This window comes from Cannabis sativa, chromosome 4 (genome assembly GCF_029168945.1).
Source record: "Cannabis sativa cultivar Pink pepper isolate KNU-18-1 chromosome 4, ASM2916894v1, whole genome shotgun sequence".
Classification (NCBI taxonomy): domain Eukaryota; kingdom Viridiplantae; phylum Streptophyta; class Magnoliopsida; order Rosales; family Cannabaceae; genus Cannabis; species Cannabis sativa.
Genome location: NC_083604.1, coordinates 71,153,566 through 71,220,917, shown reverse-complemented (window position 1 = coordinate 71,220,917; position 67,352 = coordinate 71,153,566). Strand labels below are relative to the sequence as shown.

Here is a 67,352-nt window from a genome sequence, read left to right as displayed (position 1 = left end):
AGATTAGATTCAAAACAAACACATGCCAATGGATTACCTGATTGTGCTTGCTTCTTTTCTAACCAAGTCTTAAATTTGTGACAGTCTGTTCTCCGATGCCCCAATTTTTCACAAAAGTAACACTTCACATTAGAGTATTTGGACTTTCCGTTGTTATTCTTCTGTCTATTCTTATGCTCCTTACCATTACCATTCTGTTTTGTAGCACCATCATTTTTATTCTTGAAATTTCCTTTTCCTTTGTTGGGCTTGAGGTGAGAAACATAGTTAGCAGATTCATTCTTCTCCCTTTTAAGCTTGCTTTCTTCACTACACACCGAGAAATTAGGTCGGCCGATAGTTCATGCTTGATTGTAAGTGTTGTAGGTTTGTCTTGATAAGGCCGAAAGAGGCGGGAAGAGCATGAAGAGCTCGATGAATAATGAAAGAGTCAGGAAGAGGAATATTATGATCTTTCAACTTGGACTGAACATTCACCAATTTCAGAATAAAATCTCGCACTCCTTTTAATTCATCATACTTAATGGTTGTCATTTCATCCATAAGATGTCCAGCTTCAGCGTTTTCACCAGTGTCGTATAATTTTTCTACAGCATTGAAAAACTCTTTGGCATTTGTAGTGTCTGGCAAACCACTCAATAGATGTTCAGGAATGGATCTTTTCATAGTAAGAAGACTAAGTCGACTTGACTTTTCCCATTGTGCATGATGAGTTCTCTCGGCAGCTGTACTGGAGTCTGTAAGATCAGCAGGTTTTTCTTCTCGTAGGCACAAGTCCATATCCATTATGCCTAAAGTAAATTCCACATCTCGTTTCCATGTCTTGTAGTTGGAAGCATTCAAAATATGGATGGAAGCATTATTGTTGTTCACGAAGGAGACTGAAAAAATTCAAAAATTAAAACTTGAATAAGCAATATGAGCAATGTATTAGAAAATATTGTAGAATCAACTGGTCATTATAAACTCCCCTTTGGGGTGAGAATATAACACACACATGATTTACCTTCATGAAGTTAACAACAAAGAAAAAAATACATATCCTTTAAGAATTTTATTACCTTTGGGCAAATAAATTTCTTAAAAATATGTATTAATTCAAGCAAAAAATAATAATAAATTTATATATTTAAATTATTACCTTTGGGCAAATAATTAAAATATATACATTTAATATTAACTCACTTCATGGAATGTGAACTAATATATGTAAATACTACCTTTGGGCAAGTAATTACACATATAGTCAACCAAAAATATAATATTTTCTTCAACATGTGAAATTTGGTGATAAAACAATCATTGAAAATTAATAATTTTCAACCAAATTTCCAAAAGAGATATATAATTCCTTTTATTATATTGATAATAAAAAAAAATAAAGTGTCCACCATAACACATTATTTTTATATCAAATAATCAAGTTTTATAACTTTAGAACAACAATTAATGGAAAAATGTGAAATAAAGAATATTGGTGGAGATTACATAGTCAAGACAAATTAAATAAGAGAGTGACTATGTTTTATGGAACGAGAAGAAACTCAAAAAAATTTCTATGATTGACAAATTTCGAAAAATTATCAAAAAATATTTTTAATAATTTTTAACTACATAATTATCATTAAAATAATAATAATTATTAAACGGAGTCAAAAAATTAATTAAAAATCATAGAAAAATTAGAAATTAAATTCTAATAACGCTGAAAAAAAAAATCGTCGAAAACGGACCTCCCAGCCGGCCCCACGCGCCCCCACGCGCCGCCTGCGCGAGTGGGCTTCGCGGCTGGGAGTGGTCTTCTTCCTCCAGCCGGTTCTGGGAAACGGGTCACGCGACCCGGTTGTGCAGTTCGGGTCTGGTCGTGTTTTCCGGCCAAAAACTCGACGAAAACACCGGAATTTGGATGGGTTTTGCTCGGGATTGAATTTCTAATTGATCTATGCTACTAATTTCGTGTATTAAAGACTAAAAAACAATAGATCTAAAGAAAAGCGATCCAAAAAATAAAGAGCATAAAAAAAATTGATTTGAAATATCAATCTTAATTACCATACAAAATTAATCATTTAAGAACATTCATAAACAATTAATAATGAGATATCTATAATCAATTTTAGATCAAAAACTATAAAATTAAAAAACACAAATTATAATTTCATATTATAATCATATAAACCCTAAAACTTTAAAATTAAAATTCTCTTAATATAGACTATGAATTCAAACACATAATATATCAATTGAAAGAGAATTTAAAGATCAATAAAATCCCTAAAGTTTTAAGATTTATAAACAAAAAATTACACATAAAATAATAACGAAATTGATATGAAATTATGGATAATTAACATATACAAATTAATTATACTAATTATAGGTTCTAAATCATATACAATAGGCAATCTGATACCACATGTTAGATAAATTAACAATTAACCCAAGATCTATTTGTATATAACATAGAACACAATAGTAGTATATGATAATTGAGTATGTGTACCTGATTGATCCATAGCAATTATCTCTGATTGATCCACAACAGTTACTCCAATTTGATAGTGCAATACTATCAACTAAGTCTTCCTCCCTAGATCTCTAAATCAGAAGCAGTTTATTTTCTCTGATTATCAAAAGGTATACAATTGTGATGAGACAATATGTATTTATAGAGTTAGGGAGGGGACTTAGCTACAAAACCCTAGTTGGGTGGGCTCGCTCATCAAAGGCTTCAGTCAACTAAAAAAGCCCACACTTCTGCTTCACCTAGACTTTACTCACAGATGCTAAGCCCATTAACAATTGATCACCAACAACATGGGCTAACACAGCAAAGAACTATCCAATCAACCCAAGTTTTAATAAAACCAATAAAATTTAATGTAAGCCCAAATAAAAGTCTAACACAAAAGAAAAGGAAATTAATTAGTGTGGGTAATCGGTCTTCCAAACTCTCTATACTCTCTTTTGATGGATTTACTGTGTTTTACATAATGAGTAGTTAGCTCGCAGATTGAGACCCTATATTTATTAAGGTGAGACCTTCCATCAAGGTCTCTACCACAATTAAATATTTTGACAATTAATTCAAGAAATTAAATCAAGTAACTGAAATATTTAGTAAATAAATCTGACCATAATTATAATATTTTAATTAATTAGTAAATAATTAATTATATTTTATAAATTAAATCAAATAAATTATTTGATTTGGGGCCAGTTTGGCACAGCTGTGCTGTGGGAAAAAGCAGTTATAGTTGTAGCTGTGCTGTGAGAAAAAGCTATTGAGTGTTTGGTAAATATAATTTTAAAACAGCCGTGAGTTGAAAAAGTTGTATATAAGTGTTTGGTAAATAGCTGTTAAATATATAATTACTAAAATAGGTATAACATTTGTTATCTAATTTATTTAAATACTTTTATACATATTAATATATTTATAAATATTATTTATTATATTATAAATTACGATAATTTTTTTCTTATAATATTTAATTCTTTTAAATATTTATATAATAAAATAATAAATTAGACTTTTACTACTACTACTACTAATAATAATAATAATAATAATAATAATAATAATAATAATAATAATAATAATAATAAGATGACTGTTGAGTAGTTTTTGATCAGAGAAGGGTTTTTTTTTTTAATAAGGATGAGATTGAAAGAATGTAAGTGTTGGATTTTATGCCCTAAATAAAACTCTATTTCAATGTAATCCATTTTATTTAACATCAATAAAGAAACAGAAGTATTTTTCATTCATTTGTGTATGGTTTGGTTCATCTTGTCAATTTCTTGTCTATTTGATTTATAAATTCATCTGAAACCCTTTTCACATACTTGATCCTGTTTATTGTGTTGTCAACACATTGGAAAGTAAACATGACTATGTGAATAAAGATTCCTAGATTTATCAGACACGGGATTTTACTGATATGACAATCTACAACAGAGTTTACTTGCATTTGGTTTAATGCTATGTTCTTTCCAGAGAATTGGTTAAAGTAAAGCTCAGGTTGGGTGCATGGAGTATGCATCGGAAGGGACCGATATTGAACTTTGACATAGATTTATTAAATTTACCGTAATATCTATTCAAGTCAATATCGCCTAGTTGATCCTAGATCAAATGATCTAAATCCTGATATGATTAAGTTCAATCTCAAGAGTGTTATTCGTGTTCTTTGATTTGTTAGTTAAGCCTACTTTTGGGTCAGGGTGATACGTACATTTTGAGAACACGGTAGTGCAATTGAGTGGGAACGCTAACATAAATATGGAATCTATAGCTTCTATCTGGCGAATAGAAAGTAAAGGATGATTTCCTTCGAGCTTGACCAAACGAAAATAAATGGTGGAGTACTCATTTCACATAGCTGAAATATCATTTATACGGGGTTAAGTGTTTGAAGGATAAAATACATTGCAGGGTGTTACGGTAATCAAATCCCTATGTGGTATGCTATAAATAGATAGTGAAGGCTTCAGGAAATATACATTTTCACATCTTGTTTCCTTCGGAGAAAAACCTGAGCCTTCTCTCTCTATACCTAGCCGCCACCTTCACCTCCTTCTTCTCTCTTGTAAATTTCGAACCTCTTAGTGATAGAGTAGTGCCCACACACAACAAGTGATACCTCAATCATAGTGAGGAAGATCGTGAAGAAAGACTTTCAACAAGAAGGAGATTCAACACTAAAGAAAGGAGAGAAAGAGATCCAGGTTCAGATCTTGATAACGCTCTGCGACAGAAAGGATACAAGGGTTAGAGATCTAAACGGAATGAGACATTTTATTCCGCTGCACCCAATGTAAGGTTTCTCATACTTTATATGTGTTTAATTTATAATCGTTTTAGAAGTTCATATTTAGGGTGTTAATCAACATACTTGTGAGTAGATCTAAGATCCTGGTAAAATAATTTCCAACAGTAAGAAGCCCTAAAATTAATTGGTAAATGAGGAATTTTGAAATTAGATAAGGGCAATTGGGTCAAGTGAAAAATTCATTAAACCAAAATTGTAGCTTCCCTTAAAAGCTAAAATCCCAAAGCTAGGGTGGGCCAACTTTTCCTAAAAACTATAAATTTCACTTAAATTTTTGAAAAAAACTATTTTTTAAATTTTACCAAACACATATTAACTCATAATTTTTTCCAAAAGTGATTTTAGCTTTTTTAAAAGCTCCCCCAAACGGGGCCTTGTTACTATATAAAAATTATTTTAATATTCCCCAACTTGGTTAGTATTTAAATCAAATTACCACTTAAAATATAAGGTTCCTCATTACATAATAAACATATGAATTATCGCAATAAGTCCTCATTATATGTCGAATATTATATTCCATGTAATACAATATATTCATTATATAACAATATACTTAATGTTGCAATATACTTAAGCGAACAAACCATAAACTTCATGTTTATTCTGGTCCTCTTACGATAGTTTCCTCAGATAAAATTAAGGTGCATATAAATATAAGAAAATATTGAAATTAGAGTTTTATTGAATAATTTTAGTTGTACAACCAAAAAATATATAGGGGTAACTTAATCTCATATTTACTTTATTATCCTTGAATTTGTGTTGCGGCATGCCTTTAGTCAAGGATATTGCGATCACCCAATTCAGTGTTACGTGCTTAATGACCACTTATCACGTCTCTTTATGGCTAAATACTAAATGTCGATATGCTAGCTTCAAACAATACTCTTATAGTTCTTAGCCATAATTATTGTAGCTGAATTTGTCGAATTTTTTTAATGACCTGAAATATAATTCTGAACTCTAGGCTAATTATGAAACTCTATAATACATCATCTCAAAATAATAAATGAATCTAACTTTTATAATAGAAATAACAATTAAGGTTCTCCACAATACAATTTACTGGTAAGGTTAAGGACGTAATCAAATGTTAATTTATGTGAATCAATATGTAACGTCCTATCCCATAGATTAGAGACGTCATGTGTGTGATTTTATAAATTAATTTAGTACCGATAAAATAATTAATTATTAAAATCTGTGATAATATTAAAATTTTCACTAAAATAAAACACTAAAAATGGATATCATAACGACACTAAAATTGTGTTTCGGGGATCCCTATTGTAAAAGTTTTACAAAAAGGCTAAATATGATAACTAATCAAAATTAGGGGTGTTCATTAGATCACATCCAATGGATTTAGACCCAACCGATCCAATCTAATTATTTATTGGATATTGAATTTTGTCATTCGATCCAATCTAATTGAATTGATTCATCCGATCCGATCCAATGGATGTATTGGATTAGATCGGTTCTAACTATTGGATGCATTGACTAGTTTTCAATTAGATTGGATTGGATCCATCCAATCTATCTTAGCTACCATTTAAGTTGATTTTATTAAGAAGAAAAATAAATATAAAAAAAATACATAATTTAAAACTTATTAATTTAACATAAATAATAAATATTAGTTTAGTCTAACCTAATTCTCATGATCTTGTATTAAAACTTCTAAAAAATAAAGTTTATTCAATAACCATTGACAATTTTATTAGTGTTAAGAAAGATAAGAATTAATATTTTAAATCTAAGTTTTTTTTCATTAATCTCATGTGTTAAATGTATATTAAATTAATTAATATATATTTTTAAATAAAATATAATAATTATATTAAATTATAAATATATTTCAAAAATATATAAATATAACTAGATGACTATAGAATGATAATTTGATCGGTTTGGTGGTTATGCATTGGATCGGATGTTCCATCCAACAACCAATCCGATCTGATTGGATTTTCAAAATTTACATCTGATTTGATCCAATTATGATTGGATATCCGATTCTATTAGATCGGTTGTAATTGGATTGGATAACTTTCTGCATACCCCTAGTCAAAATACATGGTAGATACAGCCCAAAAACAACTCTTGACAACTCGACATGCAGGTCGGTAAGGTCAATGTGTACATTATTAGAGAAGACTGTCATATCATGGCTATTCTAGCTTTTATTTATCTTTACCTACACCACAGAGCACTTGTGAGTCACAAGGACTCAGCAAGAAAAGTAAATAATACATAGAATAACCAATTATTCATTTCACTATTATGGAATGATTGGGTAATAACATTCAAAAGTGAATAATATAATCAGCCCTATGCATGGAAATAAAAATAATCATATATTGCATTGCCTAAAAAATTAATTCCATATCATAATCTGGCATCATATATGATGTCGCTGCATCAACTAATCAGATGAGCTCCTGCCACAATCTGGCACTAATGTATTGCTTCGTCTAACCAAGCGAGCATTTACCACAACCTGGCACCAATATATTACATTGCCTAACTACGCGAGCTCGAGCCATATCCAGGCACTTATATGTCACTGTCGCCCGTGCCTAATCAGGATCACCGATAGGAAGAAACCTAACAACAGTTTTAGTATGTGCCATAGCCTGGCACCTATATGTCACTGTTGCCCGTGCCTAATCATGATCGCCGACAGGAAGAAACCTAACAACGTTTTTAGTATGTGCCATAGCCTGACACCTATATGTCACTGCTGCCCGTGCCTAATATGGATCGTCGACAGGAAGAAACTAACGGTTTCAGTCTGTGCCATAGCTTGGCACCTATATGTCACTGCCGCCTATGCCTAATATGGATCGCCGCCGACAAGAAGAAACCTAACAATAGTTTCAATCTGTGCCATAGCCTGACACTCATATGTCACTGCCGCCCGTACCTAATCAAGATCGCCGACAGGAAAAAAACCTAACAACGGTTTCAATTTATAGTCAGAAGCCTAATGGATGTTGAATTTGATTAGTTCTATCTATTGGATGTATTTCATGTACATCTATTTGTTTGATTTGGGTTTATTCAATATTTTCGACCTAGTATTTATTGGATCGGATTGGATCCATCCAATATTTTATATTCAATATCTATTGGATTGAATTAGATCCATCCAATATAAAAAAAAGTAAATTTCAATGTTAATTTTCATTGATACATATTTCTTTTTATGTATAACAACATAAAATTTAATTACTCATTCAATCTACATGAAAATATTAATTAGTTCGATTGGATGTTAGATGTATTAGATTTTCAAATCTAACATTCGATCCGATCCAATTGGATATTCAAAAATAACATCCAATCTGATCCTATTACAATTGGATATTCAATATTTGACGATCGGTTATAATTGAATTGATCGGTTGTTATTAAATTAAATCGATTTATGCACACCCCTAATCACACTCAATTAGATTTGAATTCACTAACCACTCACGTTATGGTAAATTAAACTCAATAATTACCTATATTGAAAAAAAATATATTGTATTATATATATAATAAATAATTAATTTAGGCTAATGTGTGAATGAAAAATTAAAGTCTTAAATATAGTCTATTGATAGCTGCTAATAAATACAAATTTAGTCAAGAATTTAATCACTGTAATAACGGTGATTATTCTGATTGTTATCAAAAATTATAGTAAAGATTGTAATTGATCAATATCACTTATTTTGTAGAATTTTTGGCATTAATTCCTTTGCGTTCACACTTGTATTCAACCCCATATGAAGCCTATAAAAATGAGACTTCACCTTGAATCACTTATTAAAAAGCTCTCTTGTGTTAATCTTCTTTGATTTTTCATAAGTCTTAAAGTGATAGAGTAATATATTAATTCGAGTTTATTGGAGTAGTAAAAGTGGTGTATTCTTCTACTCGTTAGTCATTGTATCATAAGAAGTAGGGGTGGACATCCGATCCAATCCAACCTTTTTTTCCCCATCCTATCCAATCCAATTAGACCTCAAAATCCAATCCAATTACTAATTGGATTGAATCAGTTTTTTTAATTGAATATCCAACTAAACACTTAAATTTTAATATTAACTTAAAAATATGAAAAAAAATACGTAAAAACTAAATATCACTTTTTATTTAAATTTAATACTTCATAAACATATTATTCTTACAAGTGTAATGTAGCCAAAAATTTTAAATAATTAAAACAACAACATTTCTAAGTAATAAAATAGAACAAAATATCATGAAAATAAATACACATAACAATCAAGTGTTACAAATTCAACATAGAAAAACATTAATAAAAATATAATAAATATATATGTACATATATATTATTTTCAATATTTTTTATTATATAAATAATTTTTTAATATATATAAATGTAATTGGATATGATCGATTTTTAATTGAATTTTGAGATTGACATCCAATAACTGATCCAATCCAGTCAAAATCTAATTTTTAACATCCAATCCAATTGTAATTGAATATACAACTTTTTATAATTGGATTAGATCGGTTCGGTTCAATTGGATTGGATGACACCCACCCCTAAGAAATGATTGCTCATATATCCTCTAATACTAATCAGGTAGAGAGGACAAATTTATTTTAAAGAATACGTGTTTTACGTGCCTTATTTTTTCTTTTAATTACTAGTTTTGAATTTTATTGTTTTGTATTTAAATTTTTATTTTTCAATTAATAATATATTATTATGTTTGTTAATTTTCTCCATTCTTTTTATATTTAAATCTAACAACCTATACTCTTGACAAAAATAAATTAAATATCCCAACCCAAATAATTTGGCTATTGTGAAGTATGCTTAAAGTGCGAGAAGACGAAATGTGAGCCTCAAGATTTACACAAACATAAGAAAATAGTCTTTATAATAGAAAAGTGATAACTTGATTGTATTACATGGAGATGATTACAATATGAGAATTTTTAAATGGCAGCACCCTCTTCAGTGTAATCCTACTACCGACCCTGAGTTAAAATGGGCCTAAGGCAACAAAAAAAAATTAGACCCTTACTATAAAAATAAATGACGCAAGTTAAAATATACCTATTTTTTTTATAAGTTAACCAAAAATAGCTTTATTTTAAATTCAATTGAAATGTGCCCACTTTTATAACTCTATTACCGATTATACCCTCACAGCTACACAAGTTAAAATTGAGTGGAGACGGGAGAGTCAAAAGTATCGTTAAATGATAGGGACATAATTAGTAGAGTTATTGAAAAAAAAAAGGTAGAAATGAAAAATATAGAAAGAGGGGGTAAAAATTAAACACAATAACTTAAAAGAGTATGTATATTTTTTAAAAGATATTTTTTTTATTTTGGCCCCTAAAATGAGTGGGCTCTAGACACAAACCTAACCCGCTTATGCCTAGGGCCGGCCCTGAATGTAATCAAGTATCGAGTTCAATATAACTTAAAAAAATAATTTTTAGAGAATATCGCTAACTAATCGTGAAACATCACCTATAAAAAATGTTGAGCACTACTTATTCCCAATAACAACATATATAAATCCAAACATTACATACCGATGAGAGATAACAACAGGTAACAACTTTGAGTCTTTGACTATACAACAACTTAGCTAAGCTAAGAGAGTGCAAGATATTTACAACAACCAGCTTAAGATTAAGGGTCAGTATCCTTTACATTTATTGCATGATTGTCATCTACGAATTATAACTTATTATACAGTATTAGGCATTAACTTTTATTATTAAAGGCTCTGACAAGTTGGAAAAAAAAAATTAAAGGCAAAAAAGCAAATAAATTCATGGTAAGTCAGTTGCATCTACAATCTGTAAACATTTCTCGACCTTTAATCTAATAGTTAAGCAGTTGCTCACATAGAATTATGGATGGGGGGCAAAACACATGCCCCTCACCAAAGAAAAATCTTGGTACTTTTATTTTGTTGTAGTGTTGTAGTGTTGTAGTTTGGAGGTTTGTCTAACTAACCATTTTCAATTGGACCTCACATCGATGATAATTTTGATGGCACATCCCCATATATCTAACTAATAAGGTCTTCAATACATCCCCATACATCATCTTCTCTTGGCTGCTTAAGGATCCAAACCACAGCTCAATCTCATACTCAGAAGAAACATCTTTTAGGCCAATATGCAATTTTACACGGCTTGGAGAAAACATTCTAGTGAATTCAAACTTCCCTTCAATTAAAAACATTAGACTTTGCATGAAAACCAAGGAATTATGTGAACTTCCCTCACTTAACCAAAACCAGTTACCCAACTCACAAATTCCCAAGTTTTAAAGTACAGAAAGAGAATCATGAAGAAAGTTTCAAACAGTTTCATATTGATGCAGAGGGAAAAATACCAAACAATCAGTGCATGTACATATATGAAGGCTTTTGTAATGAACTCACCTTCTATACATCTTTGTATAATAACTGATATTTTGGAATTCGTTCTGGTGGCAGGGGACAATGCACAATCAGCTTCCCTTTCATGGCTCCTCTAAATATAGCCTGCAAAAAATCCATCTTTGCCTTAGTACGAAGATAAGCAGATATTCAAAGCTCATAGAGACATACATCAAATAGTTAAATCAAAGCAAAGAAAGCTATAGTACAGATTCATAGAACTCAAGAACAATAGTGAGAAATGTTAGTAAAGAAAAAAAAAATATATGTTACAGACCTCTACTACATCTATGAAATCTTGCTTTTGGTGAAATGCTCCAACCCATTTAGTATGATCAGCGGTACTGAACGACAAAAAAAAAATAGATAAATAAATAAATGGATAATAGTGTTGATGCATACATATATACACATAAACATATCCAATTATACTGAACGACATTAGATAATATTGTTATCCGATTCAAATTTCAACTCCAAAATATAGGGTTTCGACAGGTTTCAAAAGGGGCTTCAAAAGCTAATCATCCTACAATTAAGTATAATTGATTGATCGAAAATTTAAAATAATAAGAAATTAATAATAAATACCCCGAGTCCATCTTCATGTGATTCGCATTGAAGAAAAAAATGGTGGAGGGTATAAAAGTAATGTCAAAATACTTGACGTAAACTTGAACATCTTCAGAATCAATATCTACCAGAGCCACACTTGCGAACTTAGAAACCTCCCGCACTGATTTACAGAGCTGTGTTGAAAATATAACAAGAATTAAGCATCTTTTCTATCTTTGTTTAATGGAAAAAAAAAAAAAGAAAGTAGAGACATACGACGTCGTCGACATGGAGGCAACCAGAGTCGGAAGGTCGGCCGAAGCGGAGGACAAGAACCTTATCAATGGTGTCTCTGATTATGGAGTCTACCTCTTTCTTCTTTGTCAGAGTTTTCAGCAGGTAACTCATTCTTCTACCTCTTTTTCACTCGACGGGAAAGAATGCTTTTTTTTTTTCCTGTAAAATGTTCTTAACTAATTTAGGTGAGTTTGTTAATATTTTTTTTTTGATTAAATTTCTGCAATAGGTGAAAATATTTTTCAAAAATATATTATATAAATCTGTTTTTACTATTTAATTTTTATAAAAAATAAAATTATTTTTTTAAAAAAATTAATTAATATGTTGGACTCCGACCCTAATTTAGACTTTAAAACCCAAATAACAGTCCTGACCCCAGTCTCGAACTCGAACCATGGTTCCGACCCCAAACATGAATTTAGACTCAGACTTAAATAAAATCAAAAAATAAAAATAAAGTTATAGAACACATTTTTATTTTTTAAAAATAAAATTTTAAAAATACAAATTTACTTTTCTTTTCGTGATTAAGAAATTAAAAAAAAAAAATTTGTTGCCACACATCCGTAGTACATGTTTATTTTTTAAAAAAAAAATTATTAAAATAACTAAATATAATAAATTAACTAATAAAAATTATAATATATTTATTATATGTTAATTTTTTTAAAATATATATAATATTTAATTAAGTTATATATTTTTTTTTAATATTACATATAAATATATTGTAATAAAAATGAATAAATATATTAAATCATTAAATATATATAACATTATTTGGTATATTATATCACTAAAAATTAATTTACTGTAGTAATAAAATTAGATGCCACAAAAAAATTATAACATTACTAAATTAATACTCAAAATATAAATATTATTGGGATTTTTTCAGTTTTATCCAAAAAAAGTAACAATATTACAAAAATACTTCCAGCTGGCCAAATAAACAAATATACATCCCAACTAAAAAAAAATTACACAAATACCATTTACACACTCCTTTAACCCAGGATCTATGCTTCCTGGGCAACTATCACGCAACCATCGCGCAACTATCGTGCAACTACGCAGCAACCCAACGCAACCGAAACAAAAATTCAATCAAAAAGATAACCACCATTAATTCTGACGACTTCATCTGAGAAGACAACCAAAATCAATCAAAACATAGGCTGTTTCAAATTCATAAAAAAAAAGTGTAGAAAAACTACTGCGAAACTAAAATTCAACTGGAAATCTAGTTTAATTTACATAAAACTAATGACCTGACTATAATTTTTAGATTCATGAAAGGCAGATCTCAAAAAGTTGAATTGGAGTTCCCAAACAATCCAACTCAAGTATAATCCAAAAAAAAATACATCAATACTATAGTAAAATGTTTATCCTGGTGTATTTTATTGTTTTCTAAATTTCTAATGGTGAATTTGTTCATATTAAATTATAAAAAGACATGTAGATAGAGTTATGTACGTGAAAACACTGTTCTGATTTTTAATGTTTCACAACAGTTGCATTAAAGTTGCATTACAGTTGCATAAACATTTTGCTAACAGTTATTTCGTCTGATTGAAACCTTCGTTTGATGCAACCTTCAGCCAACCACCCAACAACCACCCAGAAACTTTCGTCTGATTGAAACCTTCGTCTGATGCAACCTTCGACCAACCACATAGCAACCACCATGCAACCATCGTCTGATTAAAACTTTTGTCTGATGCAACCACCGTGCAACCAAGCAGCAGCAACCACTCTGCAACCATCGTCTGATTGTGTAAGTGATGATAGTTTAAGTGGTATTTTGGTAATTAAAATTACATAAAAGGTATAAATATTGACTTTACTTTATCGAGGTATTTTTGTAAATAAAATGTCAATTTATATTTTTTATGTAATAATTCCAATATTTATATATATCACTATTAAAATATGTATACATACTAACAAATTTATATACTATAATCATTATATATAACCAAATGGAAACTAAATATCATTTTAAATGAATGATACTGTACACAACAAAAATCTTATACCATACAAAATAGACCTTATATTTTCTAAAGCAGTAAAAATAGGATCCTGAGTTCAATTTTTAATAATTTTATTTTTTAATATAACCAACTTTAAGACAATTTTTAACACGAACATATATAAAAAATGTAAACAGTTTTGTCATAACATCTCTAAATTAGATTATTATTAAGCTTTAGTTTGATAAAAAAAATCAGTTTAGAGTCCTATTTGTACAATTTTAGAAAATATAGAGTCTATTTTTTTTATTTATTTAAGCGTTTATATATTACATTGTATAATCTGGGACTCGAACCCAGAACCTCCAACACACACCCACCCTCCTATGACCACTTGAGCTAGCCTCAATTGGTTATATAGGGTCTATTTAATCATTTAACAAAATAGAATATCCAGTTAGCAACTTTTACAAAACACAAATTTCAAAATAATATTTATGCATAAAAATTTAATAAAATTATAAGATTTCGTAACACTTTTCTTTAATTATATTTAATAAATTTAATATAATTATCCTTTTTTTTTTCTTTCTAAACTAAACAAAATAACTAAGTTAATCATTACTATTTTTTCTTATATAAGTAAGATCACAAGCAGCTTTAGTATTGTAATAATTCTCTCATTAGATGAGAAGCACGGGCAATTGATCGTACTTATTAGCAAACTATATATTATAGAAACGAAAGGTCATTCACAGCTAACCACATCACTAAATAACTTTGGAAAAGAAATAAGAAAAGTAACACTTTTATAAAGTAGAATTAAGTTATTATGGAAGAAAAGGATATAAATATATAGGCTAATTAGTATTTTTGATGTTGAATTTTGATATGTACTAAATCATGCCCTCTGAATTTTTAAGGTTATTAAAAATGTCTCCTAAATTATTGAGATTGTTAGATTTGACGATTTTTTTCTAATTTTAGTAAAAAAGTCTAACATGGATAAAAGTTCAAGGAGCATAATTTAGTACATGTCAAAGTTCGAGAAGCATGACTTGATAGATATTAAAATCTGGAGAGTATGATTTAATAGCAAAATTGAATGAAATTAGACAAAAATCCTTAAATCTAACAATCTCAAATTTTTAACGACATTAAAAGTTTAAGGGACATAATTTAATACATATTAAAGAGAGAAAAAATCCTAATTAGCTATATATATATTTATGTGATCCAATGAGCATATGAAAGAAAGAAACCATTGTTGCTTTCTCAAGGGGTGAGTTGAGAAGTTGAGGTGAGTGAGATTCTCTGCAAATATGGCTTCATTCTAGGGACTGTCATGCCATGTCAGCATCATCATTATCCCATTTCTTTTCTTTATTTTATATATATATATATATATATATATACTAGGTAATTATTACGTGTCAAGCCACGTAATTAAAATAGTATTAGTAAGTAAAACATAGTTGTGTTATAATAATGTATGTTATTAATAGTAAAATGTACATTAATCTTCTACTTGAAAAAAGTTCTATTATCTTATTTCATATCTAATAATAGCTACACAACTATATATTTATAGACTTTCACATTCTTTGCAAATTACTAATAAGCACCAATAATATTTTCATATTCTAATATTTTTCAACCTTCTCCTCTTGGTGGTAAAATTAAAAATAAAACTAAAAATAAGCACAAACATATAAGGTAAATACTCATATACAGTCTCATATTTATATTATCTTTTCTAGATTTTTTATCTATATTTTTCTTTTTTAAAAGATAAATAAAAAAAAATTATTAATATTCTCTCAAGATAGGTTTGTTAGAGAGAGATGGGGATAAGATGATTTTTTTAATTTAAAAAGAAATTATTAATATTTAAAAGATTGTTTAATTTTTTGGGTTTAATTTTTTGGGTTTAATTATTGGGTTTATTTATTAACGGGAGATCAAACGTAATCGTTAAATTTAACAGAATATTCTTTTATTTTTTAAGTATATTCTGTTAAACTAAGAAATGCCGTTAGATAGGCACTTTTAATATATAAAGATATATTTCTTTCAATGCTTTTGTGGATTTGCTTGATTCTCTTTCACCCTTTACCTTACTTAATAGGTTGATCAATGTCAGGGTGAAAGTTATCAATCTAATTAATTATAATATTTATCACATTTTGCATTATGCATTTAAGACCGTCATCTTTCAGTGGAATTTCTTGAGAATTGCTACAAATTAACATTAGTAGTTAGCATTCTCTTCGATATCATACCGTTATTAGTCTAATTAAGTATTGAGTTTTATATAATTTAAAATAGAGAAGTCCTAAAAGACACCAGTGGTGCCTAGCACCCTCCTATATGTCAATATCGCTATTGGTCCAACTAAGTATCGGGTCTCATATAATTTAATATAATAACTTTTAAAGAGTATCGCTAGCCAATCGCAACACGACATGTCGAGAAGGTGCTAGGCACCATTAGTGCCTAATAGCAATGCTCTTTAAAAATAACTTTTAAACAATATCGCTAATTAATTGTGCGACGCCACCTATGAAAAGTATTAGGCACCACTAAAATCCAATAACAATGCTCTAATTTCTTTATCAAGTCAAGTTAAGTTAATAAGAATAAGTAAAAATTACCTAGTGCCAACTTTCGAGGAAAGTGCCCAAAAATAAATCAGTATGCCCAAAACAAACAATATTACTATTATCTAATTATAATGGGTAAATATTATTTTTGACACTGTATTTTACAAAAGTTACCAATTAGATTTTTTGTTTTGTTAAATGACAAAATAGACCTTATATTTTTGAAAATGGTAAAAATAGGACCCCGAGTTCAATTTTTAACAATTTTATTTTAATATAATCAACTCTAAGACAATTTCTAACACGAACAGATACAAAAAATCATATCAGATTATTATTAAGTTTTATTTTGACAAAAAAATCAGTTCAGGGTCCTATTTGTACAATTTTAGAAAATACAGGATTCATTTTGTCATTTAACAAAATAAAGAGTTCAATTTATAACTTTTACAAAACACAAGGGACTAAAATAATATTTACCTAACTATAATATATTAAATAATCAATTAAAAATTTACATTGAATAATACATTAAATGGAGAACATCAATTATAATATTTAGTCATTATCAAATATTGAGCTCACTCGAAAGGGGTTGCTTTTAATAGTCTTGGTTTTTATTTATTTTTTTAAGAAAATTACTTATTACAATAGTATTTTCTGCAATAATAATAAGCGAAAATAAAAGGATAATTATTTAAAATTTTGAGTTTGTAAGCGGCATAAACTCAATAATTTTTTTACCGGCATAAGTACCCAATATTTGTAAAACTGTATTTTTTTTATTTTTGTTAGTACAGACTCTGTTTTGAATTCATTAAAAGAAGATTTGGAAGTAACTTATACTACATATTCCGTCTAGACCCAATAATCTAGAATCTGAGCTTTATATGTGCCATGTTTAAGGCAATAACAGAGTTTGTACTGATGAAACTTGAGAAATATTACAGTTTTATAAACGTTGGGTACTTATGCCACTAAAAAAATCATTGGGTTAATACCGCTTACAAACCCAAAACTTTAGGTATTTATGCCACTATTTACCCTAATAATAATAAGAATAATAATTATACTATGCTTTTTTTGAATGAGAAGAGAAAACTTTATTAAAATAGAATAGGCAAATCGGCCATTATAGCATCGTTAATAGCAAAAGGAACATTGTTACCAACAAAAGTATAATCTGACCAATAACAAGCACCACGAGCAAGACAATAAATAATATTGTTAGCAGATCATTTGACAAAACAACTTGAACATTAACAAGAGAATCAATTAAAACTTTACAATCTGAAATTAAAGAACTAAAAACACAAGGCATAACAATAGCACTATCAATCACTTGGACAACCACAAGAGAATCAGTTGCAACAACTGTATCCTTCCATCATTTCTTTTTAATTGAACTTCGAGCCTCCTTAACACCAATAGCTTTAACCAAAATGGATTGAACACAGTCGGATTTAAACAAATTAAAAGCCCCAATCACGCAATCCTCCTCATCACGAGGAAGGTAGCCAACACCAAAAGCTTAATTTGCTACAAATAAATCTCCATCCATGTTCACCTTGATTTTATTTAGTTCTGGTGTAATCCAATGCTCCACTCTACTATCAAAAATAGAAGGATCTAACAGTGGCTCAAAACAATTAGAAAGATATCTCTATTGATCAAGGACTAAATGAGCAGAGAAAACAACATCAGCAGCAACATGTACTTTTTTGTTCCATAAAAGATCGTTTTTGGTTTTCATAATAGACTAGGCCACCATTAAAGCTTCTTCAAACAGATCAGAACAGCCACGACTCAACAAATCCAACACCCAAACACCAAACTCAGAAGCAGACACAAAACCAATGTTAATGCTTGATCTATTCCAACAAATAAATTCCTCCTCCCTAAGGCGTAAAATACAATTTAACTCCAATGGAACATGCTTGGAAAAAAATTGTGTTCGTGTTGGAAGACAACCAGTGATCACCTTCCAAGCAAAATGAATAACTTTGGGTGGAATTCTAGATTTCCATAGTTTATGCCAAAGATTTGACTCCATACCAGCAGATCATTTTCCTTTGAAAGCCTGCAAATAATGATAGTTGCTCTTAACTGTATAAAAGCCTAAATTCTCATGTAAGTGTAACCAAAACCAATTGTCTTCCAAAGTAGAAGAACTAAGAGGAAGACTTAAGATAAGATCATAATCTCTAGGTTCAAACAAATTATTAACAATCTCCTTATCCCACTGAAAACCATCCATAGTCATTAATTGATTAACTTTTGCACCAGCACGACTTAAATGAGAACTAATGACAAAAGAGTTATGGACATACCATGGAGAATTGAGGATATGTACACTAAAATTAGAGTCAATACGAATACGGGCTCCTGCTGTAATAAGACCTTGAGTCTCAAAAATACTTTTCCAAATAAAACTTGGGTGTTGTCCCAACACAACTAAAAGAAAAGTCCCATGGGAGTAGTACATGGCTTTATAAATACGACCAACAAGAGAAGACTCATGAAGCAACAACCTCCAAGCTTGTTTGTTCAAAAGAGATAAATTATAATCATGAAGGCTTCTAAAACTAAGACCACCCGAGCTTTTATGTTTAAAGAGACGATTCCAGCTCATCCAACTAACTCCTCTAAACTTCTTAGAATTACCCCACAAATTCTTATACATCATTCTCTCTAATTCACTGTAGGTCTCCAATGAAAGAATAAAAATAGGCATAGCATAGCTAGAGAAGACTTGAGCAAGAGTTTTTAACAACACCTCTCGACCTGCCTTTGAGAGAAACTTTCCTTTCCGACTTAGAATTCTTTTATGCATTTTCTCCTTAAGAAAACCTAAAATAGCTTTCTTTTTGCGACCAATGATACAAGGTAACCCAAGATAAAAGCTATTCTCATCTGCAGCAATCATTCCCAATTGAGTATAGAGCCTCTCACGCAAATCAATCGGGGTATTGGAGATAAAAATATAAGAGGATTTAGAGAAATTAACCCTTTAACCAAAAGCAAGCTTGAAAATATGAAGTAGCCGGAGCATATTATCAACCTCTTCCTCAATAATACGACAATACACATAGTTGTGGTCTGCAAAAATAATATATACTTTAATAACTAAAAATGTATGCCACCCATCATCATTTCAGTATATATGGATAGTTGGATACCAACACCATAACAACATTTTAACACATTTTTAGCATAACTTTGGAGGGGAAAATGTTACTAATAATAAACTAAAACTGTTATAAAATAATATAAAATAATATAAAGTAGATGAGAAGAAAGAAGTAGAAGATGAAGAGAGAAAGAGAAAGTGAATGAGAATTTTTGAGTTGTTTATTCCAATGGGGTGAACCCCTATTTATACAAATACAAGAGTGAAATATTAAGAAACTAAGAAAAAGAGAAACTAAGAAAAAGAGGAATGTTATTACAATTATGGTAATAAATAAAAGATTTGGGCATCCACATAATTATTAATATTTATAACACTCCCCCTTGGATGTCCATAATAACTGCCTCATTCAAAATCTTGCTGAAAAACTTGATCAAAAAGAAAAAGAGTATAGTGTAAACTAACTCCCCCTCATTTAGGCATTTGTGGAGATCTTCTAATCGACGAAATTCCATCTTGTCTACTGTCTTCTCAAATATTGATGTTGGTAATAACTTTGTGAATAAGTTTGCAAGATTGACACTTGATTGAATATGTTGAACACCAATATGCGTTTTCTTGAAGCGTATAAAGAAGAATTTGGTGAAATGTGTTCTAACTCTATCTCCTTCAATGTACCTCCTTTTAGTTGAGCGATGCAAGCAGTATTATCCATAGAGAATTGCTTGGGTTGATACTTCTTTATTGAGTGCAATCCATATGTTTCCCAAATATGCTATGTCAATGATCTCACTCACACACATTCTCTACTTGCTTCATAAAATGCAAGTATGTTAACATGATTTATAGTTGCCTCGTTAAAAACCTTGCCAGAAAAACCCAGTGGGACAAAATCTGAGCTAGGGAAAAAGAGTACAATATATATTTCATATTCATAATTATTTGCAAGTTGCCTCGTTAAAAACCTTGCCAGGAAAACCCAGTGGGACAAAACCTGAACTAAGGGAAAAAGAGTGCAACATAAATATGTCTCCCCCTCATGCACATATGATCCATAATTCTTTTGGTGATAATAAATCTCATAAGATTATTGTTATCACTTTTAAAATATCACCATATATAATCTTTGATCATATATTTTCTATAACTCTTTCAGAGTATGTATGGACTTCTAAATTATAGATGAGGGGTTCGTGGAACATTAGTCTTTATCCAACTAAGTGTATCATTCATGTGTGTACACAACTTTGTTCATACGAAAATTTAAAATTTCAAGTAGATATGAACATAACACATTAATGATAATATAAATTTTTATTTGTGACAATGATGGTACTCCAAGACCATATACTTATTCCATCTTGTTGTATGATCTTAATGTCCATATCAAATGATCATATATCTATAATTCTTGATACATATGAAGTACTTCAGGACTTCAATACTAATGAACAAACTTTATACATTAATATTTCTCGAAATACAAAAGAAATAAAAGTTTGTTCTTCAATTAATCAAAAACTCTTCAAGAGTCTATCACAACGTATAATTTACGAATTTATATTGCATAGACAACTATAGGTATTTTTCAAATAATAATTTACTTACATGTCTTTATTTCATACAAAGATCTTTGTCATATAGTGCGCGCGACTTTGAATTTATATCACTTAAGATATGTATTAAATTCTTCTAGAATTTTTAGATAAGGCTTATTTCAAATTCTCACTATATTAGGAGCTCCAAATGAATAACTTTTATTGCAACATTTATGTGACGCTTATAAATTCTCATAAAATATATTCCAGGCTATAATCAAATCATGATTATATTTTCTCAATATTTAAGCCTTACTTCAATCAATCTCATGTCTATGCAAACTTTGTACAACAATTCATTATGTACAAATACATATATGCAAATTTCTCATTAGAAATATTTATTTGCACACCCTACAGGTCTTACTTCACTTTATGTGAGTAAATTTGCCTGGACTGCGTCATAATATTTTGGCCAAAAATAAAATGTATGTCGATAATTCTCGACAAATCTAATACCATGATCCTTGCTATCTCATGTTAGTTTATTGCATATGCACACATTCAATATTTATTGTCGACAAAAATTTCAATAAATGATAATTTCCTCCCATATTGACATAATTTATAAAGATCTCTTTAAATTACATATTTTTCAAATATGTTTATCATTTATAGGTACCTATATAGAATCACTTTAGGGATTCAATTATGATCAAATGTGTTATGTCTAACTTCTCTTGGGAGTCTCTTCAAGTACCGTTTTCATCACGGTTATCATTTTAATCATCAATACTTTATAACATTAAGGTATCTTTATGAGTACCTCTATATTTAACAACTTCAGGATAAATCAAATGAACATTTATTAATAATTTCTATATTGTTCATTTACGCTTCAGGCGTTTTCAACTCATTCTAACTCAACTTTGAATAATATTGATTTGCAGTTGGTATATATCATTTTGAACTATATTGTTCTTATATACTTTGTGCAAGGATCATTTTTAAAAATTATCATCGATCCCAACTGCTTCTCTCCCCCTGATCGAGAGAATTTTTAAAAATTGTGATATCTAATAATATTAATATACCTGTAGGGATTTCAGTATATCACAATGCATCAATATTTATTTAAACTCATATATACTATATGACATTGAACTTCAGGTTCAATAAACTTCAGTTTCAAGTTCAATCCTTATGAACTTAATTCATTTCTAAGAATGAGTCATACGTGTATAATTAGAAATACATAAATTTACACATTTTGTAAATGCATGATCATATAATCTTATCACATCGATACGAAACTATGCAATAAAAATCTAATAATGGCTCAAGACTGTTAAAGAAATATAATTTGAATATTTTCTATGTGCAAATATATGCACATTCTTCTTTTGAGCCTTATAAATTAACAATGAGAAGAATCTTCTGGTTCTTCAACAAAATTTAGTCAAATCCTTTGACAATTTATCGCATATGAATGATCATGTCAAAATAATTCAATTCATGAACTTCAGGTTCACTATAATTTGTATTTCAATGAAACTTTCATAAGGTAATGTAAAATCATTACAACATAATCATTACAAGTTTTATTTTTATATACACGAATAATATAATTATATTATTCTCAAAAACATATACACTCTTCAGGAGTCACTATTATGTTTATCAAACTTTATATTTCTTCAGGAATCACTATCATTAATTCAATGATGTGTATAATTTAAAAGATACATGACAACTTCATCATGTTATTGTAATGGTCAAATAGATATAACCATAATATATCATTCATTTTTCCTGGTATCTTTTTAACAAGTCGTGTAATTTATTAATAGACTATTCATCAGTCTAATTATCATGACTTGATATATTATATATTTAAATGTACAACAAGTACATATAATAAGTTATTTATTATCACTTTCATAACTAGATAAAAGTTATACATCTAGATACATGCAAAGATATTTTACTACTCAAAGTAACAATTGTATGTAAGACTTCTTCAGGAAACTTTTTAAATAATCATTTTGTGATTCTTTATCACTTTGATTATATTGGATCACTAACAAATATTAGTAAATTATATATATATCCACTTTTGGAAATATGCAAACTGAATTATATACTAATTATATATATACATATCTTGTACCAACAATAGTTTGAAACTACTGTTTTTAAGAAATAATAATATATATTAATTTGCTTTTGGCATTACCAATATATGAAATCTATATTCTTTGAAATAGAATTTCATGTCTATTCATTCTCTTTAGGTAATGAAATTTAAATATTCTAAATGAACAATAAGTGTAATACCCGGAATTAAGAAATGGATTAGCAAAACCCTAACTAGATAATTATGTATAATAGAGGAATTATATTATTATATAATTCAATATATGTGATTTATATGAATTTTAATATATTAAAGACCCCGTTGGTGAGCTAGGGGCATTTTGGTAATTATGACCCGAGAAGGGTAAAATGATGAAATTAATTTAATTACGTGCTTAATAGAACTATATTATTATATAGTATGCATGTGTTGTCTTTTTAGGTGTGTTCTGACAGGTTAGCGCGGTATAGTCAAAACCGGGAATTTCAGGCCGAACCGGGTTCGGGCCCGAAATGTAAATTGGATTGATAATTTGGCATTTTATTTGATGAATGATAATCTGAAATTTATTTGAAATTAATTGAGTATTGAATGACTATTTTACCCTTGTGAGGGTGATCATGTGTGTTTTGGCCTTAAGGGCACTTTGGTCATTTGACCTTTATTTTCTATGATGGATAAAGATGAATTTCTTTAAAAAAAAATGGATTAATTTCTGGTGTTATTCCACTCTCTTACCCGACCCTCTCTCCCTCTCTTGCTCTCTTGATTTTCAATTTTAAGAATTGAAGAAAAGTGCTTGATGTTTGGTGGTTTTGGAGCTTGATAATTGTAGAACTTTGAGCTTACTCTTGGTTTGAGTTTGAGGTAGTCTCCTATGACTTTAATCTTGATTTTTACTTCTGAATTTGAGTGTTGTAAAATCATAAGTTTGTGCTAATGTTCTTGAGATTGCATGTGTAAAGGAATTGAAGTTAGTTTTGTTGAATTTGAGTATGTGATGCTTGAATCCTTGCTTGGGTGTTTGATTGAGCTCTAGATAAATTTTTAGGGTTATTTTCATGTCTTGAATTCAGATTTTTGAAAATGTTTGCAGCTGGAAAATTGATTGAGTTGGTTGAGTTGAAGCTCAAGTTTAGAGCTTGAAGTTTTGGAGTTTGAACATAATTTTAAGTTGATTTTTACATTCTGAAATTATGGGGTTTATTGTTGGATTTTGATGCATAAATATGTGTTTTAGACCCTATAATATTTGCTAGCTGCTCTAAGTGGATTAATTGTGATTTTGGTTGTGAAAAGCAAGCTTGAGTTCATGGAACTCAAGCTTGGTGCTTTAATGGCACTTTTTGATTTTTAGTGCAATTGTTGGGTTTAAGTTGTGGAATATGTTTATTATGACATATATTGATGCCCTGGAAAGTTTGGGAATGTTAGGGGATGATTTGAGTGAGTTTTGGGGGTTTAAAGATTGAGAAATTTCGTGTTCTCTGCCCAGACAACCGGAATTCCGGTTGGTTCATTCGAAATTCCGGTTGGAGTTCATCGGGAAATGCTGAATTTTGTTTCGGCCATAACTTTTGACTCGGGACTCCGTTTGGGACGTTCTTTATACCGTTGGAAAGCTCTTTTCGAGCTCTATGTGATTATATGTATTTGAAATGCCATGAATTTATTTTATGAATATGAAATCAGGGGTTAACCCTATTTGTGAAAATCCCGGATTGTGTGACTAGGATTACCGGCACCTGGTCAGGAGCACCCGGGGATTCGGAATCTCTGCCTTTGCGGGACAACAGGTAAGACAGTAGTTGCACATAGAGATATGCACAGTGGTGCTTATATTGAATATTATATTGGTGATAATTAGAAACCGAGATTAGGGTTATTACCCTAAAGTGAGTGGTTTAATGGCCTAGGGTTATTACCCTAGTAATTATTAATGTGTAAATGCTATGCCATGCTAAATATATTGTAATAAAGAATTATGCGCACAAGGCAGAATTAAGTTAGACTCGGTAAATTAGTACCTTGAGTTTGATAGTAATGCGGTCTAGGGTTATTACCCTAGAAGTTATGTGAAGGTAAGAAAGTCATGATGTACAATAATATTGCTAATCAAGTGAAAGCATGAATTAGGGTTATTAATCTCTATAAGTGTTATTTTGAGCATGCAATGATATGTTATATGAGAGACTATTTGGTATGTAATTTAGGGTTATTACCCTAAGATTCTATATGTTTTGTTATCTATTGAATACATACATATATTTCAAGAGTTATGTGCATAAGACATAACTTGATTAGACCTAGTATATTACTTGGATAAACCATTGAAAGAACATAATGTATGGATTACGTAAATATATATGAATAGGGTTATGTGAGCAAGGCATAACCAGGTTAGACTCAGTAATTATAATCGAGATAAACCTTACTAAGGTCTTATTGTAAATAGACGTGTGAGCGTAACACGTAGGTCTATGCTACATAGACATATATAGACGTGTGGGAGCAACACGTAGGTCTATGCTACATAGACATATATAGGCGTGTGAGCATAACACGCAGGTCTATAGCAAATAGACAAATAGTGCAGTGGCACCAATAATTATATGATAAATATATATATGTTGAGACTAAGGGTTATGCGCTCAAGGCATAACCAGGTTGGACTCGGTAACAAGAACCGAGATGAACTGATCTAAGGCCTTATTGTAAATAGACGTGTGAGAGCAACACGTGGGTCTACGCCACGTAGACATTAATAGACGTGTGAGCGCAACACGTAGGTCTACGCCACATAGACATAAATAGGCATGTGAGCGTAACATGCAGGTCTGTGTCACACAGACAAATTTGAATAGCATTGTTGTTTATATTGTATGATGAGCATATTATTGATATGTTTTATACTGTCTTGCTGGGCTTGGCTCACGGGTGCTCTATCGTGCGGGGAAAGGGTAAGTCAGTGGCTGATCAACCATGAGTTTGAGGAGCAAGATGAAGAATGTACATGTTCAAGCCATATCAGACCAAGCGGGTTAAGGGTCTATCAGTGATGAACTTTTGAATTCTATTTTGCCGTTTAGGTCGGCTAGAAATAAATGACTTGTAATAGCGGTTGTAAATATTTTTGGGATCCCAACTATTTTAAAAGTTTTAAATATATTACAAGTTTATTTTCTTTCTGTTTAATATAAAGTTTAAATTCTGCGCTATTTTGATTAGTAATCTAATTTAGGGGATTAGGGTTTCATAAGTATTTTGGGTAGCGTGCCTAATTATTTAGGGCGTTACAATTGGTATCAGAGCGCCAAGGTTTTTAAACTTCCTGTAGACCGGCCGAACATGTACAGTCGTCGTCAGAGATAAGCTCGACTCATGGTGCAGTAAGTATTGAGAGTAAATACTTGACTGTATGTGTGATCATCTGGTTACTGCTTTCCATTTTAGGCAGTATGCAAGCATCTAGAGTATGTATGTGTTATGTGATGCCATGCTATAAATGCTAATTGTTTATGTAAATATGTATGAGGTAAATAGATGAGTTAGGGTTTAAGGCATTAAGTGCGTAAGTGTGGTATTGGTGCTTAATTCGCTGGGGTTGTTGATTACACGGGTACTAGTAGTGGACTTTAATCATCTAGACCACAGGGCGAGTTAGTAGAGCTTAGTGTAGACCAAACCAATTCACCGCACTACCCCCACCTCCGCGGAATCCGGGGAATTAATGCGGAGGTTGGCAATGCTAATCCTCTTGCTGAATGGCAGCATATGTTTCAAGAAATGCGAAGTGTCATACTTCGTCAAGAAGAAGAGTTGCGACGATTAAGGTAACCGGCTGCCCCTGTTGATCAAGTGTTACCACCAAAGACTCCGTGCCAGTGGTGGGTAACCAGGGGTTTGTTATGCCACATTGCGACTCGGTGTTTGAGCGGTTCGTGAAGCTGCAACCTCCGACTTTTCTAGGAGGTATTGACATAATTAAGGCCAAGCAGTGGATGAAAAGAGGACTGAATGCCACAATCAGTCGGGACTTGAAGGTTACCACTTCATATGACACTTTGTACAAGAAAGTGATAGAGCTAGCCTTAATTGTTGAGGAGGATGAATAATCTGTAATAAATGAGCAGACCGCAAAGGATGCCGTCATGACATCGAATCCGCCTGCTAGTGGTAACGTTAGTAAGGGGACCGACAATGGCAACCCTGATTACAAACGGAAGGCTGAGGCTTTCGAAGTATCAAGGAGTAATAGAAAGTATCGGGGAAATTGAGGTGACCGTCAAGGTCACGAATCCTCTTTCAAGTCATATCTTGAATGTCCGAAATGTAAGAATCACCATCAGGGTGAAAGATGGGCCAAAGCTACGTAGTATACTTGATATAGATTATATGAATCGGACGTTCCAAGATTACCTGATTAGATGTGTGATCGTGTTTATCGATGACATCTTGGTGTAATCTGAAATAGATAAAGAACATGAGTTGCATCTCAGATCAGTTTCACAATGATTACGGAACAATAAGCTGTATGCTAAATTCAGGAAGTGTGAGTTTTGGTTATCCCGTGTCTCATTTCTGGGGCACATAGTGGATAAAGATGGGATCATAGTGGATCCGACAATAATTGAAGCTGTTCGGGATTGGCCAGTACCGAAGTCAGCTACAGAGGTCAGAAGTTTTCTGGGTTTTGCTGGTTATTATCGTCGGTTTGTTGAGGGATTTTCAAAGATTGCTGTACCCTTAACGAAGCTGACCCGAAAGAACCAGAAGTTTCTTTGGACTGATCGGTGTGAGAAAAGTTTTCTGGAGTTAAAGCAACGCTTGATTACCGCTCCTGTACTAACTCTTCCTTCAGATAAGGAAAAGTTTGTGGTATATTATGATGCCTCGAGACAGGGTCTCGGCTGTGTGCTTATGCAGGCTGGGAGGGTAATAGCTTATGCTTCTCGGCAGTTAAAGGAGTACGAGCAGAGGTACCCTACTCACGATCTAGAACTCGCAGCAGTGGTATTTGCGCTAAAGATTTGGCGGCATTACCTTTATGGCGAGAAATGTGAGATATACACTGATCATAAAAGTCTGAAATACTTCTTTACCCAGAAAGACCTGAATATGAGACTGAGGCGTTGGCTAGAGTTGGTGAAGGATTATGATTGTGAGATCCTTTATCACCCTGGTAAGGCCAACGTGGTTGCTGATGCCTTAAGTAGAAAGGGTCAGAATCAGTTAAATACGATGAAGCAAATCTCGCAGTAGCTAGCAAATGAGATGACTCGAGCTAAGATTGAGTTGGTTGTAGGGTAATTAGCAAATATTACCCTGCAATCTACTCTTTTGGAGTGAATCAATGAAGCACAAGTGCAAGATTCAGAATTAGTAAAAACTCGAGCTAGGGTTTCGGCTGGGAAGGCTAGTGACTTCTCAATAGATGAAACGGGAATGTTGAGATTTGGGAATTGAGTTTGTGTGCCCATGGATGAGAACATCAAGATAGAGATCATGGATGAGTCTCACACGACTCCTTATTCAATTCATCCAGGGTCGACAAAGATGTATCAAGACCTGAAAGCCATGTTCTGGTGGCCAGGCATGAAAAACGACATCGCTGAGTATGTTGCAAAGTGCCTTACGTGTCAGCAAGTGAAAGCTGAGCACCAGCGACCTGCAGGGTTACTGCAACCACTGAAAATACGAGAGTGGAAATGGGAAGACATTGCTATGGACTTCGTGGTAGGTATGCCCAGAACCACGAGACAATTTGACTCTGTGTGGGTCATAGTGGACAGGTTTACAAAGTCTGCTCACTTTTTACCTGTTCGGACGAATTTCTCCATTGACCAGTATGCTGAGTGGTATGTTAGAGAAATTGTTCGTCTGCATGGTGTCCCAAAGTCCATTGTGTCGGATAGAGATCCGAAGTTTACATCAAGATTCTGGAAAAGTCTGCATCGAGCTATGGGAACTCAGTTAAAGTTTAGCACAACTTTTCATCCTCAGACGGATGGGCAATCCAAGAGGACCATTCAGATTTTAGAGGACATGCTACGGGCATGTGTGCTTGACTTCGAGGGATCATGGGTAAAGTACCTTCCCCTGATCGAGTTTTCTTATAATAACAGCTATCAGGCAACAATCGAGATGGCTCCTTATGAACTTTTATATGGAAGAAAGTGTAGATCGCCCATTCACTAGGATGAAGTGGGTGAAAGAAAGTTCTTGGGTCCCGAAGCTGTTAAAAAAAAAACAAGTGAGGCAGTTGATAAGATTAGAGCACGAATGCTCGCGGCTCAGAGTAGGCAGAAGAGTTATGCCGATCCAAAGCGCAGAGATATTAATTTTCAGGTCGGGGACATGGTATTTCTCCGAATGTCTCTGATGAAAGGCATAAAACGCTTTGGGAAGAAAGGAAAGCTTAGCCCGAGGTTCATTGGACCTTTTGAAATCCTTGAGAGGATATGGCAAGTAGCGTACAGGTTGGCTATGCCCCCAGCGCTGGCAGCTGTACATAATGTGTTTCATGTTTCAATGCTTCGGAAATATGTCTCAGACTCGTCCCATGTTCTGAGTTATGAAGCATTGGAACTTCAGCCGGACTTGTCATACGAGGAATAACCAGTGCAGATACTTGATAGAAGAGAGAAAGTCTTGAGAAGCAAGACAGTGGCAGACAGTGAAAGTACTGTGGAAGAACAGTAAGGTAGAAGAGGCAACCTGGGAACTCGAGACGGATATGCAGCAGAAATATCCGGAGTTGTTCAGGTAAATTTCGGGACGAAATTTCTATAAGGAGGGGGTAATTGTAATACCCAGAATTAAGAAATGGATTAGAAAAACCCTAACTAGATAATTATGTATAATGGAGGAATTATATTATTATATAATTCAATACATGTGATTTATATGAATTTTAATATATTAAAGACCCCGTTGGTGAGCTAGGGGCATTTTGGTAATTATGACCCGAGAAGGGTAAAATGATGAAATTAATTTAATTACGTGCTTAATAGAACTATATTATTATATAGTATGCCTGTGTTGTCTTTTCAGGTGTGTTCTGACAGGTTAGCGCGGTATAGTCACAACCGGGAATTTCAGGCCGAACCGGGTTCGGGCCCGAAATGTAAATTGGATTGATAATTTGGCATTTTATTTGATGAATGATAATCTGAAATTTATTTGAAATTAATTGAGTATTGAATGACTATTTTACCCTTGTGAGGGTGATCATGTGTGTTTTGGCCTTAAGGGCACTTTGGTCATTTGACCTTTATTTTCTATGATGGATAAAGATGAATTTCTTTAAAAAAAAATGGATTAATTTCTGGTGTTATTCCTCTCTCTTACCCGACCCTCTCTCCCTCTCTTGCTCTCTTGATTTTCAATTTTAAGAATTGAAGAAAAGTGCTTGATGTTTGGTGGTTTTGGAGCTTGATAATTGTAGAACTTTGAGCTTACTCTTGGTTTGAGTTTGAGGTAGTTTCCTATGACTTTAATCTTGATTTTTACTTCTGAATTTGAGTGTTGTAAAATCACAAGTTTGTGCTAATGTTCTTGAGATTGCATGTGTTGTAAAATCTGAATTTGGGTGTTTGATTGAGCTCTAGATAAATTTTTAGGGTTATTTTCATGTCTTGAATTCAGATTTTTGAAAATGTTTGCAGCTGGAAAATTGATTGAGTTGGTTGAGTTGAAGCTCAAGTTTAGAGCTTGAAGTTTTGGAGTTTGAACATAATTTTAAGTTGATTTTTACATTCTGAAATTATGGGGTTTATTGTTGGATTTTGATGCATAAATATGTGTTTTAGACCCTATAATATTTGCTAGCTGCTCTAAGTGGATTAATTGTGATTTTGGTTGTGAAAAGCAAGCTTGAGTTCATGGAACTCAAGCTTGGTGCTTTAATGGCACTTTTTGATTTTTAGTGCAATTGTTGGGTTTAAGTTGTGGAATATGTTTATTATGACATATATTGATGCTCTGGAAAGTTTGGGAATGTTTGGGGATGATTTGAGTGAGTTTTGGGGGTTTAAAGATTGAGAAATTTCGTGTTCTCTGCCCAGACAACCGGAATTCCGGTTGGTTCATCCGGAATTCCGGTTGGAGTTCATCGGGAAATGCTGAATTTTGTTTCGGCCATAACTTTTGACTCGGGACTCCGTTTGGGACGTTCTTTATACCGTTGGAAAGCCCTTTTTGAGCTCTATGTGATTATATGTATTTGAAATGCCATGAATTTATTTTATGAATATGAAATCAGGGGTTAACCCTATTTGTGAAAATCCCGGATTGTGTGACTAGGATTACCGGCACCTGGTCAGGAGCACCCGGGGATTCGAAATCTCTGCCTTTGCGGGACAACAGGTAAGACAGTAGTTGCACGTAGAGATATGCACAGTGGTGCTTATATTGAATATTATATTGGTGATAATTAGAAACCGAGATTAGGGTTATTACCCTAAAGTGAGCGGTTTAATGGCCTAGGGTTATTACCCTAGTAATTATTAATGTGTAAATGCTATGCCATGCTAAATATATTGTAATAAAGAATTATGCGCACAAGGCATAATTAAGTTAGACTCGGTAAATTAGTACCTTGAGTTTGATAGTAATGCGGTCTAGGGTTATTACCCTAGAAGTTATGTGAAGGTAAGAAAGTCATGATGTACAATAATATTGCTAATCAAGTGAAAGCATGAATTAGGGTTATTAATCTCTATAAGTGTTATTTTGAGCATGCAATGATATGTTATATGAGAGACTATTTGGTATGTAATTTAGGGTTATTACCCTAAGATTCTATATGTTTTGTTATCTATTGAATACATACATATATTTCAAGAGTTATGTGCATAAGACACAACTTGATTAGACCTAGTATATTACTTGGATAAACCACTGAAAGAACGTAATGTATGGATTACGTAAATATATATGAATAGGGTTATGTGAGCAAGGCATAACCAGGTTAGACTCGGTAATTATAATCGAGATAAACCTTACTAAGGCCTTATTGTAAATAGACGTGTGAGCGTAACACGTAGGTCTATGCTACATAGACATATATAGACGTGTGGGAGCAACACGTAGGTCTATGCTACATAGACATATATAGGCGTGTGAGCGTAACACGCAGGTCTATAGCAAATAGACAAATAGTGCAGTGGCAGTGGCACCAATAATTATATGATAAATATATATGTTGAGACTAAGGGTTATGCGCTCAAGGCATAACCAGGTTGGACTCGGTAACAAGAACCGAGATGAACTGATCTAAGGCCTTATTGTAAATAGACGTGTGAGAGCAACACGTGGGTCTATGCCACGTAGACATAAATAGACGTGTGAGCGCAACACGTAGGTCTATGCCACATAGACATAAATAGGTATGTGAGCGTAACATGCAGGTCTGTGTCACACAGATAAATTTGAATAGCATTGTTGTTTATATTGTATGATGAGCATATTATTGATATGTTTTATACTGTCTTGCTGGGCTTGGCTCACGGGTGCTCTACTGTGCAGGAAAGGGTAAGTCAGTGGCTGATCAACCATGAGTTTGAGGAGCAAGATGAAGAATGTACATGTTCAAGCCATATCAGACCAAGCGGGTTAAGGGTCTATCAGTGATGAACTTTTGAATTCTATTTTGCCGTTTAGGTCGGCTAGAAATAAATGACTTGTAATAGCGGTTGTAAATATTTTTGGGATCCCAACTATTTTAAAAGTTTTAAATATATTACAAGTTTATTTTCTTTCTGTTTAATATAAAAGTTTAAATTCTGCGCTATTTTGATTAGTAATCCAATTTAGGGGATTAGGGTTTCATAAGTATTTTGGGTAGCGTGCCTAATTATTTAGGGCGTTACAATAAGTTTGTACAATACACATTCTATTAAATAATCAAGTATACTTTTATCTTGATTATAAGTGTGTCCGTACTACAGGTACGCGACCACTATTATTCAGTTCCACACTTGATATATAGATTTCATGCACTTTGATTGTGTGTGGTATCTCATCTTTTGGTTGTTTCCACTTTTTTCTGGAAATATTTGAGTAGTAAATAATGTCATTGATTATTTAAAATCATTACATTCACTTCGGGGAATGACGTTGAACAAGTAGAACATTATTATAAATTTCTTAAAAATTTATTACTTGTTCATCCATAAAAATATAAGAAATTATTCAACAATTTCTTTTACGATATTTCAAAGAATAGATGAATGCAATTTTTGCATAGTCTCCAAGATGTATGCAAAATTTAATCTTTAATATATGTCAGATTCAATAATTTCCAACATTGCAAGTAATAACAATGTATAATAACATGACTACTACGAGGAGTCTTTAAAAGTAATTGACTTCAATTCGTATCATTCTCTGCAGGGAATGATGAACAATAAATACATGCTTCATGTATTTAAATAACAATAGTCATGCTCATTTTTATTCTTATTGTAATGACTGCTTTAGTAATTTGGATTAGTAAAGGCAATTAGCACTAATTTTTATTATTTTATTATTATTTGTGCATTTATTTAATTGTGGACCCCAATATTTAGAAATAAATATTAGAGTTATAATTTCCCAATTCTGGAGATTTTATTAAACTCTAGGGGTATTATTTAGCTTATATGTGAAATATGTTATTTTTATAATTTTTGCTCGGCGACAACGGAAAATGCGATGGATGGCTAGATTGATCACATGGGTAAGTTTAGAACCTTATTTCTTAGTGGGAAATATTTTAGAGAAAATAAAATATCGGGGTTGAGCGGGGTTATGGGATTTGACCATTTTACCCCTAGCTTAAGAAATACCCTAGTTTTAAGTCTAAGGGGCATTTTAGTCATTTACCTTTAAGTTGATTAGGTGGCTGCCTAGGTAGATGGCACATGGCACTTAGTTTTCTTTAAGGGATTAATTAATTAAACTCTCTTTTCATTTGAAATAAAATTAAGGAAAATTGAAGAGAAAAACCAACCTAGAACTCTCTTTCTCTCTTCCTCTCTTTCGGCTGAGGCAAAACAAGGGCAAGGGCAACCTTTTTCTTCCTAATTCTCTGTGATTGAGCTGGGAATTTAAGGAGGAGCAACCAAAGGTAACCCTAGACTATTGGTTTCATGTTTTTTTTTAAGCTTTTACCTTAGTTTGAACTTGTGGTTTTGTGTTTTAATGGCTGTTATGATTTGAGATGATTAGGGATCAAATTCTAGGCTTAGTTTGAATTGATTAAGGGTTATAGCAGCTGGTTTGGTTGGTTGATTTAGGTTTCGTGTTAATTTGAGCATAAAACCTTAAACTTTGGTCTTTAATGGCAAGTTGAGTTTCTTTGGTTTATTCTGTGAAATTCTGGCTGGGTTTTATTGTGTATGCATTGTTTAGGTGTACTGGAGAGTTTGGTAAAGTTTGGTTGAGTTTTGAGGTCATGGGGGAATTTTTCGGGTTCCCAGCACAGAACCGGAATTCCGGTTCTGGGGGACCTGTGGCAACCGATCGACCGGCTGGTGACCCAAAACCGGACTTCCAGTTGGGAACCGGTCTGCTGGTTGGGAGAATTTTTGAAACCCTAGTTTTTCCCAATTTTGAGATATTTAGGGTATTGCCATGTGGTTTCTCGATAGGGAAACTTTTAGTTTCAAGTTTAAGTCCCGGAAAGTAATTTAGCGAGTCACTCATCTGTGTTACAATTATTGTGATTAGGGCATCCATCTAGCACGAGATTTCTGTTCAGGTCGGCCAGCACACTTGAATTCGGAAAGCAGGTAAGAACTGTGTATAATGTATGATGTGATTATCTGAATGTATGTATGTGTTAATATGTATACATGCTTATGTGTTGTGATTCATACACTACCAACACTTGTATGGTTGCGGTACAAAGTGCATTGATAAGGTGTATGATGTTTGGAAGTATGTCATAGTGTTACCAGCACTTGTACGCGAAGGTACAAGGTGTCTGTGGTACAACACTAGATAGTACTCAAGGTGCGGTCATACCCTACCTACACTAGTACGAAGGTATACTGAGTGCATGTGGTACATGGTACATGGTCGTATCCTAGTTAGAACGTTCATACTTATCTGTTAAGCTCTGTAAATAGGTGTATGGGCGCCTATTTACAGGTCGGAAGTTATATGATATGTTATATGCATTTCTTACTGAGTCTGTCGACTCACAGTTCTGCTTCCATGTGTAGGTAAAGGAAAGGCTAAAACTGAACAAGAGTGAACCCGAGCTCAGATGGGATTGTACATGTCAAGCAGCGCAACCTGGAGTGTTCGGTCTCGAGACATCTGGGAGTTGTATTTTGAAAGTCGCTGTGCGACCAGTAAATTTGTGTATTTTGGAATGTATAGTTTGGAAAGTAAATGTTACAAAGTTTGAAAACGGGATCCCGACATTTGTAAATATTTTATTATATTACAAAGTTTAATATTTAATGCAAAAGTTTTAATTTGACACGTGTTTTTTGAGAAACTTCTTTGATTAGCAAAGATTGCACATTAATTGAAAAAGCACTGTAGCGTGCCTTAGTTTTAGGGCATTACACTTATAATTTGATGTTTCAATGCAATTTTCTTAACATTCTTTTTGGGTATTCAAAACCCACTATTAAATTGCATCAATAAATTTTTAATGATTCTTTAGTTGTATTCACATGAATACAATCATTTTTTTCTTCGATAAATATAAAACATTTACTTCAGGAAATGTTTGTCAAAATCTATATCGATATTAGATTATTTTTCATTGTCCTCAAAGAATACAAGAACATATACATAAATATGTATTCATCTCTTTCATTATATATCCATCAACTATATAATGAATATTACGTTTGCATAATCTTCAAGATATATGCAAGATTTTATTGAGGACGCATAATCTTCAGGATATATGCAATATTTTATCGAGGATGCATAATCTTCAGGATATATGCAATATTTTATCGATGATGCATAATCTTCAGGATATATGCAATATTTTATCGATGATACATAATCTTCTAGATATATGTATAATTTATACAGATTTTCTCTATCATATCATTGACACACATATATTGTTAATTATTATAAATGATAAGAACATAATATATATATATATATGAAATCAATAATAAACATATAAAAACATATACATATATAATATATAGATATATAAATAAAAAGAAAAGGGATTCTTGAAATTGTTTCAGTCAGATAAGTATATATATAAATATATATTTAGTGTATCGTGACTTTGAAACAATTCAAGAACTTTAACAAAATACTTACATTGGGACTTAGGTAGAGACTCATGCTTGAAGCTTGGGCAGAGACTCGTGCTGATAACGTGTTATAAAATAATATAAAATAATATAAAGTAGATGAGAAGAAAGAAGTAGAAGATGAAGAGAGAAAGAGAAAGTGAATGAGAATTTTTGAGTTGTTTATTCCAATGGGCTGAACCCCTATTTATACAAATACAAGAGTGAAATATTAAGAAACTAAGAAAAAGAGAAACTAAGAAAAAGAGGAATGTTATTACAATTATGGTAATAAATAAAAAATTTGGACATCCACATAATTATTAATATTTATAACAAAAACTTTATATATTGTAGAAGATGCTAATATTATCCTACAAGTGGGAAAACTTTTTCAACCTTTAATAATGCATCCAAAGAGACTTCAAGACAAAAGTATATGGTAACAAAATGTTATATAATTTGTTAGATATTTTATATTATTTTAATATATAACCTTAACAAAAGTGGTAATAATCCTTTTCACTTCCACACATTAAATTACCAAAAGATCCTTCTCCCTTAGATACTATGCAAATGCTAATATGTTTTGATTGAACTTTTTCAAATCAATTACACGTGGGTAATGTATTATATATAGTGATATTTTGTTTAGGCTAATTAATAATTTTTTTATCTGAACTTTGACATACTAAATCATGCCCCTGAACTTTTTTTACCGTTAAAAATTTTCCCCGAACTATTGAGATTGTTAAATTTAAGGACTTTTGTCTAATTTTAGTAAAAAATTCTAACATAGATGAAAGTTCAAGGGGCATGATTTAGTACATATCAAAGTTTGAGGGGTATGATTTGGTAGATATCAAAGTCTGGGGAGCATGGTTTAGTACATAAACAATTATTGAAACTGTAAAATTGAATGAAATTAGACAAAAGTCCTTAAATTTAACAATCTCAATAGTTCGAGAGGAATTTTTAACAGCCAAAAAAATTCAAGGGGCACGATTTACTACATGCCAAAGTTCAGGGAGAAAAATTACTAATTAGCCTTTTATTTATAATAAATCATAATATTATTAGTATTTAAAATATATTTATTAATTCAAACATATTATTCAAATTAATATAATGGAAATGAATAATTAATCCTACTCTATTTTTTTTTTAACGTATCAACATTATTCTTCTCAAATGTATTTATATTACTAAAGAAATGACATTTCAAGATTAAACCCTCTAAACAAACAAGGTAATATTTAACATTACCTTCTCTTGCTAACATTAACGTATTCCAAACACCCTTTTAAAGATTTAGCTGCATATCTCACTAAAATTATTTGTTATAATTTATTTTGTCCTAATTTAACTAATATATCATATGTTTCTTCTTACTATCAAAAAATTTCTTGCAATAACTGAACTAATTTTTTCTTAAAAAATATACTAATTATTGGAAAAATATGTACCCTCTTTAAGAAAAAAAAGGTATTTTTGTAAAACTCATATCTATGTCATTCAATAGAGCTTCTTATTCAATTATTTTTCTTCAATCATACACAATGTACTTATTTAATTAGGTTCATTTTTAGAAAATTCTAAATAGTATATAAAAAAAGGTTCAAATAATTGATTACTACGAATAGGAGAAAAAGAATTATGCATGCAACAAAATACTCTAATCTTATTTTTGACACTGTAAAATTATTTATTTATTTTTTTAAAAAAAAGTATTACAAGTGACCCTAAATAAATAAAAAATACAAGGAAACAAAAATAGACCAAAACTACCCTTAAGATGTACTATAGACTTATCCTAAATTATTCATTTTATTTTTTATTTGTTTTATTTCATTTGATTTCAAGGTTTTTATATAGATATATAAAGGAGTTTTTTTATTTTTACAATTTAAAAACACTTTTTTTTTTTTTTGTATTTTTACAGAATTTTGTACAAAAACTCCTATAGCAACTAACAGAGTAACCTAAATCGTAACTAAAATTCGTATAGCAACCCACATAGAAACTACCGGAGCAACTCAAATAGTAATTTTTTAAAAAAAAAAGTTAAAAAAATAGTATATAAGGTAATTTTTAATCTAGTTTATTTTCAAAAATACAATAATATTAAAAACAAAGTACATGTTTGACATCATAACTAAAATATTATTTTTTGTTTTTAAAAATAGAAAATTGTTTTGAAAATAATTTGGTTTGTTCTGCCTTGTTTTTTGAAGACAGTTTTTAGAAAACAAAGTCACAAAAAACAAGAATTTTGAAAATAACAAAATGTTGTTTTCTGTCTTAAAAACCAATTCACTTTTGGTCAATATTGTTTTTAAAAAACACTAACCAAACATGACTTGTGTTTTAAAAGCTTCAAATTTTTTTTTTTGTTCTCATTTTTAAAAATATTTTTTTGAAAACAATAAACAGAAAACAATACCAAACATGCTCTAAGCACAATTACATTTTGTTTTGCAATAATACATGGTTGGGCTTCTACTCTTCCCTTCTCATGGCAATCACGCATCCTCAACCCAAAAAAGAAAAAAAACGAAATAGAGCTCCGAAGACAACAACCGAACCTCCATTACCTCTGTTTTCTGAGCTGCGCCAGTCGAGTCTCCGTTGCAAGCATCCTGAAATTGTTGGAACTTAGCTCTCCGACTTGTCCCCAAACCCTCGCAGGAAATGTTTTTAAAATATATATATGTTTATTTATTTATACTCATATTAATTTGCTCTTATATTGAGTTACAAAACATAATTATGAACTATGATTCACTTTTTTTATTCTTCAATTTGTTTTTTTAGTTAAGTTCTTTTTCTCTAAACATATTCAATTTTTGACCATTTCTAATTTTATAAAGGAAAATTTATTTTTATTTACATGTATATAGAAGTACAAAACATTTTTTTGGAAGGCTAATTAGGATTTTTTTCTCCCGAACTTTGATATGTACTAAATTATGCTTTCTGAATTTTTTTGGCCGTTAAAAATTCTCCCTGAACTATTGAGATTGTTAGATTTAAGAACTTTTGCCTAATTTCATTTAATTTTACTATTTTAATGATTGTTTATATACTAAATCATGCTCCTCAGACTTTGATATCTACCAAATCATGCCCCTCAAACTTTGATATGTACTAAATCATGCTCCTTAAACTTTTATTCATGTTAAATTTTTTTTTACTAAAATTAGACAAAAGTCCTTAAATCTAACAATCTCAATAGTTTAAGGGGAATTTTTAACAGCCAAAAAAGTTCAGGACATGATTTGGTACACGTCAATGTTCGGAGGAAAAAAAAAATCTTAATTAGCTTTTTTTGAATGTATGGAGAATTATTTTTGAAAAAAAGCAAGGAAAAAATAAGAAAAAAAAAAGAGTGTAACATAGCATAGGTGAGAAAAAGACTGGGCATTAATATATTATTTAGATTTGTTTATGAAGAAAAAAACTAGTGACAATAATATGTTATCATTACATGATACATCTCCAAGGTGGAGCTTGTTTTAATCATTTCTATTTGGATAAAGATGTCACTTGCCCATAATTATATTAGTTGTATGCATATGGTGGTGACAAAAATATTATTTTTATTATTAATTATTTTATAAAAATGGAAAAACATATAGAAAAATTTTAAAATACATTTCTTAAATTTTTTTATCTGTTTTGGTATTTAGGAGAATTTTTTAGTCTAATTTTTTGTAGTTATTTAGGACGTTCTCTAAAATTTTTAAAAAAATTAAAAAAATTTAAAATGCTGAAAAATAGAATTCAAACCGTCTCAAAATTTCTTAAAATATTATAAAATATCTTAAATAACTACAACATAAATAATTATAAAAAAGAATTAGACTAAAAAAATTGGTTTAGATACGAAATTAGATAAAAAAATGTATCAGTAGACTCAGTGACGGACCCACTTATATATATGTGGGGACTATATTCCCCACTAACAAAATATTATCTTCTTAAAAAATTAAATGTAATTTATTTAATTTGATAATTATAGGCTAAAATAGTAGAAAAGCCCTACAAAATTAAATAAATCTAATAAGAGTGATTATAATATAAGTATAAATATTTTTTAATAATTAATAAGCCACCACAAAATAAAAATTTTGGGTCATCACTGAGTAGACAACTTTTAAGGTGTGTATTGGTAAAGTATCCAAACATATATATATTATGATGTAAATATTGTGAAGGGCAAACAAAACCAATGGTTAAATTATCAAATACTATGGTGTGATTAAGCCCATTGGTGCATTATATGGGTCCAGTCCAAATCTCTATTATAATATAAACAATCATACTTGGCGTGTGTAATTATTCATTCGTTGCAATTGCTGTAAGTAAAGGAAGATGCTTGACGTGGCCTTACTAAATCCCAGCTACCGTTTATACCTTCCTTTATTATCATTGTTAGAGATATTAGAGAGGTGACTTGAAAATTGGTATTCATTCTTTTTCTGTTAGTAGTGACTAGTGAGTGTGAGTGAGTGAGTGAGTGGGTAGTAATAATAGTGATCAAGTTATGATGATGTGATGAGTAAACATTACAAACAAATTAAATGCTTATATGCCAACATGCACACATATACTTTTATATATAAAAAATGTTTATTTATCTGATAATTTTTGGTTTAACATGTTTTTAGTTTTTTTTTTTTTTATTATTATGTTAAAGTTAACATCAGTTTACTTATCAACAAAATAACAAATAAACATATTTAATAAAATTAAAATAAAAGAAAATTACCTATCACAATTACATATTCCTTTGAAATCTCTAAAATTCCTCCTAAAGAAACTCTAACCACCAGTCCACCCAAAACTCTCTTCATGGAAACGAACTCCATTGGAAACGAACCCCATCATTCATTGAAACCCTTCAATATCAGTCAGTTGATCTTAGGCCAATAAATGTTAATCCTGATAGGGTTAGGTTCTACTTAAATGTATTATATATGCTCTTAGAGTTATTCGTTAAAGTTCGCTCGGTCGAATACTTACATCTTAAGAATATGATAGTGCAATTGAGTGGAAGCGCTAATCATAGATATATAATCTATAGCTTCTACAAGTATTTAGAAGTGAAACGATGATTTCCTTCGAGCTTGGCTTAATAGAGATAAATGATTGAACCTCATTTCAGTAAATATATTAGTTTACTGAAATATCATTTATAGGTAGCTAAGTGTTTTAAGAATAAAATACATTGAAGGGTAGAATGGTAAATTTGTCCCTATTCGATGTGGATCATCTATGAGGATTATTGACTATTTGAATTAGAACGATGGATAATTCATAATGTATTCATATCTTGGTACATATAGAGCGTTTTATATAATTAAGAGTGCAATTTTGAATCTATAATAGCGCAAGGATGAATTAATAAGTTAAAGAATTTACTTGATAAATTCTAGTTCTACTTATTGGAAGCTTGATTATATAGACCCATGGTCCCTACACTAGTTGAGATAATACTGTTTGCAGACTTAGTTAATTGGTTTTAATTAATCAATTATAATTCTAAAATTAGACTATGTCTTATTTGTAAATTTTCACTAAGTAAGGGCTTAATTGTGAAGAAAAAAATTTTTGAGGTTTATTTATTAATTGAGAGACTTTGTAAGATTTAATTAATAAATAAGTTAAATGTCAATTTTATTTGATAATTAATAATAATTATTAAATAAATAGTTTTGACATTTATAGGATTGAAATTGGAAAATATGACATTATTAAAAGAAAAGATAAATGATTGAAATAAAGTGGTAAAATTGTAACTAGTGAGGCCCACATGTGTGGCCGGCCACTTAGTGTTATTTCGCCTATTATTTTATCTTTTTTAATTCATATAATTAAATCATAAACGCTAGTTGAAATACTATAAAGGAACATGATGCTCTCATTCTCATCCAACCTATCTCAACCAATCTAAACCTAATTTTTTAACTTTGTCAGACAACGAGTAGATGAGAGACTCCTTTCATAGTGATTTCGAATCCTTATTGTTCTTCATCAATCTTCAAGCCTTTAGTGATAGAGTACCATAACCACACATAGAAAGTCAAGTACTCAATCATAGTGTGGAAGACGGTGGTTAAACAAACTGAAGGAGAAGGAGATTCAGGCTCAGATCTTGTTATTACTCTGTGACAGAAAGGAACAAGGATTAGAGATCTGAGCGGAATGAAACATATTATTCTGCTGCCATCAATGTAAGGTCTTTTAAACTTTATATGTGTTTATTTCATCGTATTAGAGAATTCATATTTAGGGTGTTAATCAACATACATGTTAGTAAATCTAGATCCTAGTAAAATAAGTTCCAACACTTGGAGCCTCTTCACCTGCCTCGTCAACTTCTCTCCACCAATCCACATCAGCCACGTGTGATCCGTTAGCCTCCCCTTCCAACAGCAGTGCGCCAAGTGGCATGTGAGAAGGAAATTAAAAGAAGAAAAAAATGGGTTGTTATTTGGTTAAATTCCCATCCGAAAAATACATCCACAAAAGACAAAAATCCACAATTTTCTCCCACACTTTACACATAAAAACTCATTTACTCTTCCCAATTTATTTCACCTAAATAAGCATTGCCATTTTATTTTTACCCTACCTTTCATTACTTTTACATCCTTACAAAATATTTATTTTTTTCAATACTCTTATATTTACTCTATTTGTCTCTTTATCATCCATTTTGCCTATAGATATAGTGTTGGAAGACCATTTACAAACACTTTTCATTCCAAAATCTTCCACACCTCTTCCATAACCTCTTCTACTCTTCACTTCTACCATTTCTTTTCTACACCATTTTCTTTCTACCATTTTTTTACATTTTGAAGAGCAAGTCAAGTATATTATTTTATAATTTTTATTTCAATATAGTTATGAGCTTCTAATTTTTTTTTTCAAGATTATTAAAATAATGATGAATCAAAATGTAACTAGATAGGATTTATTCTTGTATGTTAATTTCCCATTTGTGCAACATTATCCATGGATTTTGTCATAAAAAATACATTAAAGTATGTCTCCACTTAGTTCTTCATTATGCAAAAGTATAATACTTTTTGATTACATGTCTTTCATTAAATTTTTTACATTTAATTCTTAGAACATAAATATTATATTTTGACTACACATAATTCCTTAATTTTTTTTTTAATTTCATTAGGTTGTAACACAACTAATACTTAGAAATTACATTTTATATAAGTGAAGAAAATCCTACATTTTTGAAAATAACTTGTGTTTAAATAGAAAATATATTTTGAAAAATATAGTGTGATTTATTTCAACTATATTTAAACTTGAGAATCAATATATTTATAAATAATATTGAACTTGCATTTTGTGGATTCTTATATCTTAATAATCTTATTTTGCATATCTCATTTGAAAACTATTTTATATTCACTCAACTTTTATTTTGAATTTTTTTATTACTTGTCTTTTACTTTTCTACAACAAAAACTCATCAAATATTTGGAACTAGGTTAGAATATTCTTACTTTGTTTGAAATAGTTTCTTTTGATGTTAGTCAACTTCCATGAGTTCGATCTTGTACTTATATGAACATTACATTCTAAAACGATTAGTGCACTTGCAAGTATAAATATTAAAACACTCACTTTAGGGTATAACAGTGTGCTCAATATGCTCAAAGACAAATATGATTTAACCCCTAAGTTTATTATTAAAAAGTTCATTTCGAATTCAAAAAGTATCTTTTAGGGAGCAATTATTATTTTCATATTTTGAGCAATAAATATGATCACTATACGTGTAAAGGAATACAAAAATAAGTAGGCTTGCATATTAAGAAAATTAATGTGCTATTTTAATGCATCTCGAATAGTACTCACATGACTCAAAATTTAAGTCTTGCCTTAGACCAAAAGGGTAAGTCAAATTTACTGACCATAGAGTAATAGAAAGACGAGATCAAAGACCTACACTATAACCTCCTTGGAAAACATTGTACATACAGAATATATCTTCCAAAGAATTGTATTAATAAAGATGAGTTCAACGAGATGGATAAAGTTAAGCTGGCTAAGATTGAATACTTTTATCATGAGAACCACAAGAGATACAATTTGAAAGAGTTTGCTATAAGGATTATACAAAAATAATTCAAAATATCATTTGAGATAAAATCCTTACAAGAAGAATGTTCAGTGAGCTATTTTATTTGCAAGAAGCATCCATATATGATGTATACTAATTCATCCATGTTATTTGCGAGGAGGACAAATATCGAACAAAAAGACGGCTCGATCAACAATCGTTCAAAGATAAGAAAAAGAGTGGCAATTATTGGGTGCATTATCCAAATAAAGATAGTTATTATTATTATTATTATTTCCACATGTTAAAATAATATGAAACGTGGAGATGTTCACGTTTCATGAAACACCATTTAGATAAAATCAAAAAAGAATAACTGACATGATTGTTCCTTATAAATAGTGGCAGAAATCATTGTAAACGGAGGAATTTTCTTTTTCAGATTTAAGACAAAATATGCCAAGTTGTATCGTGTAATCAGAAAACTCATGAATAAGAGTAACTGGTGGAGTATGTAGATTTTAACTACAAACCACATAAAAGTTTGTTGCCTTTATAAATATATTATCAATTGAGAAATTTTTAAAAATACTCTTTTTTATGTCTTATTTTTAATTTTACAGCCCAAATTTTTTAATTACAAAAATATATTTGTAAAGTTTTAAAATAACAAAAATACACTTTTCTCAATAAAAAGAAGAAAAAAAAGACAACTGAAAAACAACGAGAAATCACCATCACGACAACTATAAATCAACTATAAATAAACTATAAAACAACTAAAAATAATTAGAGAAACAACCTTATGACAAGTATAAAACCAGGGGCGGACCCGCATAGAGGCCAGGTGGGACAGTCACCCCCTGAAAAAAAAAATAAGAAAAAAGTGTATATGCATTTTAGCTAGTTACAACATATATTTATAAATAAAAGTGATGTTAATAAACATAACATAAACTTTGGTATAATGGTAAAGTTATTTCATGCAAACAGATAGTGAATGTTGAATTTTACTTTTTGAACTTCTACCAATAAGATTTATATTTAGTGTCTTGATTATTGAACTCAATATTTTTATTGTTACTCTTTTTTTTTACTTTATACTACATTTAATACTAAAATACAAATTCGCATCAATTTTTAATATATTATACAATGTAAAAAAAAAAAAGACGCTCGACTCCCTCACTTACTAAAAAAGTGTCACCCCCTCAACTTAAATTCTAGGTCGGTATAAAACAACTATAAAAACAATTTATTACTTTTACTCAATATATATTTTGTAAATAAAAAAGTTCAAATAATAAAAATAAATTTTTTTCTTTTTTCTTTTTGAGAAAAAAATAAAATTTTTTCTTAGTTAATGTATTTTGTAATTTTATTTTTCAAATTTTTCTATTATGTAAATCTTTTTAATTAAATTTCTTATATTATTTATTACAAATTATTAATTATCAAGTGTCTCATTTATGTTAATAAAATTCTGAGTTAATATGCTACCATAAGGGTACCTGGTTACTATTGTTGGGTTTTGTGCCCTAAATAAAATCTATTTCAATATAATCAGATTTACTAATTAATAAAGATCGGAAATCATTTTATGTTGCATGGTTCACATGATTTATTTCATGATTTTATGTATAAATTTTAAGTGCAGAACATATGTATTTGTTTGTGATTATAGCCTTGTCAGCACAGTGGAATATAATCATGTTTATATGTTCAAAAGTTTAATTTCCTGATTTGTCAGTTCACTGGATTTAGACTGGCATGATATTCAGCGATAGGTATACTTACACCTTGAATAAGTGTTATGTCCTTTCCAGGATATTGGCAAAATTTACCAGTATTGGATGTATGGAGTATACATTGGAAGGGACCGATATTGAACTTTGATTAGATATGATAAATTTACCGTAATATCTATTCAATTCAATATCACCTAGTTGATCCTAGATCAAATGATCTTAATCCTGACATGGTTATGTTCAATCTCAAGAGTGTTATTCGTGTTCTTTGATTTGTTAGTTAAGCCTACTTTTTGGTCAGAATGATACGTACATTTTGAGAACACGATGGTAAAATTGAGAGGGAGCGCTAAACATAGATATGGAATCTATAGCTTCTATAGGTATTTAGAAGTGAAATGATGATTTCCTTCGAGCTTGGCTGAATAGAGATAAATGATTGAGATCTCATTTTAGTGATTATATTATTTCACTAAAATATCATTTATAGGTGGCAAGTGTTATAAGGATAAAATACATTGAAAGGGTGTAACAACAATTTTATCCCTATGCAATGTAGATCATCTATAGAGGATCATTGATTATTGGGATTATAACAATGGATAATTAATAGCGTATCTATATCGTGGAACATATAGAGCAATCTATGTAATTGAGAGTGCAATTCCAAGTTCTATGAGTGGATGCGATAAGGAATTAATAAGTTAGTGAATTTACTTTGTAAATTCTAGTTCGGCTTATTGGAAGCTCGGTTATATAGGCCCATGGTCCCCATATACTAGTTGAGACAAACTGCTTGTAAGACTCAGTTAATTGATTTTAGTTAATCAATTATAATTCTAAAATTAGACTATGTCTAGTTTATGAATTTTTTACTATGTTATGGCTTGATTGTGAAGAAATAGTATTTTTGGGTTTACTTGTTAATTAAGAGATTTTATGGAGTCTAATTAATAAATATTATAAATGACAATTTTATTTGATAGTTATTTTAATTATTAAATAAATAGTTTTGACATTTATAGGTTTGAATTGGAAAATATGGTATTATTGAAAAAGAATAATAAGTGGATGAAATAAATTGGTAAAATTGTAACTAGAGATTGGTCCACTATCTTGTACGACCAAGGTTGAATTTTTGCCCAATATTTTATTCATTTTTAATCCATATAATTCAACCCTAACCCTATTGAAGAATAGTATAAAAGAAAGGCTATGGTCTCATTATCCAACTAATGCCTCCAAAGCTAAAAACCTAGATGAGACATCTTCCTTCTTCTTTCTTCTTCCATTCGAAACACTAAGCCTTTCTTCACACTAAATAATTTCAGCCATTAGTGATAGAGTGAGTGCCCACACACATCAAGTGGTATCTCAATCATAGTGTGGAAGACTGTGAAGAATCCAATCAACAAAAAGGAGAATCGGGCTCAAGAAGGAGAGAAAGAGATCCATGCTGAGATCTTGATAATGCTCTGCTACAAAAAGGAATCAAGGGCTAGAGATCTGAACGGAATGAGTCCTTATATTCCGCTGCACCCAATGTAAGGTTTTCTTAAACCCTTATGTGTTTATTTCATTTTTTTAGAAATTCATATTAGGATGTTAATGAAACATACTTGTTAGTAAATCTAGATCCTGGTAAAATAATTCCAACAACTATTACTTAATTTTTTTTTCATTTTTTTTATATTTTTTTTTTTGAAAAAAAAATCATATTTTTGCACAAAAAAAAAAGTATTGAAACCCACAAATTTTGTAATTTTCTATAATTGTTTTATAATAAATTAGTGGTTATTTTTAAATAAAGGATTAGAAGTTCTACTGTTTATATTTATATATAAAAATAAAAATACGTTTCTACCACTTAATGTAAATAATATTTTTTAATTAAATTTATATAAAATATATAAACTTGTAAATTTTTCTAAAATTTAACCTATCCCATCCCAAATCTGAGTGTTAATCATCCCAATTCTTCTTCTTCTTTTTTTTTTTTTTTTTTTTTTGAAAAATACGTTTATAAATAAAATTGAAGTTAGATCTCATAGTCATTACATGATATTAACAGGTATAGTAGATATCTCTACCATGCCCGTAATATTATTAGCAAATGCCCATTTAACCACATTATGGGCTGCGTAGTTACAATTTCTAGCTATACAAGAAAAATTACAAATAGTCATAAACGTAGAGAGGAACTTGCAATGACGCACATAGTTCTCAATCCCCCAAATAGAGTCACTCCCTTTTAGGTTCTTAATAACAGTCTCTGAATCACTCTCCACCAAAACAAAAGGATGATGCAAAGAGACCGCCATCTCCATAGCTAAAAGACAGGCCGCAGCTTCTCCAGTGAGTGGGTCAGAGAATTGTAGCCTTTTTGCCGCCACCCACAAAACTGATTCGTTATGGTCTCTCGCAATCGCCACAACACACATAGTTTCACCTCCAACTTTGACATCGCATTTGATTTTAACCCAATCTTCCTGCGCGCAGAGACCAAGCCTGAGTCCCAACAGATTGTGGAGGGGAAAGAAGGCAGGAGTCATAATCTGTCTAACAAGAAGAAATAGAGTCAATATAGTGTTTAATGTTACCCATTGATTTATTATGAACCTTGCCGTTGCGGGTCCTCCAAATTGTATCTACCACAATCGAGTCATAGAGGAATAGCTCATCAGTATCAACTCCTCTAGATTTAAGATTCCATAGAAAAGTAACCCAGTCTCACATTCGGCCTCCTGAATCCAGAACAGGCATAACTCCCCATGGAGAAGATCGCCAAAGATGGAAGGCAAAATTGTAATACAGGAACAAGTGCTATGTTGTCTCCTCAGCCTCCCCACAAATAGGGCAGTAAACCTCCTCAAAACCCATTCTCTTAGCAAGAGGGGCTCTTAAGGGTAGAGCATTAGAAATGATACTTCACCAATGGACCTTGTGTTGCTCCAAAATCTTTAAGTTCCAAAGTTTGTTCCATAGTGTCGGAGCAATGTTGCACAAAGGAGCCCGATAATAAGATAGGCAGACTTGGTTGAAAACAGACCATTTGATTCTTTTGTCTAGATCCATCTATCCCTTCCCTGGCCACTCGGATTATTACCGCCTCTTAAGATGTTACTAACAGTTTCCTAGTCAAAAAGGTTGTGTAGCTTGGGTGTGTCTGTCCCAATTTCCGTCAGGTAAAAGTAAATCTGACACTTTCTTCAAGCCCCGCTGTTGACGATAATTGAACTTAAGGTAAAAATCCGTACCATGAATAACTCAAGGGTCATCCCAAATACTTGTCTTTCTCCTGTCGGATATTAGCTTGCACGCCCCTTTTCTTAAAATCTCTTTTGATCGCACCACATTCCTCCAAAACTAAGAATAAGAGAACAAAATAAAAAATAAATATCTCAATTCCCCAATTCATACTCATGGTAGAGAAAGAAACAAAGAAGTTTTACCTCAAGATGACGTTACATGTATAAAATAAAAAGCTTGCTATAATTATTATTCTCTTCCAGAATCTTCTGCTAAATACAGCTTTATTACCTGACTCATAAAAAAAGATATGTAATCCTCAAACCTACATCGATCTCTATATATAGCTCTATTTTTATCAAAACAAAAAAGAGAAGCTAGCTAGCTTAATTATAATTATACTATTTATACTTATCATCATTATTATAAAATCTTATGTTTTGTCAAGAAAAAAAAAAAAATCTTATGGCGAACAAAAATCACAATAACCATTAACCAATAAAGTCGAACCGACACATTTATTCCACACCAAAAATTTATTTTATTAACACATGTTACTGTCAATAAATACATATTAAACAAATATGAAATATGTCAAATGTATAATATGGATGATAAATCAGACAAAAATGACTAATCAACAACCGGATGCTGAATAATATTACTATGATTATTATAATTACTACTACTTAATATTTAATAAGAAAAATACCCCGTTAGCTTTTTTTTTTTTTCATTTAAAAGCATGCTACAAAACAATAATTTCTGGTCAGATTTTTGTGAAAGTTATTCACGAGCAATTTTCCCATAATTTATAGGTTAATTAGGATTTTTGCCCCTGAACCTTTAAGGTCGTTAAAAATGCCCCCTGAACTATTAAGATTGTTGGATTTAAGGACTTTTATCTAATTTCATTCAATTTTACTATTTCAGTGATTGTTTATGTACTAAATCATACTTCCCAGACTTTGATATCTACCAAATCATGTCCCCCGAACTTTGACATGTACTAAATTATGGCCTTTGAACTTTCATCCATGTTAGACATTTTTACTAAAATTAGAAAAAAGTCCTTAAATCCAACAATCTCAATAGTTCAGGGGGCATTTTTAACGAACTTAAAAGTTCAAGGAGCATGATTTTGTACATGTCAAAGTTGAGGGGGAAAAATCCTAATTATCCTAATTTATATATAAGCTTAAAATGGTCATATATAAGTACACAAAATTGGACAACAATAAAAAAATATTTTTAGTCCAGCTAGCACATTCCATCACTAATAACTCAATTAATTAAATTTTACTTCCTGTTAATAATGTTGTCCCTCCCAGTGTATATTTTATATTTCGTACAATAGCATGGCTCCATGAGGTACCTTTTTAAGGATTAAAAAAGAAAAGGATTACTTGGTTTAAGAGCATGACCATAAAGCACCCCTATTAAAGATATATACCATTTTCAATGATTAATCAAAACTCAAATGAAGCAAGTAATCTTGGGAGAGTTGTCGGTCAATAGGATTTTCTAACAACTCTAATTAATGAAAAGGCTTATTTGGGGGTTTTACTCTATTAATGGTAAGAACAAAAATGTTAAACTAATTCTTGAAAATAAGGTAAGTTCTTTTAATGTTTCCAAATCTGTTAAATTAATTGTATTAACTTTCATAGTAATCAAATTAATTTAAAATTAAATATGAGAAGAAAATTACAAAGACAAAGAAAACACCTAAATGTGTATTAAATTGTAGCCATATATAAGTGAGGACTACATCACTTTTAATCGTACGAATAAGATTGATTATATGTAATTATATATGAAAGTGTGTAATTTAATGTATTACAACCAGTCATTTTATATAATATAGTAACATAGTATATATATAGTGGAAACTCTATCCATAATATATTTGAGACTAAGTAAATTATATTCTAAATTAAGAAGTTATAATTAAATAGAATTATACTAGAAAAAAAATTAAAATACTAAAAAAATATAAATTTAAGAATAATAACAATAAACAATTATTAATACTATATGATAATAAAATTATTTTAGAGTAAATATAATGTTTAGGCTAATTAGGATTTTTGCCCCATGAACTTTGACATGTACCAAATCATGCCTCCTGAACTTTTAAGGTCATTGAAAATGCCCCTTGAACTATTGAGATTGTTAGATTTAAGGACTTTTTTCTAATTTTAGTAAAAAAGTCTAACATGGATGAAAGTTCAGGGGACATAATTTAGTGCATGTCAAAGTTCAAAGGACATGATTTGGTAGATATCAAAGTCTGGGGAACATGGTTTAGTACATAAACAATCATTGAAATAGTAAAATTGAATAAAATTAGACAAAAGTCTTTAAATCCAACAATCTCAATAGTTCAGGGGGCATTTTCAATGACCTTAAAAGTTCATGGGGCATGATTTAGTACATGTCAAAGTTCAGGGGGAAAAAATCCTAATTAGCCTAATGTTTATATATGTATTATAATTTGGAATAAAATTATTAATTTTACGTAAATAAATTTATAAAATATATGTATATATTCTTATAGAGGTATACTTTATTAATGAGGTATACTTTGTTAATGCGAGACTTAAAAAATATATAATTAATTACAATTTAGAAGTTATTTTTATTTATAATTGGCTCAAATTAGGATTTGATTTTTTCTTATAACAAATTAGAGATTATTCTTAAATAGAGTATTCTGTAGAGATTTCAATAAAGGTTTTTACTGTATATATTCTCAATGGCCTAAGTAAATTTGTATGTAGAGCAAGAGAGTTGGTGTAAATAGTAAATACCATGATTTCTTGCTCAATATAGAGATAGAGTTGGTGTAAATAGTAAATACCATGATTTCTTGCTCAATATAGAGATAGAGTTGGTGTAAATACCATGACTTGTTGCTTAATTTATGTGTGAATTTGAGAGGACAGTAATTGTATAAGACCCTAGCTAAGATTTTATTCTATTAATTTAGAGTAATATTCCTATTTGTTTTTTTTTTGCAAAGTTACAAATTTGCCCATAGTTTTTCTCCATTCATTTTGTATAACACTACAATACTTCTTCTTAACATATTTTTGTGAGCTATATTATATTTACAGAAAATGATATTTAAGAAATTAACGGTCCATAATCTTTTGAAGGACTTTTTATGTAAATTAATGGTGAATTTACATGTTTAAAGGCCGTGATGAATTAATTAATATTAAAGCAACTTTTATACTTCTGTAAATTGACACATGATAAAACAATAACATTTTTTTTTTTTGGTATATTAAACAAAAACATCTAAACATAACAAACCTAAAAATAAGAGTGATTAAAGCTTAAACTTTCCGTTAGTAAAATGAGTATAAATTGGTTTCTAAAATAAATTAAAAATATATGCACTGCCTACCTATCATGCTAAAACTTATGGTTGGAGAGCTTTAGCAATATATGTACTCTTTCTTGATATTATTTGAGAATAATTTGTCCTATTATTTATATAATTTAGTACATTGATATTGACAGATGGGTCAAGTATCCTATAACAAATTTATGCAAATTGTTTGTAAGGAAAGAATAATTTCTCAAGTACAATAACACTCGCTTCTATTCCAAGATAAGATATTTATAAAGAATAATACTGTTTGTCTAGGTAAAAATAGAAATTTTGAACTAGGTAACACTAGTTAAATCAGATTAATGGAAGCTAGGTTTTTTTTTCATTTATAAATTATAAATTTATTAAAGAAAAAGAAAACAAATAAAAAGGACAGGTCATTGTATTATATGTAATAACAACCACTCACTACTCATATCATAAGAATATATTCATTTTACCTTTGTGAACAAGTTTAAATTATTCATATCAGACATACTCATAAAAAGACAACTACCAATACAAAATTACACAAACACAAGTTATTTATTTATTTATTTATGGGATTTCTATATACAATAGATTAAAATGAAATGATTACCATAGATTTTTAAATTGCACCTCGAACTAAATATGGACAGCTACTAAAATGTTCAGTTCCCAAAGAAAACGACCATACAAATATTGGGTCAGCCTCAAAATTTTGGAAACAATACACATAATACTTACACTTTAAAATACAAAAGGTTTTTACAAGATCAGTCATCAGTGCAAAATGTGGACAAGAAAAGGATAAAATTGTCTTTTTGCATTTGTTGGGTGCCCTTCAAAAGGGAAAAAGAAGTGTATTCGTCTTGTTATAATATTACAAAATTGAAAAGAAAAAAAGAAAAGTGTTAAAGCATATGCCCTTATACGTGTGCATGTTCCCCACAAAAGAGAGATGTAGATAGGTCGGTGGATCAATCTATACAAGTAAACGTTACAACCTTTTTATCCCTTATTTTTATTAAATTACATAATTAACCTCACCTCCCAAATCCCAAAACTTAAATATTCATTTATTATTAATTTGATCAATTAAAAATCCTAAATTACGATTTAATGCTTGTCTGTCCCATCAATCTCTACCGTCCATGCCGGCCACTATATGAAAAAGAAAGAAAAAGGACGAAGATCCTAAAGACATATCACATCTAAGTACACGTGGAAGCTTAACAAATGGACCACACTGGATGGTTCTTTGGTCTGGTTTGTAGGAGATTTTAGCTTATATAATTAACAAATAGACCAAAAGAGACATTAACGTAGCGAGTTGTGATTCAGTGTTACATGGTCATTATCGTACATTTAATGGGGAAAGTGAATCTTTTTGTGCCACGTGTCATTCTCACTATAAAAAGAAAGAAAAAAAATATTATTTAATTAACTAATTCGTTTATTTATATATTTTTTTTCATTTAAAAAAATAAATAAATAAAAATGCGGCTGTGTGTGACGTGAGCTTGGGGGTTGGGGTAAGCATCCCAGATCTTGCAGCCAAAAGAAGCTTCGCCTAATACACCACACCAGAGAGAGAGAGAGAGAGTCAGTCTCAGTCTTCTTCTTCTCTCATTCGATATTTCGATTTCGTTTTCTCTAAAATTTTTCACTATTGCCAAAGAAAATTAAGATAAAGAGATGAATTGGGTGAAAAAAGTTGAAGAAGAAAAGAAGAAAATAAGAGAAACCCAGAAAAATTCACTATGAAATTTCGTCGTTGTTGTTGTAGTTTCTTCTTTTCTATTCTTCCGTTTCTTTTAACCTTTCCCCACGTTGATTCTTCTTCTTCTTCTTCTTCGAAAAGGATCGTCATTGATCGTGATTCTAGTTATTTTGTTGATAAATCTAATAGAAGGATTCTGCATCAGCCATTGTTTCCGGCGAGTTCAGCTCCACCGCCTGGAACCGACGACACTGCCACTCCTCCACCACCTCCACCTTCTCCGGACGCTTCTACATTACCGACCCCTGATCAACCATTCTTTCATGAGCTGCCCAATAACGGGGCAACCCCAGATCAAAGTCAACCGCCTCCTACTTCTTTATCTTCCAATGGCTCCGTTCCAATCCCGACGGCGACTCAACCACCTAAGCCGATTAAGAAGGTCGCCATTGCAATCTCTGTTGGAATTGTGACTCTGGGTATGCTCTCTGCGCTGGCTTTCTTCCTCTACCGTCACCGAGTGAAACACCCATCAGAGACCCAGAAGCTCGTCGGAGGAGGCACTGGTGGACCGAATTCTCAGACCTTTATTGAAGATTCTAGAGTTCCACCATCGAGCTTTCTATATATCGGAACGGTCGAACCGAATCGGGCTTCGTTAAGTGAAGCCAATGGTGGTGGAGGAACAAACAGAGAAGCCCCGAACAAATCGCCCTATAGGAAGCTGAATTCGATAAAGAGATCGGATCGGTATCGTCCGAGTCCCGAATTGCAGCCGTTGCCACCGCTAGCGAAGCCATCGAACATGAATTCGCCGTCGGCAATGTCTTCTTCCGACGAGGAAGAGAGCCGGGACACGGCATTTCACTCGCCGCAGTGCTCTTCCGCTAGTTACGAAGACAGTTATTACTACACACCAGTTTCTCGTCAAAGTGCTAATAGTACTAATTCAACGGCGGCAAAAAGTTCAGCTCCTAATTCAATCCCTCACTCCAAAAGAACTTCTCCCAAATCACGGTTTTCCAATTCCAAACATGGTCCTCCTCCGCCACCACCACCACCGCCAGAACTTTCTAACGAAGGCGAACAAAGAAATTCATATCTAAAAAAGCCCAAGTTCTCAGCTCCGCCACAGCTACCGAATTTCCCGCGTCTTCAATCAACAACCAACCAACCAATACACGTGTTAAGAACAGCCGTTCCACCACCCCCACCGCCACCGCCACCTCCTCCGCCCCCTCCTCCTTCGCTGCCGACGCAATCAACATCGAGGAGATTCGGAGATTCGGAAAGGGTCGAGCCCGAAAAGACAACCCAAGTTCCATCGAAGCCTCCAATATGGTCTTCAGTACCAAAAATGGCAACAGAGAACGGTACTGTAAAAACAGAGGAACCGGTTTACAAGGAAAACGGCGGTGCTTCTGAGGTTTTTGATGCGGAAGAGTCAGGAGGGGCAAAACCCAAGTTGAAGCCACTCCATTGGGACAAAGTCAGGGCGACTTCTGACCGAGCCACTGTCTGGGACCAGCTGAAAGCTAGTTCTTTCCAGTGAGTCGACTCGGAACGATTTTTTGTTTTCAATGAGCAAAAAGCCTTTACATATAGTTTTGTAATTTTTAATGGGTATTTTATTTTTTCCTTTTCAGATTAAATGAGGACATGATGGAGTCTTTGTTTGGTTGCAATACTACGAATTCAGCTCCCAGAGAGGCTGTTAGTACCAGAAGATCGGTTCTTCCCCCTGTTGAGCAAGAAAACAGGGTTTTAGACCCAAAAAAGTCACAAAACATTGCCATTCTATTAAGAGCTCTGAATGTAACAAGAGATGAAGTCTCTGAAGCTCTTTGGGATGGTACGTAATTTCTTTTTTTTTAGGTGTTTATTTATTTTTATTGATTAAATGCATAACTATTAACATCCCATATGTGATTGAAGCTTTATAAATAATTTCATAAATTACATGGTAAGTAAGTTTTTACTATAAAAACAATTTGGTAGGGAATTGGAAAAGAGAAAGAGGGCACAAATCAAAATACGAAAATTGGTTGAAGATTTTACATGTGATGATCATCATTACACAAGGAAATAATAGAAATAACTATTATGTTTCATAATTCAGATGCATTATTAATCATTATGCAAGTTTTTCAATTATTGAGAAATGTGAAAAGGAAAAAGTGAAACACGGTAAAACATAAATATGAAAGACCCAAGAAATCATATAACTGCTGTAAAATGTAAGAGATGGTATTCAGATTTCCAAGCCTCCTTTTCCCCAAATTGCCAACGTAAAATTAATCATTACAGGGTGTATGTTCTTTTTAAAATAATAAATAAAATCCTTCTATTTACCTCTAAAGTCTGGCATTTTCTTCTTTACAAACCAAACAAACCATCATATTTAATATTTATCATTGAATCAACTAAAGACTTCCTATTGTTGCCCAACTCTTTAATGATTTTACTAGCTTTTTCCTAATACTAGGCATGCTCCAACCTATCATTCCATCTTTATCTTTATTTATCTTCATAGTTCAGAAGGCATCTTTCTGGATAGCAATGAATTTGATTTTTTTCCCCTTTTCAATAGGTTAACTTTTATCCCTTTAATTTATGAAATGAAGTTCATGTTCTACCTAGGCTCTTATCCCTTAATGCAGGGCACATTAGTAGAACAATATCCTGTAGCTTGATCAACACTTAACATCTAAGTAGTTTTTCCCCAAGAGCAAACCGTAGCTTATATTCCAACTTTTCGCGGTCATCTAACTGCACATGTTGTGTTAGGAAAGGCTGCATATCTACATCAGCACCAACTCTCCATATAAATAACTCTGATGCACATGTATTAGTAAATTGATTTATGTAGAATTGTACCTATACTGTATGTCAAATGAATCTAAATGGATGTTGGTCATACAAACAACTTTTCTTGTATTTTAGTATATTATCAGTCTGCAAAGAAAAGAAAAATCTACCAAACAACAGCCTCAGCATATCAGTCAGTTAGAATTCTGTGTAGTTTGCCATGGTAGATGGTTTGCGTATTTGAACATTTTTAGGTCTCTTATTCTCTCTCTTTGCTGATTTAGCTTGTGTGATTCATGTGTTCGACAAGTATAGGTAATCCAGAAGGTTTAGGTCCCGAGCTTTTGGAAACTCTGGTAAAGATGGCTCCAACAAAGGAAGAAGAAATTAAGCTTCGAGATTATCAAGGTGATATGTCAAAATTAGGGTCTGCAGAGCGCTTTCTCAAGGCAGTGCTTGATGTACCATTTGCCTTTAAACGAGTTGAAGCAATGCTATACAGAGCAAATTTTGACTCCGAAGTAAATTACTTGAGGAAGTCTTTTCAAACCCTTGAGGTATTTTTGTCACTAGTCTTACAGCTAGCTTCATGTCGGTGTTTCATTTTCATGTCTGTACACTCAAATCCTCTGCTTATATGTTTTACAGGAAGCAAGTGAAGAATTAAAGAATAGCCGATTATTTTTTAAACTTCTTGAAGCTGTTCTCAGGACAGGAAACCGAATGAATGTTGGCACCAATAGAGGTGATGCTAAATCGTTTAAGCTTGATACACTCCTAAAACTAGTAGACATAAAGGGAACCGATGGAAAGACCACATTGCTACATTTTGTGGTCCAAGAGATTATTAGATCAGAAGGTGCCGGTGGTGACTCCACAAATGGGAATGTTCAGAACCAAATGAAGGATGAAGAGTTCAGGAAACAAGGATTGCAGGTTGTGTCTGGTTTGAGTAGGGACCTTAATAATGTGAAAAAAGCTGCAGGAATGGACTCCGATGTCCTTAGCAGCTATGTGACAAAGCTAGAAATGGGGCTCGAGAAAGTCAAACTGGTTTTGCAGTATGAGAGGCCAGAAATCCAAGGGAAATTCTTTAGCTCAATGAAGCTGTTTCTAAAAGAGGCTGAAGAAGAAATTTGTAAGATAAAGGCTGATGAAAGAAATGCTTTGTTCCTTGTAAAAGAAGTCACGGAGTATTTTCATGGTGATGTGGCCAAGGAGGGAGCCCATCCTTTTAGAATCTTCATGATTGTTAGAGATTTTCTAGCCATACTGGATCAGGTGTGCAAGGAAGTGGGGAGAATGCAGGACAGAACAGTAGTTGGTTCAGCTAGATCATTTCGGATATCATCAACGGCTTCATTACCCGTACTCAACCGCTATAATGTGAGACACGATACCAGTTCAGATGATGAAAGCTTGTCACCTTAAATATGTGAATATAAACCTCATGAAACCTCTTAGGAGGAAGATTAGAGTACTTTTCCCTTGTTATTGCTCCATCCATATTCAACTAAAGAATCAGAAAGCAATTTTGAAGGGTCTCTCCCATCATCAACAAATTCCCACTCCTTGCTAAGAGGGTACCCATCAGTTTACTAGATAAGGCTCCTGAGAAGAGAGAAACGTTTTGTATGGAAAAAAAAAACAACTCAAATAACAGAGATGAGCAGCCATCTTGAAGGAAAAGGCATTGGAGGACAAGAATTTACAATCAACAAATGAAGTGCATAGATAAAATGAAGCATTGTTTCCTCACTCATATATAATTATATATATTTTTTATCCAATCCTACACATATTCAATAGCAACAATAGATTTTTTTTATCATTTAGATCAGATTCCCACACATAACAGAACGTTTTGATTTCAGCCACGATTCCATGCTCCCCATTTGTTTGATTATTCATTATTTTTAGAAATAAGGAGCTTTATATTTTAAACTTTAAGTCATTTCCTTGCTTTCTCATCTCTTCTGTGTATTAAATGAGTGAACGTATAAGAACAAAAGGAGTCAAACAAAAACAAAAGAAGTATGGTTGATGGGATTGGGAAACATAGTAAGGAACGGCCAAAACAACTTTAGAAAAAGCAAAAGGGTTTCTATCAAAACTTAGTACAAAAAAATGAGTGAACCATTCAAAGAAACAGGACAAGTAGTCCAACAAGTACAAAAGACTACACAATGTCTATTTTCATTGTTTTATGGCTTTAGACAAAGTGAAATTTTAAACTAGAGTCATTTTTACAAAGAGCTTTGGATTTGGATTGGACTACAATTAGATATTAGTATGGAGTAGTAATGATCTTGGGAATGGTTATGGCTAACATGCCAGAAATGGGAAAGGCCAGTGTACAAATCAAAATTTAAAAGTATAATTTGAAGTAAAAAGGATATGAAAACTAGGAATCAAATTAATACAATGTTTATGAGATTGATGGTGTGAAATAAGTTGTTTTTGACTTGTACGTACGTAACTAAGGACATTGAAGAATGGTAACAAAATAGTCTTGTGTTACAAACAAAGAGGTGAGAATAACAAGTAAAAAGGACATTGAAGAATGGTAACTAAATAGTCTTGTGTTACAAACAAAGAGGTGAGAATAACAAGTAAAAAGGACATTAAATGAAGGACAATGACATAGTTAAACAATTTGTGTCGTAGAATCTGCAAAGCAATTTGTGTCGTAGAATCTGGGTCAGTGTAGTAGACAAAATTGGTCTACAAATGTTCAGTTTTGTCGCTTATAGTCCTAAATGGACGCATATTTTCATTATAAAGACCACCAAATTCAGTTGGTTTTGGTCCATTGAATCTCTTCATGCCACCAACAACTCCTAATAAAACCTACCAAAAAATCTCCGTCTACTTCAACGTCACCATCCCTTTTTTTTTATATATATATTTATAATATCACTTTTGTCTTCTAAATTTTTTTTTGAAGAATATAAGTAATGTCAAAAATATAATTCAAATATCCAATTACATATATAATTGACTATTTTGAATTTTATTTCAAATTTTATAAATTATTTAAATTTTTTTAAAATCAATAAAATGTTGAATATAACTATAATGTAAAGTCTCATATAAATTATATAAAAAGTTGGTTACTAAATAAACTTGTAATATTTTGCTATGATAAATAACCTTATAAATGGTGTGACCTATTTCGGTCTCTCATGCATTCGCCACCAATACATAATCACTATTTTCAAAAGGTATTATACTAAAACTTTTTACCCAAAATCTAAAATGCTTAAGCTCTTTACAAATTATTTTTGCAGTAGCCAAGATTAGAGGGATAGGAAGACTGAATCTCAGCTTCAAGGTTCATAGATTCACAATCGTGAGATCTTGAGGGTGTGGTGACAATTCGTGCTCATGAGTGGTGTTCGTCTCACGTCGAGGCTTAAGTTTCACAAGTAAATGTCAAGTCTAAAAGCATCTCTAACAAAGTATTATAAAAATAGTATAAATATATTTTTAGCAAAATTGAACTCTAATAGTTATGTATAATATATGATCTAAATTTAGTAAATGCTAAAAGTTGTACAAAATTTGACACAAAATATAGTATGACAAAACTTACACCACAATAAATATCATTTTTTATAAAATGCTAAGAGGCACCCGTGGTACCTAGTACTCTCCGTGTCTTATCGTTATTGGTACAATTAAGTATCGAGTCTCATATAATATAAGGTAATAACTTTTACAGGATATCGCTAACGAATCATAAGGCATCACCTCTAGATGATGTTAGACACCACTGATACTCAATAACAATGCTCATTTTTTATTTACTTATTTGTCACTCATCAATGCCTTTAAGAACTTTTTAAATTTTATTTATATAGTTAATAAGAATTCTGTACAATTTTAATCAAAATTTAATATATTTGTTAACGTTTTGACATTTTTTTAAAAAAAATAAAGTTAATTTACCTTTAATGTATTGAAGTATAATTGTAAAAATTGAGCCAAATATAACTTTAATTTATTTTTTGAGCCAAATTTAATAGAAATATTACACCACCTATTGGAGATGGTCTAAACCCAACCCATTTTGTAATTGAGTTAAAAACTAAAATCAAAACTCAACTCTTTTATAAACAAGTTGAACTTAGTCGACTCGTCTAATCCGTTTATATGAGAATCGTACTTAGTTTTCGTTAACTTTCAGCTCATTAACTTATTTATAACTAGTTTTACATGTTTACAATCTTTTTATGATACATTTACATTTGTGAGCAATTAACATGTTTAGCTCCTATTTATTTACTTTAATATTGTTTAGGTATAATAAATATATTAAACATTAGAGTGTATATTTTTAATAAGTTGTTGCCGGATTATTTTTAGGTTTAATAAATGAGTTAGTTGTGTCACACAAAAATAACTCAATCTTGTTTATTTTATGTGAATTTCGAGTCATATTATCGTGTCTGACCAATTTTTCGGCCACTAGCCTAAAACACCCAATAAATAAATAAATAAATAAAACACATAGCATCATTCTACATACTACAAACATAGCATCATTGTTTTGTGAAGAAATTTTAATTTTATTATTAATCTGGTTATGATTGGACTACATACTACAAACAATAGCACTGACAATGGAGATATTTTACATAAGAACAAAGTAGACATCTTGCTGTCATGAAGATTTGACAGTAATTGCCCATGAAAAAAATGGCCTTCCTGAGAAGCATTTTGTTCTTAAAAGTTTCTCCACTAAAATATTCCACTTTATCTCTTCTTTCTTACTTTGTTTCCTACTTCTCTCCTTAAAAGTCCTGAAATGTTATACTTAAAAGAGTTAGTTTCAACTATGAAAAGGTTTTCTCTTAAAAACAAAACAGTGGGCAATGTACAAATATAAGTATTATAAGGAAGAAACTGAATTACAAGACAAAAGAGAGAACAAACTAACAAAACTACTAACCTGCACAAAGGGACTCTACAAACATCAGAATCAGCACAAAGACGAGAATGTAACTCCAAAAGTTGCCACATTCTCTTGCAGTGGATACAACCACCAGGAACTCTCAACTTACAACTCGAAAAATGTCTAACAAGCGATTCAAGCCCCTTACAGGCTGCAAAATTGCAAGGATTTTGGTTCACTTTAAAGTCCTTATCATGTGGACCAATTGTTCTACAACCATCTTTACATATATGTACAAGAGCCTCCATAGCCTCACATAGTTGCAAGTAGACTTGTCTCTCTTTTGTGTTTCTTACTCTCTCCTTTTGCCTCTGAGAAAAACATAAAGATAAGAAAGAATATGAGTAAATAAATAAAAACCTTTATGATCTTTACTACCAATTCTAATCTCAAAGAGCAAAGAACAAAGAACAAAGAACTAGCTAGTTGTTACTTACATGATCTTCATCAGTGATGAATTCTAAGAGTATTTTTTCTAACACCGGATGGCTTTGCTTCATTGCTGTCCACCCTTCTGTAGCTGAAACTGACTTGAAGTTGTTGCAGATCATACGGTGACAGACGAAGCTAAGGCGAGGCGCGTCGCAGAGCAATGCTAGTTGAAATATGTCAACCACATTTTCTGTGTTGATCATCATCAAACCATGCTCTATCTTCCTTTCACACTCTCGTTTTAGCTGGGGAATTACGTACACATGAGATAGCACCAGCAAGTGTAAAGCAAATTCATCCATTTCTTCTTTTGCATAACTACACAAATTTAAGTTTTCTCAAACATTCAGTTTTCATTCTTTTGGAGTACATAACATAATCTTATTACCAAAAAAACTAAGTTATTTCCTGTAGTTTTGTAGGCTAACTCTTCCAAGGCTTAGTTCTAAAGTTATGTCTACATCACAAGCCATATATTAGATGAAAAATATCACTAAAACTGGGTTATGCCTACTAACTATGATATGAATTATAAGTCTTTAGATGAGAAGGAAGAAACTAATTACATACCAGGAACTGTATAAAAATCGAATGAAGACTCGAACTGCTTCAGATGGAACACCAAGCATTGAAATTGATCGTTGATGACCATGCTTTCTTGCTTGTTTTAACATTTCTCTTAAAACAGGAGAAGCCATACCCTGCCAAATATAATAAAACCCCAAAAAACTTCAATATTTCATTCTATTCTTGTATACACATATTGAAACAAAGAGTCAACATAGTAACTTACAAGAACATTGGAGTGCCCATAAATGATGCTGCCATTCTCAGTATGAACACACACATCTGCCCTGTAACCTTCATCAAATAAGCGATCCCACAAGTCTGTTGTGGCTGATGAGATACAGTGGTATCCACCCATTACTGACCTCTTAGAGTAAGTGGTTGAAGGCCCCGGGGGCGGCAGCGGCGGTTGCGGTGTTGAACATGTTCTCTTCTCAAAAGGGTCAGATCCACCCTTTACTACAGTTTCCATCTTCATCAAAAATGTAACGGCTGAAATCTACACAAGTTATGACAAAGAACAAAATCAAATTTGGTTCTTGTACTCAACTTTGGAGGTATTTGAAGGGAGATCACATCTCATATGTATCAAATAAAATAAAATTAAATAATCACCGCATTACATCAGCCAAAGCAAATATCTAACCAAATTGATAATGCACGGTCCATTTTTTTTCGTGGGTCCGAACAAAATATCAAAAATGAAATCAAACACCGTGTTTCAATCAATAACACAGAATTTCAAGAACCAAAGTAGTAGTACTATTACTAATACTGGACTTTGTTAAGGCTTGTCATAGTTTTAATCTAAATGAGCCAAAATATTCTCCATCGTTCAAGTTGGTGAATAATGACAAAAACCCTTTAACCAAATTACTATATTAGTCACTTTCATTGCCTGTGTCGACAACTTGTTAATAATCATATGTTAAAATTTTCTCTGTTTTAATCTTTTGTTTTTTTCTGATCAACTTGGGACCATTCTCAATTCAACATAGGTTAAAAATAAAAAGGCAACAACCACCAAATGTGAAAAACTCGAAAACAACCCTCTCTTTGTCAAAAAATTCTGCTCCATAATGAAAAATTAAATTTTTGAAAAAGAAAAAGAATTGAGCTGTAGAGAGCTCTATGTTGTCAGGAACAAAAACCAATCAAAATAAAATAATTCCTTGCAAGAGAAAATCAAAGATAAAGAAATAATACATACCCTTTAATCTTTGTTTGTGTATGTATGTATCAAAATTTTCTTATACAGAGTGACCCCAAAGCCCAAAAACTGTATATCTGTGTTTATATTTATAGAATGAAGTGTTGAAAGAAAAACAGCCTTATCATCTGACAAAAAGGATGATCTTTTTCTGGATTATAGATAGAGAAAGTATGAATGAATGTAATGAATAAAATGTGAGTTGAAATGGAAAGAAGAGGTTTTTGAGATTTTATTATAAATGAGAGAGTTGAGTTGTGATTGAATGAATAAAGAAATAAGAAAGAGATAAGAATATAGTTATTTTGGATATTGATTATGGTTGTGCTGAATCGGATACACATCATCCAGTGAATGGTTCTTCATTAGATCTTACTAATCTCTTACTTAACGCGCTTTACCGCGTTTGCGTTGGCAACCTCCTCATAATAACGCACCTTAATACGGATCCTATTTTACTAACTCTCCAACTTTTCTACTCTGTTTTTCTTTTTCAATCTATATAATATTTCTTTAATTTTTTTTTTGTAATATCATCATCCACCTAATGCTGAGCTGGAATTTTCATTTAAACTTTTTTTGTAATATTATAAATTGTAATTGTAATGAATAAATTTATTATATATTTTTTTTTTGTTTTTAATTAATATAATGATTATTATATTGAGTACGATTAGGTCAGGTCTTATGTATAAGCGAGTTAAGCCCGTGTCTAAGGCCCACTCATTTTAGAAGGTCAAATAAAGAAAAATATATTTTAAAAAATATACATATTTTTTTATTAATTTTTAAAAATACTATTATTTTTATAATAAAAGCCCATATTTTTTTTACCTATCGTCCATTTCAACTTAAGGCCAACCTGAGTATGATCATTAATATAATTCTTATTAGAACTATATCCTATTACAACATCTTTAATATGAAGTGTTATAAAAGAAGTGTATTGTAACATTTTAATATATTTTAAAAAATAAGCTTTAATGATATTACAAAAGATGTGCTAAATTTAATAAATATTAAAAATTCGGCCAAATTTGACATAAAATATAACATGAGCTTATTTTGTGTTAGATTGTACAACAATAAATATTATTTTTTAATTTATTTACTTTCTACAAATTAATAAACTATATTAATGAAAAGTTTTTTAATATTTTCTTCATTTATTTAAATAATTTTTTATATAATTTTAATAAAAATTAATAATGTTGATTATGGTTACAAGTTTCGTCATCCTAAGAGCTTCTTATTATTCCAAAAAGAAGTTACGGGAAACTTGGTGTTCATCCGAAAAGATTTGTTCATAAAGTTGTGGCCAGTCCAATGGTTCTTCCGGATAGCTTGTCATCAATCCGGAGACATACTTCGAGATAGCTTGTTGTCAGTCTTGAACGCACATCTAGAATGGGTGTATTCTCTTCCAATTTCTCTGTACTGAAAACCTATTTCTGAAGTTGATGTGGAATTTATTGTTGACGCTGATTTAGAGAATTTAAGGCAGCATTAATTAGCAACGATAGAATCAGAGTTAATTTTGACAATAATAGAAATCTATAAATAGCTATTACCTTTTTAATCCATAAGGAATCAGACCATAGGACAACTTGAGTGAAAATTGTGATTGTGTAAGGTTAGAGTGAGAGACTCTAAACTAGAGAGAGAAAGTTTATCTTGTAATCTCTGTAATAGTTTGAAAAGATTCTTGTAACCTTGAAAACACAAATATCAATAAAGACATGGTTGTTGTTGTTCGGACCGAGATATAGAGCATTGCACAAGGCTCCAACTCGTTAAACCTACTGTTATCTTTTCTTTGTTTTACTACTTTAATCTGTTCTTTGGCTCTTGTAATTCTTTGATAGTATCGTTCTTGATTGTGTGAGTGTTGGTCCAGTATAATTACATCGAAGGTGATTGATTGATTCACTACAAATTAGTATTAGAGCTTGGTTCATAATCATGACTGCAGCGAAATATGATGTGAAAAAGTTTATTGGTACGAATGACTTTGGATTGTGGAGAATGAAGATGAAGGCTCTGTTGGCTCACCAAGGATTGTATGAGGCTCTGCTTGGAGAAAAATCTCTTCCTGATTTTATATCTGAGAAGGACAAGAAAGAGACTCTTATAAAAGCTCATAGTGCAATCATATTGACTCTTGGAGATAAGATTTTGAGAAAGATTGCAAAAGAAGTCACGGCTGCTGGGATTTGGCTAAAGCTTTAAAGTCTGTATATGACTAAATCTTTAGTGACTATATTATATCTGAAATAGGCCTTGTATTCATTCAAGATGATGGAGGACAAATATGTTGGAGAACAGATTGACGAGTTTAACAAGTTGATTATGGATCTTAAAAATATTGGTGTTGCCATTGAAGATGAAGATCAAGCTTTATTATTACTCATTTCTTT

The 67,352-nt window shown here is 31.3% G+C and overlaps 4 protein-coding genes and 1 long non-coding RNA gene across 9 annotated transcripts; 2 read left to right on the top strand and 3 right to left on the bottom strand.

The window, feature by feature from the left end:
• Nucleotides 1–10,433: 10,433 nt before the first annotated feature.
• Nucleotides 10,434–12,321, bottom strand: LOC115715232 (uncharacterized). 3 transcript variants are annotated; one of them, XM_030644070.2, is made up of 5 exons: nucleotides 12,107–12,309; nucleotides 11,867–12,024; nucleotides 11,553–11,619; nucleotides 11,279–11,380; nucleotides 10,434–11,060 (listed from the first exon to the last, which is right to left on the bottom strand). In XM_030644070.2, the coding sequence occupies exons 1-4, from the start codon at nucleotides 12,236–12,238 to the stop codon at nucleotides 11,282–11,284; spliced, it is 456 nt and encodes a 151-aa protein (XP_030499930.1). In that variant the 5' UTR covers nucleotides 12,239–12,309; the 3' UTR covers nucleotides 10,434–11,060; nucleotides 11,279–11,281. The 3 variants fall into 3 exon arrangements, with proteins under 3 accessions (XP_030499930.1, XP_030499931.1, XP_030499929.1); XM_030644071.2 differs by having other exon boundaries at nucleotides 10,434–11,055; nucleotides 12,107–12,305; XM_030644069.2 differs by having other exon boundaries at nucleotides 10,434–11,380; nucleotides 12,107–12,321.
• Nucleotides 12,322–18,774: 6,453 nt separating this feature from the next.
• On the bottom strand, nucleotides 18,775–19,638 carry LOC115713710 (uncharacterized). Its single transcript, XM_061113950.1, has one exon. It carries the CDS (start codon nucleotides 19,636–19,638, stop codon nucleotides 18,775–18,777), a length of 864 nt encoding a protein of 287 aa, XP_060969933.1.
• Nucleotides 19,639–30,757: 11,119 nt separating this feature from the next.
• Nucleotides 30,758–33,310, top strand: LOC133037365 (uncharacterized). Its single transcript, XR_009687458.1, has 3 exons — nucleotides 30,758–30,996; nucleotides 31,822–31,884; nucleotides 33,046–33,310. It is a non-coding gene; the product is annotated as an uncharacterized LOC133037365 (long non-coding RNA).
• A 20,779-nt stretch (nucleotides 33,311–54,089) lies between these two features.
• On the top strand, nucleotides 54,090–59,717 carry LOC115714706 (formin-like protein 6). The gene is made up of 4 exons (XM_030643466.2): nucleotides 54,090–56,509; nucleotides 56,608–56,813; nucleotides 58,085–58,326; nucleotides 58,418–59,717. Exons 1-4 carry the CDS (start codon nucleotides 55,002–55,004, stop codon nucleotides 59,198–59,200), a joined length of 2,739 nt encoding a protein of 912 aa, XP_030499326.2. The 5' UTR covers nucleotides 54,090–55,001; the 3' UTR covers nucleotides 59,201–59,717.
• A 2,602-nt stretch (nucleotides 59,718–62,319) lies between these two features.
• Nucleotides 62,320–65,343, bottom strand: LOC115714588 (BTB/POZ and TAZ domain-containing protein 4). Of its 3 annotated transcripts, XM_030643329.2 has the most exons (6): nucleotides 64,936–65,343; nucleotides 63,952–64,224; nucleotides 63,729–63,859; nucleotides 63,164–63,476; nucleotides 62,724–63,037; nucleotides 62,320–62,574 (listed from the first exon to the last, which is right to left on the bottom strand). In XM_030643329.2, the coding sequence occupies exons 2-6, from the start codon at nucleotides 64,201–64,203 to the stop codon at nucleotides 62,436–62,438; spliced, it is 1,149 nt and encodes a 382-aa protein (XP_030499189.2). In that variant the 5' UTR covers nucleotides 64,204–64,224; nucleotides 64,936–65,343; the 3' UTR covers nucleotides 62,320–62,435. The 3 variants fall into 3 exon arrangements, with proteins under 3 accessions (XP_030499189.2, XP_060970862.1, XP_060970861.1); XM_061114879.1 differs by having other exon boundaries at nucleotides 62,320–63,037; nucleotides 64,936–65,206; XM_061114878.1 differs by lacking the exon at nucleotides 64,936–65,343 and adding an exon at nucleotides 64,372–64,871 and having other exon boundaries at nucleotides 62,320–63,037.
• Between the last annotated feature and the right edge of the window lie 2,009 nt (nucleotides 65,344–67,352).

Excerpts from the sequence above, each read along its gene's own strand:
- LOC115714706 (XM_030643466.2), top strand. The coding sequence starts at position 55,002 with ATGAAATTTCGTCGTTGTTGTTGTAGTTTCTTCTTTTCTATTCTTCCG. Across the intron at positions 56,510-56,607 it reads CTGAAAGCTAGTTCTTTCCA|ATTAAATGAGGACATGATGG; the intron begins GTGAGTCGACTC and ends TTTCCTTTTCAG. Across the intron at positions 58,327-58,417 it reads AGTCTTTTCAAACCCTTGAG|GAAGCAAGTGAAGAATTAAA; the intron begins GTATTTTTGTCA and ends TATGTTTTACAG.
- LOC115713710 (XM_061113950.1), bottom strand. The coding sequence starts at position 19,638 with ATGATTGCTGCAGATGAGAATAGCTTTTATCTTGGGTTACCTTGTATC.
- LOC115714588 (XM_061114879.1), bottom strand. The coding sequence starts at position 64,203 with ATGAAGATGGAAACTGTAGTAAAGGGTGGATCTGACCCTTTTGAGAAG. Across the intron at positions 63,477-63,728 it reads CGATTTTTATACAGTTCCTG|TTATGCAAAAGAAGAAATGG; the intron begins GTATGTAATTAG and ends AAATTTGTGTAG. Across the intron at positions 63,038-63,163 it reads TCATCACTGATGAAGATCAT|AGGCAAAAGGAGAGAGTAAG; the intron begins GTAAGTAACAAC and ends TGTTTTTCTCAG.
- LOC115715232 (XM_030644069.2), bottom strand. The coding sequence starts at position 12,238 with ATGAGTTACCTGCTGAAAACTCTGACAAAGAAGAAAGAGGTAGACTCC. Across the intron at positions 12,025-12,106 it reads GCCTCCATGTCGACGACGTC|CTCTGTAAATCAGTGCGGGA; the intron begins GTATGTCTCTAC and ends TTTTCAACACAG. Across the intron at positions 11,381-11,552 it reads ATTTCATAGATGTAGTAGAG|GCTATATTTAGAGGAGCCAT; the intron begins GTCTGTAACATA and ends GATTTTTTGCAG.